General features: G+C 34.4%; 3 protein-coding genes across 8 annotated transcripts; 2 read left to right on the top strand and 1 right to left on the bottom strand.

Annotated features, from left to right (window-relative positions):
- The first annotated feature begins 26360 nt into the window (after positions 1-26360).
- LOC132303896 (uncharacterized) lies at positions 26361-43786 on the top strand. 4 transcript variants are annotated; one of them, XM_059801344.1, is made up of 7 exons: positions 26361-26476; positions 26623-26733; positions 30916-31059; positions 31611-31774; positions 36680-36770; positions 36945-37003; positions 43540-43786. In XM_059801344.1, the coding sequence occupies exons 2-6, from the start codon at positions 26627-26629 to the stop codon at positions 36970-36972; spliced, it is 534 nt and encodes a 177-aa protein (XP_059657327.1). In that variant the 5' UTR covers positions 26361-26476; positions 26623-26626; the 3' UTR covers positions 36973-37003; positions 43540-43786. The 4 variants fall into 4 exon arrangements, with proteins under 4 accessions (XP_059657327.1, XP_059657325.1, XP_059657328.1 ...); XM_059801342.1 differs by having other exon boundaries at positions 36680-36797; XM_059801345.1 differs by lacking the exon at positions 43540-43786 and adding an exon at positions 37098-37214.
- LOC132303895 (F-box/FBD/LRR-repeat protein At1g13570-like) lies at positions 37328-41006 on the bottom strand. The gene is made up of 5 exons (XM_059801341.1): positions 40854-41006; positions 39856-39940; positions 38832-39720; positions 38599-38742; positions 37328-37875 (listed from the first exon to the last, which is right to left on the bottom strand). Exons 2-5 carry the CDS (start codon positions 39921-39923, stop codon positions 37576-37578), a joined length of 1401 nt encoding a protein of 466 aa, XP_059657324.1. The 5' UTR covers positions 39924-39940; positions 40854-41006; the 3' UTR covers positions 37328-37575.
- A 15661-nt stretch (positions 43787-59447) lies between the features above and the next one.
- On the top strand, positions 59448-64368 carry LOC132303894 (mitochondrial pyruvate carrier 1). 3 transcript variants are annotated; one of them, XM_059801338.1, is made up of 5 exons: positions 59448-59576; positions 62774-62892; positions 63021-63075; positions 63188-63323; positions 64162-64368. In XM_059801338.1, exons 2-5 carry the CDS (start codon positions 62800-62802, stop codon positions 64199-64201), a joined length of 324 nt encoding a protein of 107 aa, XP_059657321.1. In that variant the 5' UTR covers positions 59448-59576; positions 62774-62799; the 3' UTR covers positions 64202-64368. The 3 variants fall into 3 exon arrangements, with proteins under 3 accessions (XP_059657321.1, XP_059657323.1, XP_059657322.1); XM_059801340.1 differs by lacking the exon at positions 64162-64368 and adding an exon at positions 63500-64150; XM_059801339.1 differs by lacking the exon at positions 59448-59576 and adding an exon at positions 59915-62544.
- Positions 64369-66239: the final 1871 nt, after the last annotated feature.

Genomic DNA, 66239 nt, shown 5'->3' with positions numbered 1-66239 from the left:
AAATGATGTGTTTGGTTATTAGTAATTAATTGTAAATTAAATATTTATTTTATTTTATTTTATTTTATGGATAGTAGTAAGTAATAGACCAACCAATTGGGTCTCATGAACTAGTGGATAGGAGGTTTAATGGGTACGGATAATTACTCATGGATTTGTTGTACATATATATATATGGGTATATATGTATATAAGGTTAGTATAATTATTAATTAGTATTACTATTATTTAAAGTCAGTATATATATATATATATATATATATATATATATATATATATATATATATATATGTTACGTTAGTTTAGCAGACTTAGCTTATATATATTATATATATTTCTTTTCTTATTCTTTCAGTTAAACTTAGATTAAGAAAATGATTAGGGTTATTATTTAGCCTATAAATATAACTATAAGTTTGTAAGGAGAGGGCTAAAATTATTTTCATGTTATGTTTAGAGATAGAGATACAGAGAGTTTAGAGAGAGAAAGAAGGAAGAGAATGAAGGAGGAAAAGGAAGAAGGAGGCTAGGATTTCAAGTATGAAAATCCCTAAGGCAAGTTTTACTTCTTCTCTTCTCCTTTGATTCATAATCTATACATACTAGATAAATTCCAGGATAGTTAATTAAATTAACTGAATCTAATTGCATGATTAAAATCTGAAATTATAGTTCATGTGTATATATTAATGGGTTTGTGTTGATATTACATGTTTTAATGATTTGGTAAATGAATAGTGTTCTATGGTATTGTATTCATGTTTATATGCTTAAATATTATTGTTGGGACACTATGGGACGTAGAATTGATGTTTAGAACCTTCAACAATTGAGGTTTGGAATAACAGTGTTCATCGGAGACGAAGAAGATGAACAGCCGCAGGAACCGCATGAATTGGATGATTGGTTTGTTGTTTCGGTCATCCGAAGTAGTTCAAGGCATAAGACAGATTGGGTATTTCAGACGTTCGGTTTGGGGTTTTGGACGACCGAAGTGGCTGAATTGGATGACCAGTTTGTTGTTTTGAATGACTAGTTCAGCACTGGGAATAGGTTCTTAGGATTTTGCCTATTGTTCATGTTGTATATTGTTGAATCTGTTTTAATTATTTTTAAAATGTTAAATTAGATATTGGAGGATTTTAAATGCATCATTTAAAGTGTACATGCTAAGTATGGAATATAATTAATTTAAAAGGATAAATTAATGGTTGAATATGGTTGGATTAAATTGTTTTAATCAATTGTTTAAATTTAAATGAGTTTAATCAAATTATGGAGGTGTACAGTTTAATTGAGATGCATGTTAATTTCTTATGATTTAAATTAAATGCATGCTACTTAGAATTATTATTTTTACTCAATTAAATGTAAAGGATGTATATATGATTTATGTCATATTTATTTGGATTATTAAATGTAAATATTATTTGCATCATCCTTAAATTGGAAACCTTTATTTGGTTATGTTATGAATTTATGCACCATTATAGGATGGGAGTATATTAGGGACGGATTAACTTATAAGTTGTAATACCCCTAATTTTAAAAGGATAGTCTCGGTATTTTAATTAATTATTTTATTGCATTTTTATTTGATTAATTGATTTATTTGTTTAAATTGCATTTTTATTTGATAATTGGTTATTTGTTTATTTGTTTGATGGTTTAATTATTTAATTGAATTAGTTGCTTATTTGTTTAATTGTTTAATTATTTAATTGAATTATTTGCTTTTATTATTACATGCTTATGTGGAAATTTAAATAATTGTTGTTGTGATTAAATGTTTTAAATTCGTGTCATTAGTTTTATTTATAGTTAGGTATAGGGTTTTATTTTCTTTTAGGTAATTACGTTATGGGTTGTAGCCTACTTGTAGTTGGTTTGGAATTAGAATTAGGTTTTTATAGAGGGTTATATATCCCGTTATGTGTCTGCAAATGGTTTGCGAACCCTATTCACGAACAATGGAGGCAGAGAGAGAATAGAGAGGTTAGAGAGAAAACAGAGAGAGGGAGAGTTAGGGTTTGGCTAAGAACAAGGGGTGAACTAAGGAGGGGTGGTTGAAGCTTGCTCGTGGGTTGAACCAGGAGCAACGGAGGGTCTGTGAAAGCAACCAAGGTCGTTGGATTCATTAGTGACGAAAGTTTAAGGTTTCAAAACTGAAATCAAAGGTAAGTTCATATTCTAACTCCTTCCCTTAGACCTATGTTCTGTGCATGCCTAGATAGTCTCCAGGACTTAATCAGACTTAAAAACGGATATTTTGTGCATGTTAGTTTAGACTGAAAAGTGTATTATGTCTTGATTAATTGAAATTGTTTTATCGCATAAATTGTTACAGATTATGTTTTAAATTCTTGTTAACAATGCGTACTAAATTTCTATGAGTTTCTGGAACCGTTGGGACATAGATTGAACCCTAGGAATCTTAATCAAACATTACAAAAGATTCTGCAACATCGCCGGAGGCGAAGAAAACGAACACGATGGGTTTACGGCTCTCAAGAGAGAGAGAGCCGACTCCCTAAAGGAGTGAGCCAGCTCCCTCATGGACAGAGCCGGCTCCCACATGGAGGGAGCCGGATCCCAGCACTACAGAGTCGGCTCCCACTTGTAGAGAGCTAGCTCCCAAGAGGGCAAAGCTGGCTCTCAAAGTCTAGGAGCTTGCTCTCGTACTGGAACTTGCATAAATTGTTTTATTAAGTTCTGTTTAGCTATTTGGAGTATTCCTAAGCTGTTTAAGTTGCTTTAAATGATTTAAATAACTGTTATGGACATATAAAACTACTAAGAAGCATGGTTATATTAATATGCTAAAAAATGGAGTAACATGAAGTTAAACAGAAAACATGTATGTTGAGTATTGAATAGTTGATTTAATTGCTTACTAGAATTTAGCAATTCTTATTTACATGATTTAATAGTTTTAATCACGTTTCAGCAGTGTAATAAGCATAATTGATTATCTTAAAATTATTATGCTCAGATTGGATTAATTGATGTTTTGATTTATTATTTGCTGCATCAATTATTAGACTGGTTGGTGGATTATATGCACCAGTATGGGATGGTGGCATATTAGGGATGGATTAGTTCAAAATACTAAGTCCTACCTACTCTGAAATAAGAAATGGATTAACTATAGAAGTTAAGTCTTACTTATATATATGTCAGGTCAATAAACAGTTGAATGACATACTTTGGTTTGGATGGATTTATATATATATATATCTATGGTACCGTGATATGAGCTTGAGTCTCAGGATCATGGTTAGGGTGCGTATATCACCTAGGATGGATAACTGGACATAGTAGATACCTGGTCCCCTGGTAGGTCTAGGTATACATACCCATGTTATGTGCGATTTGCATGTTATCCTCTATTCAGGCTAAGACAGACCTATGGGCTAGTGAGCGTCTTATAGTGTGAATTTATACATATATGGACTATTTTAGTTATTGTTGAGTTATTTAGGATGTATCTGCATATCGGGTCTCTGTATGGATTATAGTAAAGTAAAACTTGCTCGTAGGTCTGACTCACTCTTATTTTTTAGGTATTCACCAGTTCTAACCTTAGAGCTTGATCGTGCTGAGCAGAAACAGTCACTCATTCCTCCAACTATGTAGGATCTAATTTCATGTCTTAGCTTTGGATTTTATTTAGTTATTTATTTTATTTCCAGTTGGGATTTTAGTAGGGGTCCACTAGATGGATTCCCGAGTTGTAATTATTAGAGGTTTTGGCAAATGTTGGATTTTAAATAACTTTTGAGGATTTATTATTTAGAATTCTGTCAGCTTTATTATTTATTTCTTAATTCTTTTGTATTATATGTTCATTTACATACTTAATTATTTGGTATCCCTCGGATCTGTGCTCGGACTTGATCACCCGTGGCTCTAGAATCGAGGGGTATCATAGTTAGTATCAGAGCACTCCAGGTTCAGTGTCTCTAGGGTATTTTGTATTAAGACTTCCGCGTAGCGTATTTTTCTTGGTTAGAGCTTAAGTTTAGGATTCGTTGTATTCCTTTACGGTTCGGTTAAATGGTACTGATGTCTGTCTTTTTGTGTTAACAGAATGGTTAACGCTAGAACTAGATGGAACAACAGGCAGCGAAGAGAAGTGGAATGTATGCAGCAAGAACTTTTACAACGTCAGCAAATGGAGGAAGAGTAGCACTTGCCTGGGTTTCAGGATGATAATGGTCAGTTTCACGAAGAACATGAGGTAGTTCAGCAGGCTCAGGATCAGGTCAGGGATCCAGAGTATCCTTCTCATCTCAGTGACCTCATTGTTCGGGCTATAAAAGAAGGAGTAATAGCTGCACTTCGAAATCAGCCTTAAGTACAGCCAGTACCTATACTAGCACCAGTGGTTCAAACTGGTCTTTGGGAAAAAGTTAGGAGTTCTTTCACAAAGGGGAGCCCACCCAAGTTTTCAGGCTCCACCGATGCGAAAACAACTCACCAGTGGAAGAAGGACGTAGAGCGACATCTTCGCATGGTTTAGTGCACAGAGGTTCAGAAACAAATGATTGCCACCTTCAAGCTAGTCGAAGATGCACTACAGTGGTGGGAGTCAGTTACCACAGTAAATGAGAGGACTTCATTGACTTATAATCAGTTCAGTGTTTGATTCAACGAGAAGTACTTTCCATATGCAATCAGGACAGCTATGAAGATAGAGTTCCTCAATCTAGATCAGGGGAACATGACAGTGGCAGAGTATGAGCAGTAGTTCACGCGCTTATTTCTTTTTGCTCTAGAGAAAGTGGATACAGAGGAGAAGAAGCGAAATAGTTTCGTTAAGGGACTTATGTGGTCTATTAAGCGAGCTATTACAGGTAGTCCAGCCTACATTACCTATGCTTAGGTGGTAGACGTAACTCTATAGCAGTATCAGTTGACCGTGGACTTCAGACAGGCTAGGGGTGAAAAACGGGGTGATAGAGACTCTGCTAATCAGTCAGCTAAGAAAGGGAATGGCAATGGACACCGACAGAATGATAAGGGCAAATTCCAAGGACATCAATCTTGGAAGAAACACAAGGGTGGTTCAGATGCTCACAGGGATGGGGTACCTATTCAGAGGCAGCAGAATGGGGGACCACAGACAGGATAGGGTCAGCCATAGACTAATCGATAGAGGAGGCCATTTGACACTTTTCAGGGTAGTTGCTACACTTGCGGAGAGTATGGTCATACTTCTAGGCAGTATCCTAAAACAGGACAGGGACAGAGACAACATATGCAGCAGGGACAGAGGGCACCAGTACCTTTACCAGCTCCACAGGTTTCACGGATTCAGGGACAGACATATCCGGCATTACCGGTACCGCCACAGCCTCAGGGACAGGCACCGCAGCAGTTGCATTATGGCAGGGTGTTCAACCCCATGCTATAGAACATTCAAGCACCTCAAGCCGTTGAGGGTATGTTTCCTATACATAGTACAAATGGTCGTGTTTTATTTGATACGGGTGCTATTCATTCATTCGTGTCTAAATCATTTGTTGCATTATCTGGGATGATGACGTGAGTTTATGATGACCTCAGGGTATTACTACACCTTTAAGCGATACCATCATGTCACATGATAGTGATGGGCATGTGACACTAGATATTAGTAGACTCAGATTTCTAGCTAATCTTTTAGTCCTAGATATACACACTTATGACGTGATACTTGAGATGGATTGGTTATCTCACTACCATGCCCAAGTTAATTGTTATGATAGGTCTATTGTTTTCACCATACCCGGACATGATATGTACGTCGTTGCTATGCCACGTTCTAACGGGGCTACTATTTCATATTTGTTCTATGTAGAAGAGGAGATTACTATGTTACTAGATAGCATACCAATTGTACAGGAATTTCCGGATGTATTTCAAGAGATTCCAGGGTTGCCACCTAGTCGCGAGATAGACTTTGTGATTGACTTAGCTCCAGGCACTACGTCTATTGCTAGAGCACCATACAGGATGGCACCAGTGGAGATGTGAAAGCTGAGGGATCAGATTCAGCAATTGCTCAGTCAGGGTTTTATTCGCAGGAGTACTTCACCTTGGGGAGCACCAGTTTTGTTTGTAAAGAAAAAGGATGGTTCACTTTGCCTGTGTATAAATTACAGGGAGTTGAACAAGGTTACTATTCATAATAAGTACCCTTTGCCCAGAATTAATGATTTTTTTGATCAATTGAAGGGAGCTACATACTTCTCTAAAATTGATCTGCGTTCTGGATATCATCAACTTTGGGTTAGGGAGCAAGATGTTCCTAGGACAGTGTTTCTGACTAGATATGGTTCTTATGAGTTTCGTGTCATGCCTTTCGTATTGACTAATGCACCAGCAGTCTTCATGAATTTAATGAACAGAGTCTTCAGGGCTTATTTGGATCTGTCATTGTCTTCATTGATGAAATCTTGATCTATTCTAAGTCAGAGGACGATCATACTAGACATCTTCGCATGGTGTTGTAGACGCTTCGTGAACACCAGTTATATGCTAAGTTCGAGAAATGTGAATTTTAGCATCGGGAAGTAAAGTTTCTGGGTCACGTAGTGTCAGAAAGGGGAATATCGGTAGATCCAGCCAAGGTTTCAGTAGTGGTAGAGTGGGGACAACCTACTTCACCTACAGAGATTCGAAGTTTCCTTAGCTTGGTATGATATTATCGTAGGTTCATCCAGGGGTTCTCGAAGATAACGGGATCACTCACTCATTTAACTAAGAAGGGGGTACGGTTTGTGTGGGATAAACTTTGTCAAAAAGCTTTTGATGAGCTAAAAAGCAAGTTAACTTCTGTACCGATTCTTTCTACTCCACAGATCGTGATTGAGTATCTTGTCTATATAGATGCTTCTTTGCAAGGTTTTGGATGTATGTTGATGCAGGAGGAACGATCGATTTCATATGGATCTCGTAAACTTAAGCCTCATGAGCTTAATTATCCAACACATGATTTGGAGTTGGCAGCTGTGGTCTTTGCCTTACGCATTTGGAGGCATTATCTGTTGGAAAAATCTTTCAGATTATTGAGTAATCACAAGAGTCTGCAGTATTTGTTCACTCAGCGGGAGCTGAATATAAGATAGCGCAGATGGTTAGAGTTTGTGAAAGACTATCATTTCTCTATACAGTATCATCCAGGGAAAGTGAATGTGGTGGCAGATGCACTCAGTCGCCGACCCTATACTAGTCTTTCTAATTTATTCACTACTGAGTGGAATGCTTTGAAAACCGACGAGTTGTCTGATATTTTTATGGCTTGCATGGTAGTTACACATTCTATCATTCATAAGGTCTTAAAGGCACAACTCAAGAATCAGTAGTACATTAACAAGGTGGCAGAAATAGTTTCTGGAGAGGTTCCATTTTATTATGTTGGGACTGATGGAGGTTTGAGGTATAAAGGGTGTTTAGTAGTACCTTCTGCTGACGATTTGAGGAAGGATGTGATGACTGAAACTCATCATTTTGAGTTTTCTATTCATGCAGGAGGAGACAAGATATATCAGGATATGAAGCGGCAGTTTTGGTGGGCAGGTATGAAAATGGACATTTTTGTCTTTCAGTGTAGTACTTGTCAGATGGTCAAGATTGATCATCAGAGGCCGTCAGGAACTTTACAACCACTACCTATACCAAAGTGGAAGTGGGAGAGCATTTCAATGGATTTTGTGGAGGGATTGCCTAATTCATACAAGGATCACAATTCCATTTGGGTCATTATTGATAGGTTGACTAAATCAGCTCATTTCTTACCTATTCGCACTAACTTCACTTCGAAACAGTTGGCGAGACTTTACATTACAGTGATTGTGAGGTTACATGGCATTCCATTATCTATAATATCGGACAGGGATTCGAGCTTGGTATTAGGATTTTGTAAGAGTTTTCAGCAGGCTTTGGGCACAGAGTTGCATTTTCGCACTGCTTATCATCCTCAGACTGATGGACAGACTGAGAGGTTTAATCAGATTATGGAGGATATGCTTCGTTCTTGTGTTCTTGATTTTAAGGGCCACTGGGAGAATTATTTGCCACTTGTGGAGTTCGCATATAATAATAGTTTCCAGAAAACTATTGGTATGGCACCGTTTGAGGCATTGTACGGCCGACCGTGTCAATCTCCTGTTTGTGGGATAGAGGTGGGCGAGAGCAGATTTTTGGGCCCTGAATTCATTAAAGATACTTCTGAAAAGATTGCTCTTATTAGGGATCGCATGCGTACTGCCCAAGGTAGGCAGAAGAGTTATGACGATCGTCGTACTCGTGCATTAGAGTTTCAGGTTGGGGGTCAGGTTCTACTCAAAGTGTCTCATATGAAATGAGTCATGCACTTTGGGAAGAAAGGGAAGTTGTCACCTCGGTTTGTCAGTCCATTCATGATTACGAATCGAGTTAGAGCTGTAGCTTATCGGTTGGCACTTCCGAATCATTTGGATCGTGTGCACAATGTGTTCCATGTTTTCATGTTGCGAAAATTTCTGCGAGATGAGGATCGGTATCAGCATATCGATGTTGGTGAGAGTAAGTTGCAGTCAGATGCAAAATATTTGGAGCCACCGTGTCGTATTATCGACTGTCGAGATCAGATTCTTCGTAATAAAGTTATCCCTTTAGTGCGCATTCAGTGGAGTCACCACAATGAGGCTTAGTCTACTTGGGAACAGGAGGATATCATTCGCTCGCAATTTCCTACAATAATGGAAGAAGGTAAGAGCGAATTTTGAGGACAAAATTCTTTTTGTTAGGAGCGAAGAATGTAATACCCCTAATTTTAAAAGGATAGTCTCGATATTTTAATTAATTGTTTTATTACATTTTTATTTGATTAATTGATTTATTTGTTTAAATTGCATTTTTATTTGATAATTGGTTATTTGTTTATTTGTTTGATGGTTTAATTATTTAATTGAATTAGTTGCTTGTTTGTTTAATTATTTAATTATTTAATTGAATTATTTACTTTTATTATTATATGCTAATGTGGAAATTTAAATAATTGTTGTTGTGATTAAATGTTTTATATTCGTGTCATTAGTTTTATGTATAGTTAGGTATAGGGTTTTATTTTCTTTTGGGTAATTACGTTGTGGGATTTAGCCTACTTATAGTTGGTTTGGAAATAGAATTAGGTTTTCATAAAGGGCTATATATACCGTTATGTGTCTGCAAAGGGTTTGAGAACCCTATTCACGAACAGTGGAGGCAGAGAGAAAGAACAGAGAGGTTAGAGAGATAACAGAGAGAGGGAGAGTTAGGGCTTGGCTAGGAACAAGGGGTAAACTAAGGAGGGGTGGCTGAAGCTTACTCGTGGGTTGAACCAGGAGCAATGGAGGGTCTGTGAAAGCAACCAAGGTCGTCGGATTCATCGGTGACGAAGGTTTAAGGTTTCAAAACTGAAATCAAAGGCAAGTTCATATTCTAACTCCTTCCCTTAGACCTGTGTTCTGTGCATGCCTAGATTGTTTCCAGGACTTAATCAGACTTAAAAACGGATATTTTATGCTTAGTACAGACTTAAAATTGTATTATGTCTTGATTAATTGAAATTGTTTTATCGCATAAATTGTTACAGATTATGTTTTAAATTATTGTTAGCAATGCGTATTAAATTTTTATGAGTTTCTGGAACCTTTGGGACATAGATTGAACCCTAGGAATCTTAATCAAACATTACAGAAGGTTCTGCAACATCGCCGGAGGCGAAGAAGACGAACAAGATGGGTTTATGGCTCTCAGGGGAGAGAGAGTCGACTCCCTAAAGGAGGGAGCTGGCTCCCTCATGGACAGAGCCGGCTCCCAGGCAGAGCTAGCTCTCAAAGTTTGGGAGTTTGCTCTCGCGCTAGAACTTGCAGAAATTGTTTTTTTGAGTTCTGTTTGGCCATTTGGAGTATTTTTAAGTTGTTTAAGTTACTTTAAATGATTTAAATAACTGTAATGGACATATAAAACTACTGAGAAGCATGATTATATTAATATGGTAAGGAATAGAGCAACATGAAGTTAAACAGAAAACATGCATGTTGAGTATTGAATATTTGATTTAATTGCTTACTAGAATTTAACAATTCTTCTTTACATGATTTAATAGTGTTAATCATGTTTCAGCAGTGTAATAAGCATAATTGATTATCTTAAAATTATTTTGCTTAGATTGGATTAATTGGTGTTTTGATTTATTATTTGCTGCATCAATTATTGGACTGGTTGGTGGATTATATGCACTGGTATGGGACGGTGGCATATTTGGGATGGATTAGTTCAAAACACTAAGTCCTACCTACTCCGAAATAAGAAATGGATTAACTATAGAAGTTAAGTCTTACTTATATATATGTCAGGTCAATAAACAGTTAAATGACATACTTTGGTTTGGATGGATTTATATATATATATATATATATATATATATATCTATGCTACCGTAATATGAGCTTGAGTCTCAGGATCATGGTTAGGGTGCATATATTGCCTATGATGGATAACTGGACATAGTAGATACCTGGTTCCTGGTAGGTCTAGGTATGCATGCCCACGTTATGTGTGATTTACATGTTAATCATGTTTTAGCATTTCTTCTTTACATGATTTAATGGTGTTAATCATGTTTAGCAGTGTAATAAGCATAGTTGATTATCTTAAAATTATTATGCTTAGATTAGATTAATTAATGTTTTGATTTATTATTTGCTGCATCAATTATTGGACTGGTTGGTGGATTGTATGCACCTGTATGGGACGATGGTATATTAAGGATGGATTAGTTCAAAACACTAAGTCCTACCTTCTTCGAAATAAGAAATGGATTAACTATAGAAGTTAAGTCTTACTTATATATATGTCAGGTCAATAAACAGTTAAATGATATACTTTGGTTTGGATGAATATATATATATATATATATATATATATATATATATATATATATATCTATGGTATCGTGATATGAGCTTGTGTGATAACCCTCGGATCCGAGACACGGGTTGATCAGGCCCAGACCCAAACCCGAGGGAAATATCAAACAATTAATATTTTATAACGAACACAGATTACAAAAACGAAATAAGAATAAATATTAAAAGCTGAAAAGAATACTAATATAAAATCCTCAATTGATAAAACTTAATAAAATTTAACTGCCAAAACCTCCATGATTACAACTCGGGAATCCATCTCTAGAGGACACCTAATAATAATCCATACTGAAAACTAAAAACAACTGAAAGAAACATCCAGAAAATAAGTTATGGAGAGAATCCTACGTAGTTGGTGGAATGGAAGTCCGTATCCGCTTTGCACGACCAAGCTCTAACCCTGGAACTGACGAACACCTGAAAAATAAAAGAGTGGGTTAGGCCCACATGCAAGTCCTAATCCAACTGTAATCCATACAGTGCCCGATACGCAGATACACCCTAGATACCCTCAACATAACTAGATAATCCATAAATATACATATATATCCACACGAAGGACATTCACTGGACTATAGTAGAGGTCTCAACCTGAATAGAAGGCAACATGCAAAAACGCACCCAAAGGTGGGTATGAGTACCTAGACCTAACAGGGTACACCTACCTACTATATCCAGCTACGCATCCACTGCATATACGCACCCTAACCAACGACTCTGAGGCGCAAGCTCATATCGTGGTACCATAATCATATATCTAAAGTCCGTCGGAAACCATGGTATGCCATTCAATTATCTATTTAGATGACATACTATATATAAACTAGTTAATCACTCAACTTATTCAGTTGATATGACTTAACTACCATCCATCACTCCCGGAAGCCATTCAACTTAGTCGCAGTTGATCTGACTTATTCACAATTAAGATTCAATATTTTCAATCCATTCCTTTAATCCATTAGGATAGGTTTAAGCGTTTTGAGCTAAACCATCCCTAGTATGTCACCGTCCCATACCGGTGCATACAATCCTCCAAATCCATGTAAATTACAACATATATATAATAAACAAGTAATTTGCAGTCCAAAACCAAATATCCAAATCACTGCAGAAAAGTGTTTAAAGTTTCAGCAATTTAAATCCAAGATTTAAACCTTGTAATTGCAGGAAACGGTTTAATAGTTCAATAACTAGCATCCAAAACATGCATAGACCAAATATACTATATCAATGACTCTTCCTTACATTCAAAATAAATTATATAATCATTTTATAGTCCAATAAATTGCTAAATTAATTTAAACAATTTAGTTCTTTCCATCCGGTAACAGCGTACTAAGTTGTATACTGGTATTCTGTTTTATATTTTAGCACAGAGCCATGTACTATGCCGCAAGTCCAATTTGTTAATTAAAAGACTTCACCATGTATTTAAAATCAGTTAATAAACACATGATATTCCACTGAATTCTCAAACTTTAGCCTAAGCAACCAAATCTCCTTCCATCCATTAACCGTATACAATGTGCATTACTTTTCTACAATTTGTTCCATTAATTTAGAGGCAAACTTTGATCAATCAAGGATCCTATTAACACTTAAAATTAGCTTCTTAGTCACACAGGAAAGTCCCAGAATTTTTAGACATAATTCAGACACTCAAAAACTCCAAACAGCTCGTTAAATTCACCTTCAGGAAGTAGTTTGAGAGAGAGCCTGCTCTAATTCTAAAAGAGCAGGCTCTTGGAAATCCTAGAGCTGCCTCTTAGGAGGGTAGAGCCAGCTCTACCTCTCCTAGAGCCGGCTCTTCAATGGGGGAGCCGGCTCTTTGCATTCCAGAGCCGACTCTCTCATCCTCCTCGAGCCTCCTTCAACCTCTGTTACTCCTGCGACTTTCTGTAGTGTTTCTGGCCATTCACAACTTGTCTAGTTTGTTTTAAACTGATCCCAAGAGTCCTATCAAAGTCTAGTATAATTCCCAAGATGTGTTTATAGTAGTTGAAAACAAAAACAGAGGCTACAAGTTCTATAGATTTTTCATGCTTTAATAAACAAACTGATAACAGATACGCACGAACTGTAATTGAACAAATTTTCACACATACAAAACATCAATATAACGTCTATTATACATAAGAAACTCAGTTAAATGCTTAAGTAAATCCTAGAGGCTATCTAGGTGCACAGAACATAGGCAAAGGGAAGAAGAAAGAAAAGAACTTGCCTGTTCAAACTTTGCTTGTTCGGGCAATACAAACCACTGTCAAGCCTCCTCTGCTTCTAGTTAGTTCACCACTATACCTCCTTGGTCCTCTCTATTCCTCCATTGACAGACCCTATAATGCTCTGTTCTTACAAAACCCCTCTCTGTTTTCACTCTGTAAACTTAAGACGTAAACAGAGCTCTCGTATTTCCAAAACCCTAATTCCACACACTGTTCTATATATATAGAGACATAAAATAAACCCCTATTCCCTGTAGGTGTAGAGACAGAGCCTTAATCCTAATCTTTGTTGGCCCATAACAAAACCTACATCTGAAACAGTGTCGGCTACACACGTAAACTCCATTATACAGTTAACACTATAACCTAATGTACTAAATAAAACCTAATGTAATAAATAAAACCTTTAACTTAATCCAATTAAAATAACCCACGAAAATTGAAATAATTAATAAAAAACAATTAACTAACATAATCCATCAATTAAAATAAAATAATTAAGCAATTAATCAATTAAAGTAAAACAAAATCAAATTTAAATAACCATGAAATAAGCACACAATTAAAATAACCAATTAAATAAAATAAAAATGCAATTAAACAATTAAATAAAGGATTAAACAATTAAATAAATGCCAGGACTATCCTTTTAAAATTAGGGGTATTACAGCTTGAGTCTCAGGATTATGGTTAAGGTGCGTATATCGCCTAGGATGGATAACTAGACATAGTAGATACCTGGTCCCCTGGTAGGTCTAGGTATACATGCTCATGTTATGTGCAATTTGCATGTTACCCTCTACTCAGGCTGAGACAGACCTATGGGCTAGTGAGCGTCCTATAGTGTGTATTTATATATATATGGACTATTTTAGTTATTACTGAGTTATCTATGATGTATCTACGTATCGGGTCTCTGTATAGATTGTAGTAGAGTAGAACTTGCTCGTGGGCTTGACTCACTCTTATTTTTCAGGTGTTTGCCAGTTTCAGCCTTAGAGCTTGATCGTGCTGAGAAGAGACAGTCACTCATTCATTCGACTACGTAAGATCTCATTTCATGTCTTAGCTTTGGATTTTATTTCAGTTATTTATTTTATTTCCAGTTGGGATTTTAGTAGGGGTCCACTAGATGGATTCCCGAGTTGTAATTATTTGAGGTTTTGGCAAATGTTGGATTTTAAATAACTTTTGAGGATTTATTATTTAGAATTCTTTCAGCTTTATTATTTATTTCTTAATTCTTTTGTGTTTTGTGTTCATTTACATACTTAATTATTTGGTATCCCTCGGATCTGTGCTCGGACTTGATCATCCGTGACTCTAGAATGAGGGGTATCACATAAGTTAAGTTCTACCTATTTATATTTATAAGAGAATGAATTAACCATAGAGTTAACTCCTACTTATTATTGTCAGGTCAACAAAATAGTTGGATGACATACCATTGAAATATATGATTGGATAGTTTACTTTATGTTTGGATAAGATAGATATTATATATGTATAGTTATATGCTATGATATGAGCTTGAGTCTCAAGATCAGTGGTTAGGGTGCATATATTGTAAGGGATGTGTAGCTGGATATAATGGATAGTTGTGTGCCCTGGTAGGTCTAGGTACTCATGCCCACTGTATGTGCGTTATGCATGTTGCCTACTATTCAGGTTGAGGCAACCCTATAGTTCAGTGAGGTTCCTTTAGTGTGTATATATATATTTATACGGACTATTTAGTTATTGTTGAGTTAATTAGGATGTATACAAGTATCAAATATCTGTTTAGGATGTAATAGATTATAACTTATTTATGGGCTTGACCCACTATTATTTTTCAGGTGTTCTTTACTTCCAGACTTAGAGATTGTTCGTGCTGAGTAGAGACAATCTATTCACTCTTCCGAATCTATGTAGGGATCTTAATTATCTTTTAGTATTTAGATTTGGATTTCTTTATCTATTTTAGTTGGGTTTTGGATTAGGGGTCCACATGATGGATTCCCAAGTTTTAATTTTAATTAATTACTGGTATCAAATTTTTTAAATTATTGGAGACTTATTTTATTGGATTAATTAATAGAGGTTTATTATCTAGTTTTCTTTCAGAATATTTATTTATTCTTATTTCTTTTAGTATTCAATGCTTGTTAAATTAACTAATTGTTTTGATATCTTTCGGTTCTATGTTCGGGCTTGATCACCCGTGGCTCTAGAATCGAGGGGTGTCCCAATGGCTCAATGATTAAATATACATTGATTTTCCTATGCCATGCCGTTGCTTAGATAGTTCGTCCTTAAGTGTCTTAGTTGGCTGCAAAGAAACAATTTTGTTTGCCCTCAATATACACTGCTTTATTGCTTTTAACATTTTGGATCCCTATATTTTGTGCTAACCTAGTCCTATAGTCATCCTTCTTCTTTTCATTTGCCCTTCCACTTAGACCTAAAAGAAGATGGTATAGACTAGGTTAGATTGATAGAAACGCCAATACTTTTGATTATCCTTTTATATGTTACCAACTATATAAGAATATCAGTGAGTGTGAACTCAAACTGGTTCCTTATTTAATTTACTCTAAAAGAATCGAACGAGTTTAGTAACTAGACAATAATCACGCCAACTTGAAGCTTACCACCCAAATTAGTCCCATTGATCTCCAGTTAATTTTTAAATAATAAATAATCATTTTCAAAATATGATCTTTTACTGGAGTTCCTTAGGCTATTTTGATGGTATTCAAATCTGACATTGTACTTAGGCATATGCTCTATCTAATCTCACCAAAACATCTCATTGATATTTAATATGATGCTTGAAGAAAATAAAATAATGCAAATGTTAGCTTTGGAGCGTATTCGAGATAAACTCTATAGTATTGCACCGAGTTATATCATTTGCCTTATTTCACTTATTAAAAGTATTAATGTCCTCTTGGGTATCTAAAAGAAAAAAGGGTTAGGAATAAGAGTAGTAAATACATTTTGTACCCTTAGATTGTGAGTAAAATATCTAATTTCTTTTTTCCAGTCCATATAAATGAGGTCCAGTTACATTGAATATGATTGCAAGTGGATTAAATGAATTAGACATAATTAATCTGAATATAAATGCATTCATACAATAAGTAAGGTAAACTATTAATCCTATCATGCATATTTAAAATTTAAATGAGTTTGTTAATCACGTAGTATAATAAATTTTAATGGAATAAGAGTTCATTATAATTATTATTGAAAAAATTCATTATCACTATTGGTGAACAATCCCTTTTAATTAATGTGGGTCCCTTAACTTCATAGCATAATAAATCATACAATCAATACGTCAATAACTTACCCTGATGGAGGAGTTTATTATTACTATTGTTGAGCTTTATTTGCTATTAGGCGAGCACTTCTATTAAAATAATATATGGGTCCTTTAACCACTACGCATGAAAAATCGGATAACCAATACGCCAATAACTTATTCGGTTGGCGAAGTTCATTATTGCTATTGACGGACAAATCCCATCATTTTCATATCTCTTAAGACAATGCCTTATCTATATATGAAATGATTCCCAATTATGTTTAGCCTTTCTAAAATCACCTAGTGCAGACCATTCTGTTAGGGAGTTAATACTATTGATTTTAGATTGAGTGTATAATGTTATTAATGCTCTAACGAAAAATAAAACATTAAATATCTTGTCATGATAATCTTAGACTCTTTAAATCATGCGTAGAGCCTTATTTTTAAAAATCTAATTACAATAAACATTTAATAATTTTATTTTCATAAAACAACCATTCTTGTAATCTCAGACTCTTCAAATCATGTATGGAGCCTTATTTTTGAAGATCTAATTATAATGGTTATAATAACGAAGGCTATGGAATAATGTATAAAATTTTTCGCTCCCACTCAATTTTTAATGATTTATAATTAAGGTTTTTCATTCATTTACTTCATGATATATTGCATGCAAAATGCCTTAATTTTAATCCAATTAAATTTAGAAAATATTTGGACTTTTAAATAATTCACTAATATTTAATTTGAGACACTTTTAAAAGTAATTTTTCATTTCCCATTAAGTGCCCTATAATTAATTAGTAATCAAATCCAATTAATTTTCATAATTTAATTACTATAAATTAAGTCATTTAAATAAATATTATGGATCCAATGTATGAATAATAATAATTAACAATTATATATTCCATGCATTTCATACATCACATAAATAAATAAATGACAGACTAAAGCAAATAAAATTGCCAATGGATTTAGCTTTTAACATTTAAATGCTACAACTATTGCACAAGGGTCCATCATTGGCTTATGAACACCTATAGGAGGCTGGAACCCACCTAGAGAAGCAAAAACAGCGCTTGGGACGCGCCCGGAAGTTCCCGCACGCGCTGACATGCGCCTAGAGGGTGCTGCAGCGTGTTGTACACGCTGGCATGCGCCGCTACGCACTAGTAAGGTTAGTATGGGCTGGCACGTGGTCCTTACATGCCAGCTAGTTGAAGGTGTGCCATGGGCACTGCTACATGCATTGTATTGGATTAACCCTCCGCATCAGTGTTGATCCAATAAATGTGAATCCGGGCGCACGCCGCACCGGATCCCATGTCAGGGGCGAAGCCAGGATCTTGAGGTTGGGGGGGGGGGGGGGATTATAAGCAACATTACTTAGTTCGAACTTTTGGAAGGCAAAAAAAAAAAAAAAAAAAAAAAAAAACAGACACACACCTACACAAAAATACATATATACATACAAAATTTATATAGAGAGAGGAACATAAAAATTTTGAGATTAACCTGGATTACAGTGGGCATAAAATATAAAAAATCATCTACATCAATGAGAAATAAGTCATTTCTTAGGTCAAATCAATACATGTGTGCAATGAAATAAGGGATATGTGTCCAATGAAATAAGTGATTTTTTTTTTTTTTTTTTAGAAGTTACATTGAAATAAGGGATTGTAAGGATATAATCTTTCTTTTTGTGTGAAGCTTATCTTTCTACACTCTCTTTCTCTCTTGAGAAAAATGGCAAACAAATTCAAGTGAGTAACAAGACAAAACAAAAAGATCAAAAGTGTGGATGAAAAACATTAAATGATAGTGTGAAAATAGGTAATTTAAAACCAAAATATAAAATGCCTTTAAAAACAAAAACACTCCAAAAAAAAATTAACATAAATAACTCTCTTTATTTACCGAAAAGAAAATAAATAAATAAATAAATTTTTTAAAAAAGTAACAATTGAAAATTTAACAAAACAATAACTATGATAAAAAAAAAAAAAAAAAAAAAAAAAAAAAAAAAAAAACACAAACAAATTAATAAAATAAGAATTTAGATTTTTCAATCATCGATTTCTGTTGATATTCAAAACTTCAAATCAAATTTTTATTCTAGATTTTGTAAAAATTAATTTCTTATAGAATTCTTATAAAAGCATACTAATAAAAAATAAATAAAAAGAAAAAAATTGATCATGTATGAGATGGAATTTTAGGATAATAAGATTATGCAAAGAATAGTGCAATTGGAAGGATTTTAAAATAGTCACGTTATTGAAAGAACTGTATTTGACTTAAAATTTTAAAATAGCCACATTAAATTTTTATGTGAGTCAGTTTTTATCCGGATTTTATAGTAGTCAATTAAATCACCTTCTTTTAGATTATATATAAACTATCTTTTGTTAAATGCTAATTAAAGAAAAAAAAAATTCTTATTGGGGGAAAGTATAAATTTTATACCATACATGCTATTTTATTTTTGTTTTTACCAATACTAAAAAAAAAAAAGTCAAAAAATTAGGGGTGGCCATAGCCACCCCCAGCCCCCCTTCCTTCCGCCCCTGGCTCCGGTCATCGGAATCTACTGGAAATTGCAGAAAATTCAGAAAAAATTAAATAAAGCCCTAAAAATAATCTGGAAAAATTTTAGAAAAATTCTAAAAAATTTCAGGGACCTTATTTAATACTATTGAACCTTTATAGTACCCATAAATGAAGATTACAAGGCTTTAAAATTAATTATACATATAAAATACAATGAAAAATAAATAAATTACATCATTAAACTTTCAAATGGCTAAATGAAAGCATTAATTACATTCATCTAAAGATAAAATTACATTTAACCAATAAGCTTCATCCATGACCCAAAAAATACATCATTATCATTCATTCACAAATATACATACATCATCGTCATGTATCAATATATATCAACATATTAAACCATACATCAACATACATTAGTAAATACACATGCATTTATAAATTGAATCCATGAATGTTGATTTTCATAAAAAGACACAATCTCTAGTAATGAATCAAACCAAACTCTGATACCACTGTTGGAAAAATACAAGTTTTAAAACTTTTTGAGTGATTTTCATACATGGATCTTGATTCATCATATAGAAACAAGTTTTATACAAAAATAAAGATAATGAATCATTTAATTATAAGATTGAATACTTACATCAAAGGTTTGAGTAAATCTTAAATCTTCCTCTAAAGTGAATGTTCTCACTTATTGTAGATCCCTTAGCAAGATCATTTCTTCTATGATCTCCTTCTTCTTGGTAGTGATCTTCCCTTTTAGGAATCACCCATAAAACCTTGATGAATGACCTTGGAGGCAAGGCTTGTGGTAGCCTCCTTTAGATGAGAAAGCAAACCCTAAAACTAGAAAGAGAAAATATATTTTTCTGTCTTTAAAGGTGTAACCTAAAATATACATGGACCCATGTATATATAGGCAAAAAAAAAAAAAAAAAAAAAAAAAAAAAAAAAAATATTAAAGACAATATGTTTTTCTCAATCTTTAATTCACGTGATATCTTAAATCTAATGAGCCTCCAATACCAACTTGGGTTATGGGTGAGAATCCATTGGGTTTACTATTTTCTTGGCTATTACAAATTAATAATTGGCTTGGTCCATTAAATCATGAACCCAATTCAATTAATTCATAAATTAATTTCTACTCCACTAAAAGAAATTAATTACACTCTAATTAAATAGTAAATAACCTCTAAATCTGTAATACCCCTAGTTTTCAGAAGGATAAGATTGGAATTTAAATTTTATTCTATGTGCTTATGTGTCAAATTGTTTTAATTCATTGTTTTATTTAATTGAATGGTTTTTTTTAGGGTTGTTGTTTGGTTATTTAATTTAATTGCATTCCTTGATTTACTTTATTTATATGATTTAACTGGTAGTATTTAATTTAATTGAAATTGGTAGTATTTAATTTAATTGTATTCCTTTATTTAATTGATTTGTGGTAATGATTTAAATTTATGGTTTGTTTTTTTTAATTTGTTTTAATTATTTAATTACGTTAAATGGTTTTAAAATTTACGTTAACTAAGCCCGACTAGAATTAGGGTTTTCCATCAAGGATTAGGATTAGGCTTAGGGTTTCTTAGTGCTTATATATATACTGTTATGTGTCTTCAAAGGGTTTAGAACCCTATATACGTATAGTATAATATAGAGAGAGCAGAGAGGGAACAGAGAGAGATGGCGAGGGAAACAGAGGAGGAAACGGGGGTTTTGGTCATGAGTTAAGGTTGAAACAAGGAGAGGAGGAAGGGGTGCTGCTCATGGGATTGAACTTAGGGCAGCAATGGAGTGGACGACAGTCAAGAGGTCACCAGAAAGTCTGGACAGAGGATGGCAAACCAAACTTACAAAGGCAAGTTCTTTCCTTACTCTCTCCCGTTGCCTGTGTTCTGTGCATCCTTAGACTGTCTCTAGGGTTTTAATGGATTACTAATTAAAGTTTACATGCTTGTTATATGCCAATTCAGTTATCTATATGCATGAAATTGTTCTGTTATAGTTCTAGTATTTCTATGTTTTAGTCCGCGTTAAAAGCATGGTTAATTGATTAAGGTTTTAAACACTATAATTGAATTGACCTATTATGTACAAGGCATTGGGATGTTATTGGATGGTTCTAGAACTCTTAAGATCAGATTTAAGAAGCAACAGAGGGGTAGAAAAGGGTCGGAGATGGAGCAGATCGTCGGAAACGAAGAAGGAACAAAACCTAGGCTCTCAAAGGGGAGAGAGCCGACTCTCCCATGGAGAGAGCCGGCTCCCCCTTGTGGGAGAGCCGGCTCTAGGCAGATTGAGCCTTCTCCACTTATTTTGGAGAAGGCTCTGTAATCCTAAGTGTGTACTGAAGCTCATTTGTGCGTTGTTGGTTCAAACTGTGTTCTGCTCCACTGTGTTTGGGTTAATGTGATGGTTTTAAACATTAATTCATGGAGTGTTAAAGGCCTAGGGTGTATTAATTTATTTATATGCTAATGGTTTAAACCATGGGAAAATCTGAAGCAAGTCGTAGGCAGTTTACGGACTCAGCGGACCGAAAGGATTTAATTATGCAAACTGGGTCTATAAATTAAAAAGAGTTGGAACATGGATTCCAAACATTATATCATGCTATACTAGAGCCATTTTTAATAAATTAATGTCTTTGTACTCAGGGATTTACCCGTAGGAAGGTATATAGCAGTGCAGGTTGTTAACGGATGAAAGAGGTTTCATTGCTTAATTTAGTTTTAGCAATTTAATGGAGTATGTTTATATTTATAAATCTGGTTGTAGGTGCATGCTAGTATCATTTAATTAACAAGTGTAATCTATGCATATCCTAGATGTTAATTGTTGAAATATATAATACTTTTCTGCAATGCATGGATTTAAGCTTGGAACTTTAGTTGCAGTAACTTTAAGCACTACACTGCAATTATTTGGATTAGAGTTTGGACTTAAATTGTTGAACTAGTACTTAGGTTATGTCAATCTAATTGGACATTGGTTTGGAATTAATTGAAGAATTAAATATGTATTTTCTGTCAATTACCAGGATGGATGCTCGAATATAATTTGACGAATTAGTAAACTTTGTCTCGTTTAATTACATGGATGGATTCTGGATTTTTAGTTGGTGACTTGTTTAAATTATGTGATTATCAACTATATGGATAGTGTGGACTTGATTTGATGTACTGCTTATAATGTTGCATCATTTACGAATTATTTGCATGTATGCACCGGTATGGGACGGTGTCATACGAAGGGATGGATTAGGTCACAACGCTAATTCCTACCCATTCATACATACGGAATGGATTAACTAAAACAGTTAAATCCTACATGGTTTTATGTCATGTCAACTAAAACAGTTGAACGACATACTGGATGATTATTTATATTTCTGTATTAGGAAGGATAGGGTTTTAACTAAAACGTTTAAATCCTGTTTACATGTTGTGTCTTGAGCAATGAATTGTTGACCGACACAACATTGTACTTGGAGGGAACTTATATATATAATTGGGATAGGGATTTAATTAAAACATTTAAATCCTAATTTTATGTTGTGTCATGGCAACGAACAGTTGAGCGGCACTACATTGGTTTGGATGGGAATTTATATATTATGGTACCGCGATCTGAGCTTGAGTCTCATAGTCGACAGTTATGGTGCGTATATGCAGTAGGATGTATAGCTAGCTATGTTGGTTGAGGTATACCCTGTTAGGCTTAGGTAGTCATGCCCACTCAGGTGTGTATTACATGTTGCCTTCTATTCAGGTTGAGACCCTCAGCATAGTTTAGTGAGAGTCTTGTAGTGTGAATATATATTTATTTATTACGGACTATATAGATATGGTTGAGACATCTAGGATGTATCTGCGTATCGGGTCTCTGTTTGAATTGTAGTTAGGATAGAACTTATTCGTAGGCCTGACCCACTATTATTTTTTCAGGTAATGGACGGTTCCAGATCTTAGATTTTGTTTATGCTGAGCAAAGACGGCTTCTCATTCTTCCGACGACGTAGGAGCTTCTTCATGATTTAGCAGTGGAGTTTTTCAGTTGATGATTTCAGTGTTGGAGTTTTTAGGGATCCACCAGATGGATTCCCGAGTTGTATTAGAAATGGAGAATTTGGATGTATCAGAATAATTCTTTATTAATTTAATTTTTATTCAGAGGTTTCAGTATTTGAATTATCATTCTAGTTTCTTTTCAGCAAATTTTTATTTATTCATGTTTCCTTATTTGTATTCTGTGTTCGTTTATTACTAATTGGTTTGATATCCTCGGGTAATCAGGCGTGGGTCTGGCCAACCAGCATCCGAAAATCCGGGGGTATCACAAAATCAATGTTGCATTTTTGACCCATCTATGCATAATTAGTTATCGGATAAATAAAGACATTAATCCGACTATTAAATTAATATATTTATTTTGGTACCTTTGATTATTTCCGGTTTGATCACAATAAAACATTTGTTTGACAAACATAATAATTTGAATAAATAAATATATAGAAAATTATTTTGTCTAAAAGAACACGAAAGCCTTCGAATTTAGTTTGTGATCAACCATAATCAATACAAAATAAATACAAATAGCAATGATGCAAATATTGAAAAATATAACCCTCTAACTATTAATTACGTAATTATCCAAAGTGTCGGTCTATGGATTCCGAAGAATCCGTCGAACAAATTGAAGTAATTAATAATTAATAAAAGAGTTTATACTTCTCTCATGCTTAAGAGTCAAATGCCATGACAGTGATAGGGAAAAATTATATACGACGGCTCTCGTAATATATCTTAACTTGACGCGGATTCTATTTAGGTCTTAGTTAATAATGAGTTCATCCAAAATTATCGACTATGAACTCTTTATGATTACTATTTATGTTCATGTATTGATCGTCATCACCTATATATAAATATCTCTTGTAACCAAGTGAAAATTATCAATTCCATAATGAATCGAAACATAATACATTGAATTCACCAATTGTATAAAGTATAAATATTTCAGATATGTTAGGAACATATGTCACTTTAATCCAAATAGAAATTCGTTATGCTAAGACATACAAATCCAAACATTATTCTCATAAGGTTTTTATTTCTTTTTTAAAAAGTCCAATTCTCTTTGAGAGTATGAGGTTATATGATTGAATTAATGGTTCATTGACTTTTTCTCATAAAGTTTCTCCACCTCAAACTAATAGTTTTATAACACCTTAAATTTTTAACCACCTCATATCAAACCGTTAACTATGAGTTTTCAAGTTTGATGGAAAATGACAAAAAAAATGAGGTTGGAAAATGTCAAGAAACGAGATCATTAGTTGAAATTAGGTTGGAAAGCGATTTTCAAACCGATTTCTCAAGCCATGTTATGTAGCCAAGGGTTAAGATTAATAATGGGCCTATTATTACAGATGGCTTTCTCCCACTTTGAATTTAAATGAGAAGTGAAATGAGTATATATTAGTTGAGTATTAGTATCAACCTAACATGTTAAGCTTTTGAGTCAAAAGAGACTTGGAACGCAAAAATCTCAAGACCAAGACCCAATACTTAATACTGGGCTAAAAATTAAATTGATTTAATCGGATACATCTTAAATCTAAAAATGCACTTCTTTCTTCTGATTTCTCGTGACTGCTCTATGATGTGGCAGGTGATAACGTGATGTCTTCGTTGTCTTCTATCTTTTCTTGATTCCTTTCTTGTTTTATTCTGATTTTTCTTGATAGTGAAGCAACAGGCGTCGTCCTAATTGATATGAAGCAGTAAATGTGGCAATGGGCAGGCCTAGGTGAAGGATTAATTAAAGTGCAAAAGAGAACCTAATGCCACAAAATAGTATGATTAGCATAAATGTTAGACATTATACCCCTTTGTTCAGGCATAGTGGAAGCCAATCACAACCATAATAATTAGGGATGACAATTTGTTCCGCGGGGGAATGAGTACCCGCCCCACTTGCCCCATTTATAATGGTTTTGAAGGACCGTTTACCTATGTAATGTTTATTCTTCTTAATGTTATGGTTTGTTTGATGCCAATATATATATATATATATTCACAGAATGTGTGAAACTAGCTTTAATTTCTTTTGTTTGAATGTTCTTAAAAGCTTTGGGCTTTATTCCAATATGTGTATTTGGGCTTTCATTGAATTTGTACACAACACCTTCTTACATACGGGCCTCAAGCAAAACTTGTGGCCCTTTGTTGATGCTTTGTTTGACTTTCTTTTTTTCTTTTTCTTTTTTTTAAGAAAAAGAAAAGAAAAAGAAAGAGGAAGACTATATGAGATAAAAGAAAGGAGATGATAATATAATCCTCACTTATCATATTTGATTAATTAATATAAAAAAAAAGAAGTGAAAAAGAAAAAGAAAAAAAAAACTATTTTAATGAATTTATTGCCATCTCTTTATTCATAAATTTTCTCTTTTATAAAAGTTAAGAAAATATTTCATCTTAACCAGCTAAAGGTATCATGACATGATTGGCATGATATATAAATTTATTCAAGTAACACTCTATTAAGTACTAGTTTCGTGTTCAGCTCATCAATGGGACTAATAGAATATTGATTCCAAAGGTTGCACTAATGTTTTGTCAAAATAATTAGTTCAGCAACAAGTTGTTGGCTTCAGATTCAATTGTTTGAATTTTGTTTCAACCAATCCTAATTTTTTGAAAGATAACAAAACCAACTCATCAATCCCTTCAAATCCTTTCATTTCTTTTATCTTCCTTCCACAATTTTATACCAATCACAAAAAAAACATACCCCTTCATTTCATTTCATTTTTTCATTTATTTCCTACCAAACAGGGCTTAAGTGACAAAGACCAAAACTTATATGGTGATTAAATTAAAATTGTCTTAAAGGATAAGAGATATATTGTATAATTATAAAAAAATAGAAAAATTAAATTGCATCACTAGAGAAAAAGATGATGGGGAAGATATCGGGTGAACTACACATGCCATGTTATTGGTGTTCCCGGCCAATGAAAACTCAACATACAATACCACACTTCAAGAAAAATTGCTCAAAACTACCTCTCACAAACTAATTTGTTATATTTATCAACATGGTATGCCCTGCTTACTCTATAGCTACTTAAGATGATGGGAAGAAACACCTCCTACTGTCATGAGAAAAGAAACAAACAGACCCACTCCGGCCCGGGCCTAGCCTTCTGGGCTTCAACCGACGGGCCGGGTGGCCTAATTTTTTTTGAAGACACACAACCCAACCCAACCCAACTAACCCTATCTTCTCTTACTTTTTCTCTGCGAAGGAGTGGACGTTGTCCTTTAGCTAAAGAGAGAGAGCACAAAGTAGAAGTTGCCACGAACGACTATTGTAGTGCCCTGATTGTCCTCCGATTCGAGCCCTAACTTTCGATGTTCTTGGTCTCGTTAAAGGTAATACTGATGCATACTCATTTCGTATATCTATTGTTTCAATCTAATTTATCAAATACACTTTTGATTACATATATGTCATATGTGTATACATACATATATGTATTTATTTTCTCATGCATTTTTCGGTATGATTGATTATTTAGAGTTATGGAAGCTCGCGGTACAAAAGGGAGAGTTCCTAGAGTGGTTGAGAGATGGGGAGAGCCAAACTCCTCCGGTTGTGTGCTTGCGGCTTCGATCAGTGATCGTACCCTGTATGTTTTGGATTGTGTTTACTGCAAATTAAATTTAGATATATGTGTATTGTGAAGTGTTTTTCAAACATGTATATACATATGTTTAACTGTATTCCAGTTCTATGTTGTTATTTATTTATTCTGTACACGAATAGGATAGTTTTTTCTTGTTATTCAAACATGTATCCAAATTATTCATTTAGCATTGTGCTACTATAGTGTTGGTTTTTAGTTAAAGATTGCATCTTTTGATAAAACATGCAATTTGTCTGTTGGAATTTAAAAAAAATTTGTCATTCGTTCAGGATAAGGTAACATTTTCAGCAATGGTATGATCACTCTTTTTTGGACCTTCTCATAAGATGAATCCAGCTATTTAAATGAAAAAAATTGTGAATTCAGATTTCCTATCTGAACTAATTTTATAGAACAGAAATTTTAATATATAAGTTATGTAACATAGAAATATGTAAGCCATCTTGCATTCAGTGAAAAAAAAACTTTATAATTGCTGAAGACTTTAATACTTTAAGCTCCTACTTAGCATGATGCATAATCTTCAAGAGAATAAATTGTAATATCTACCTATAAAAAAAGTAAAGTTTGAAGCGTCATTCATCCTCTCTCTTTTTATCTATCTAAACTTCATAATTGCTGAAGACTTCAGTGCTTTAAGCTCCTTAATTAGGACGAGATTTTTGTGCATAATCTTCAAGAGAATAAATTGCAAGATAGGGCAAGATACGGATTCTCTTCGCTCTAAAAGAGCGTCTTGTCAAGTGACTTTTGTTGAGATTGCTACTATAGAGGAGATATCGTGGCGTCAGAAATCTCGGACTTTGTGGCTTAAAGAATGTGACCGTAATACTAAATTCTTTCACAGACTTGCTAACGCTCATAGAAGATACAATAATATTGGGCGTATTCGTGTGAATGGTTTAGAGTTGTGGAAAGAAGATGAAGTGCGTGGGGGTATTGTTTCTTTTTATCAGCAGTTTTATACTGAGACTTTGGAATGGAGACCAAAACTTGATGCTTTGCATTTCGATGTTATTTCTACGCTGGATAGTGATATGCTTGAGGTTCCTTTCTCTGAAGAGGAAGTTCTTAAGGCGTTATCCAGTTGTAATGGTGATAAAGCTCCAGGGCCAGACGGATTCACTATGCGGTTTCTTAAAGAGAGTTGGGAGGTGGTGCGTAATGAGGTAATGGGCACTTTTCAGGAATTTTATTCTTATGGCACATTTGAGAAATCATTAAATGCATCTTTTCTAGCTCTTATTCCTAAGAAGAGCAACGCCTCTGACATTAAGGACTTTCGGCCAATTAGTTTAATGGGGTGTATGTATAAGCTTATTGCCAAGGTCCTTATTCTTAGAATGCGGAATGTATTGGATGGAATCATCTTAGAGTCACAAAATGCTTTTGTTGGTGGTAGATAGATTTTAGATTCTGTTCTTATTGCAGGAGAATGTGTCGATTCCAGGTTGAAGAGTGAAGTTCCTGGTGTTTTATGCAAACTTGATATCGAGAAAGCTTATGATCATGTGAATTGGAAATTTCTTCTTTACTTGCTTTGGAGAATGAGGTTCGGGGATTGATGGATAAAATGGATTGAATCTTGCATCTAATTAGTTATGTTCTCTGTGCTTGTGAAAGGCTCTCCTGCTGGTTTTTTTCCAAGTTCGCGTGGTTTGAGACAAGGAGATCCTTTGTCGTCTTTTCTTTTCCTTATTGTCATGGAGGGATTGAGTAAATTAATGAAAAAGGCAGAGAATCTAGGTTACATAAGGGGGTTCACTGTTGGCAGAGATGTTGCTTACCAAATTGAGATATCCCATTTGTTGTTTGCAAATGATACCCTGGTTTTTTGTGATGCTGATGTTTCCCAACTCAGGTATTTGAGGTGCATTCTTACATGCTTCCAAGCAGTGTCTGGTCTTAAGATTAATGTTGGAAAGAGTGTGCTTGTCCCAGTGGGGGAGGTCTCTAATATTTCCACTTTAGCTGTTGTTCTTGGGTGTGGAGTGGGTGCTTTTCCACTCCTTTATCTGGGCTTACCTTTGGGAATCTCCTCCAGGAGAGTGGGGACTTAGGATCCGGTGATTAACAGGTATGAAAAAAGATTGGCGGGATGGAAAAAATAGTATCTTTCGAAAGGGGGGAAGGTCACTCTTATTAAGAGCACCCTCTCGTCCCTTCCCACATATTTCTTATCTCTGTTTCAGATCCCGTGTTCTGTTGCTGAACGAATCAAAAAAATTCAGAGAGATTTTCTTTGGGGTAGAAAAGGAGAGGAGTTTAAGTATCATCTTGTTAATTGGGAGCAGGTTTGCAAACCGTTGAAGTTTGGCGGTTTAGGTATCCGGAAGTTGGTCCCTTTCAATAGAGCCTTATTGGGGAAGTGGTTATGGAGATTCGGTAAAGAGCGTCATCGACAATGGAGAAGAGTTATCTCGTGTCGTTTTGGGGAAGAGAGTAGAGGTTGGTCCTCTCGTCCTGTTTCTATTACTGGGGGCGTTGGCATTTGGAAGTTCATTCGGAAAGGTTGGGATGTGTTTTCCACCCATATTCGGTTCAAGGTTCGTAATGGTATGTATGTTCGATTTTGGGAAGACTTATGGTGTGGTGATCAGTTGTCGTCTCTTTCTTTTCCTCGTCTCTTTAGCATTGCCGAGAATAAGCATGCTTACGTAATTAACTGTTATCATATTGATAACAGTGGAGTTACGTGGGATGTGCGTTTTAGGCGTTCTTTTCAGGATTGGGATATAGCTGAAGTTTGCGTCTTTTTGGACCTGTTGTATAGACAGAAGGATGTTGACAGACGTTGTGATGATATTTTGTGGACTCCCTCTCTTCATGGTAGATTCGAAGTTCGATCCATATTCTTGTGATTGTCTAATTTTATTGGATATGATTTCCCATAGAAGTGTATTTGGCACTCTAAAGCTCCTCTTAGAGTTGCCTTCTTTGTTTGGACTGCTATCTAAGGAAAAATTCTAACATTAGATAATATGCGTAAGAGAGGTAATACCATTGTTAATTGGTGCTGTCTTTGTAAAAATGATGGTGAGTCCATGGACCATCTTCTTATGTATTGTCCTGTTGCATCTAATTGCTGGAATCTCATATTCAGTATTTTTGGCGTTCAGTGGGTAATGCCTAAACACTCTTTCCAATTAATTAATGCTTGGAGAAGATGCCCTGTTTCTGGTTATGCTCATGATTTTTGGAGGGTTGCCCCACACTGTGTTTGGTGGTGTATTTGGAGAGAGAGAAATAACAGAAACTTTGAAGGGAAGGAATCGTCTTTTGCAAACCCTAAGTCTTTTATTCTACGCTCTCTTTTCTGTTATGTTGAGGCAGCGCTTGCTCCACGATCGATGACTTTTTTATTCTATTGGACTCTGTTGGTCCGTAGGTTTGGCTTTTACTCTTTCGTTTTTGTGTATTAGGGACGCGTTCCCCTTTTGAACGTTTTCTAATATATTTTTACTTATAAAAAAAAAAAGAGAATAAATTGCAATATCTACCTATAAAAAAATAGTAAAGTTTGAACTGTCATTCATCCCTGTCTCTTGTTATCTCTCTAAACCCTTAGTATTCTGCTCCTCCTTTTGTTTAATATTCTTAACATTGATTTGTGGTACAATTCTCATAACTTTGTTTTCTATGGTTTTTAGTACATCAAAATTTATAACAGAATCGTTTTCATAACATAGAATAGATTATTGTTGAAGATTGAAATAATCATATTTATATCTTTATATTGTTTACAAAATTTAGCCACTTGGGTGCACCTAACAATCAGTGCAGATGCTAAGTGGTTCAACTACGTAAGGCAGTAATGTACTTGGTGTATACCGGTGTCACAAAATGACGTTTATCTGTTAAGTAAATTAATCTTTTAGGATAAGGGAATACATTTCCATGATGTGCTTTGATCTCACTTTTTTCTCTTAGTTGGCATGATAATTTTGATTCTCTAGTTGATGACAGTATGTTGACCACTAAAATATTGATATATTAGAATTTTGACTTTTTCATTTGTTGTACTTGTTGGCTTTTGCAAGAAAAAGTGGTTTGGTGAACTCCTTCTCGAAACTATGAAGACTTAGATCACATTTGATTCTTAGTTATTATGTGAGATTTATGTTTAGTAGTTCCTCTGATTGATACTTTGTCTATAATATTTAGTAAACAGATTGAGGTGCTTAGTCCTATTAACGGTGATCTTCGTGTTTCAATTTCCAACGCTGGAACTGCCGACAGTAGGCCTAGAGATGATGGTATCATTGGATTGCAGTTGTTCAGGAAACAGAAATCGGAGTTGTCATCCAGGTATCTTCTGGACTTCACTTTTGGTATCTTAGTGCCCAATGATTCTCTCTTTGCTTTTTAGGCTGTTCTGCTCTTTTGCTGTATGCATGCTTGTGACAATGTAACTTTTGATTGCATGGTCTCCAAGATTTTAATGTTTATTGTGGTAAGGCATGTGTTGCTTGTGGCCAAAGGCCCATGTTTGAATCCCTTCTCCATTAGTCAATATTAGTAAATAACTATTTAATTAAATTATTTTACTTATAAAAATAAAATAAAAAAAAAAGTTTTTAATGTTTATTGAGTTTATATCTGTCATTGGTCTAAATGTCTTTTTCCACTTCCATGCAGATGTCAATAGATCTATGTATTCCTGGACCACTAGCTATTTGGATTTCGTAGTCAAGGCTGCTCCTTCTTTCTGTATTTTCTCATGTATGTTTGGGTGATTTCTTCTTAGGTTGTATTTTATATATGCATGTTTATTTTTCGAGCCACCACAATGTATGCATAATGCAGGGTGAAATTTTGAGATCTTCTCCATCCATTTGTTTTTTTTTGTCTTGAATTAGGTCATGCACCTTGCTTACATGTACAACAAAAGGACTCGCAAGTGTGAGGTCCATTGACATTCACAAATCATCAGCGGATTCAACCACTAATGGTTCTTCAACAATCTGGGATGTATATGCCTCCGGTGATATTCAATGTATGAAAGTGGATGGAAATGAAAAGGGTGAGTTTCTATGTTTCATAACTCTATATTATAAGCTTGTTGGTTGTTTACAAAGTGATACGAGAGGAATGATCATTCCTTGCTCTCCAACTCACGAATGGAATTGAAGTTAATGTGTGGGATCTTGACAAATGTACTAAGATGTTGATTGCAAAATCTGTAAGCTTCCATGACCATCCTTCTTATGCATTTTAAAATTAAGAAATACTTAATCTTCATCACTATTTGACCCAAGACTCTGTATTGTTGCATTTTCTCTGTACAACCTGCTAAAAACAATCTTGGTATATTTACCCCAACTTGGTTTACATCTACAACATTCTTAAAGTAAAGATGATCATCGCAAATTTGTGGCTGGCACCAATTCCCACCAGGTAACTTTGTGACAGCTAACTCCTCTCTTATGTTGTGTGAAACCCCAAGTTCTAATACTCTGTCCAAAGAAGGAAATTCTTTTGGAATGTTACAATGACCAATAAAGTTAATATTTTCTAGTGCATATCTATTCTAATGGGTTGATTAGAATTGTGGGGGTAGTTCTAACAAACAAGCAAATAATTTACCTTTACAAATATGTTCTGTTCGGCTGTTAGAATTTTGGTTTCCCACTCTTTTCTTCACCTGCTTGTTCATAATTGATCATAAATTGTGATCAAGAATGGGATTACCAAGAATATCGACTAGTGGTCCTGATGTGCCAAATGTTGCATCATTATGAATTTTCTGATTCATGTATTTGTGTGTTCATATTTCTATGTATTTCTGTATGGGGAAGCTCTGGCAGGTCTTGGGCAGGAGGCCCATATGGTCACTCTCAGCTTCTCCTATTTATCCCATTTCATTAGAGAAGCGATTTCTTCTATGCTGCCTACGGCTCAGAGACAACTCCACTTTCAATGGATCAGAACCAGAACGCTTAACCTAGGTTATCAACAGCCAGGGAAGGGGGGTTGACAGTCACAATGAAGGACTCAAGAAGGGCTCCCAGGCGAAGTAGCCTCTCTCTCAGAAAGAACAACTGCAAAAGACAGAGCTGTTATGGAGGAATTGACTATGTTAGGGGATCTAGCCTAGCTTTTCGATCGAGAGGTTTCTCTCTTCCTGAACTAAAGGGAATTCAATGGAATGTCCATGCGTGGGAACGAGATGAAGTATGAAATTTTAGAAGACGACATGAAAGTCAGATATTCTTGGTAATCCCATTCTTGATCACAATTTATGATCAATTATGAACAAGCATGTGAAGAAAAGAGTGGGAAACCAAAATTCTAACAGCCGAACAGAACAGTGGTCCTGATGTGCCAAATGTTGCATCATTATGAATTTTCTGATTCATGTATTTGTGTGTTCATATTTCTATGTATTTCTGTATGGGGAAGCTCTGGCAGGTCTTGGGCAGGAGGCCCATATGGTCACTCTCAGCTTCTCCTATTTATCCCATTTCATTAGAGAAGCGATTTCTTCTATGCTGCCTACGGCTCAGAGACAACTCCACTTTCAATGGATCAGAACCAGAACGCTTAACCTAGGTTATCAACAGCCAGGGAAGGGGGGTTGACAGTCACAATGAAGGACTCAAGAAGGGCTCCCAGGCGAAGTAGCCTCTCTCTCAGAAAGAACAACTGCAAAAGACAGAGCTGTCATGGAGGAATTGACTATGTTAGGGGATCTAGCCTAGCTTTTCGATCGAGAGGTTTCTCTCTTCCTGAACTAAAGGGAATTCAATGGAATGTCCATGCGTGGGAACGAGATGAAGTATGAAATTTTAGAAGACGACATGAAAGTCAGATATTCTTTTCTGGTAGTTAAGTGGAGTGATTTTTCTGGAATTAGTTTTAATCTCTCAACATGAGGACCTGGAACCTAATGTCTCTGTACCATTGATGCCCAATACTTCAGTAACTTGTATTTTTTTTTCCCTGGGTAAGAGACTCACATGCTTAAAATTGCCTCCTATGGGGAGTTGAACCCTTAAACTTGGCATGGAAAGTAGAGGAGATACCACTAGAGCTAAGCTTTTAGTCGTTATGAACTTATAATTTCATGAATGATGTAGTTCTCCTCCTTGGAGATCAGTCAGTAGGCATGTCTTTAATAAAGTTGATTTGAAGTTTTGATGTTCTTTAAATCAATGATGTCCTGATCATTAGGATTTCTGACGTGCTTGACTTGAGGCAAAAGCTTTACACACACTCTCTCTCTCTCTCATATACACACCCACACGCCCACACGTCCTAATCATTAGGATTTCTGTTGTGCTTGACTTGACTTGAGGCACAAACATTACACTCTCTCTCTCTCATTCACACGCACACGCACCCACGTCCTGATCATTAGGATTTCTGACGTGCTAGGTTTGACTCGAGGCAAAAACATTACACTCTCTCTCTCTCTCACGCACATGCCCGCGCAACACACACATATTGGTCAGAGGTTATTAGAAGCATTAGCCAATTGTTTGTTGAATAATTTGTTAGTGATCCACAAATATATAGGGATCCGATTATAAAATACTCTAATTAAATGATATGTTGAGGGAAGTTAGTTACTTTAGGTCCACGGCAAAAACTTTCTTTTACCCAAATGATAGTTTTACCGGCCACTTGGTAACTTGTATTCCTTATTATTTTCTACATGTTAGCCTCTATGATATTTCTGCTCAGAGAAGGCCAGTTATGTCATTTGATTTTCGCGAGACCCCAATTAAAGCAATCACTTAAGATCTAGATGGTCATACAATAGTTCTAGGAAATGGATCGAGTGACCTTGCTTCTTTTGATGTACGAAAAGGTATTAACAGTTTCATAGACACATAATTCCAAGAACTTGATTTTCTATGTATTTTTTCTGTATGTACATGTGGGTCATAGTCTGCCATATTGAAATGGTTACCATTAATGTTTTTGCATTTCGGATTCATGTTTGTAATTGGTCCAAGTTAATCCTTGTAATTATTGCTTGAGTGATTAGTTGAAATTTTTGACATTAAGAACTTTGGTGGAGATTTAGCTCTTTATTCTTCAACTAGAACCAAACTTGCGCTGAACAGGCCAGGATTTGCTCAATCTGAGGTCTATCTTGTCAAGGAGTTGAAGGATAACTATCCATTAATCATTAATATGTAGTTTTTAGTTTGTAGATGGAGGAACAGGGGAGAGAAAAGTGAAGAAGAATAGAGAAGAAATTAGGGAGAGAACTCTGAATCAATGATCAATAATCTCAATCAGTCATGAAAATGTAATAATCCTATGTTTAAATCATATATATGGGTGACCAAGCTAAACCCTAATCGTACGCTACCAAAAAGATATAAGCCACCTTATTGAGCGAACCTGGGCTTGGGGTTCTAGTCTGCGAAGCCCATCTTTCCAGTTCGTTTGTAGCCCCAAGCTCGACTGGCTGTTGGTCCGACAGGCCTCGGTATTCAAAAAAAGAAAAAGGTAAAAAAAAATAAAAATAAAAAACAGGAGACGACTGCCTTCAGTAGATTGAGTAAATTGGTCCAAATGAGACATGGTGGGAGACTTCTGCCTACTGCACTAGGTGAATGTGGTTCCCTTTAAAGGAATAAAATCTACAAAATCTTGCATGGCACTCACAATTTCTTCCCCCCCTAAATTAGCACTCATGATTTTTTTAATACAATAGCCTTCAACAAGGATACTTAATAATGTTGGAAGTATCACCATACACCGAGGGCTTCTCCCATCACTTTTTTTACTTCCATATCATCCCAGAGCTCACCCATGTGGGCATCCTCGACCGGTCCATGTACACCCATGAAGGACCAAATGAACATCCTTTGAGTTTGTAATTTGTAATATGATAGGAAACAAATAGAACTTTCTCCATTCATCATTTTTCTGATCCACCCTATTGTCCCACAAATAAAGGGTACCCAATGTTGATAACTTGATATTAATCAAGTGCAACCTGTTCAACATACCTTGATCCTAAATAATTTTCTCACCTCCATAGATATCACTTTCATCTTAGAAGCAGGTTATCTCTTGGACTTCCATAAATTTTATAAGCAAACTGTTTGAAGAAGCCTGCTGGAAAAAAGGTTTGATATAAATTGCATAATGGTAAGATTCGCTTTTTTTGTAAGTTATTAATTGAGAAATAAAGTTTCAGATGATGATTTCAAATCTCAAAAGCAATCTTACTGTTGGGCATATATGAAATTATTTCAATAACTGATATTAAAGTGTGATATGGAATGAAACATATTGTTATTCTATTATGATTTGGTTCAAATTTTTGGGTAATGAAGTGTTGCCATAGCTGTGGATTGTGCATAGCACAGAACCTCCCCCATTGTTTACAGAAGTTGTTGGGTGGGTTGTGCTCCACCCGTGTTTTTTCTGGTTATTTGTAGTTGATTTGTCCCCAAATACTTCCAATACATCCTCAAATACCTTATCAGTAAATTTATTCATTCGTAGGTTTGTCAACTTGTCTGGGATGATTAATATTGTCTTCACCATGTGAATTTGCACATACACATGCATTATGCCTAGAACCCAACCTGTAAGGTAGTACTTCTAAGCTGATCATATTGTGTCTATTATGTTTTTTTTGCTTCCCATTGTTGATTGCTTGTCATATTTTACACACATTATTATACTCTTACAATGCTTATGGAGTTTTCACATCGCTTCTGGTTGTGTTGATTTGATTGAATTCTTCCAATGACGTGGAATGATTTTGCTACTCATAGAAGGCCATATTCAATTTTTCATTTCTTTTTTTCCAAAAGATATTCGAAATCAGTTTGTTTGAAACCTTGAAGCATGACCATTATTTGTTGGACCTGGTTGTGAAGCCTATCATCCTGAGATTTATATATTTGGTAAATTGCCAAGATTTACTGTTCATGATTCTTATCTATGGGTGTTGCAGGGAAACTATTAGGATCCTTTTTGGGGCAATGTTCTGGAAGTATAAGATCCATATCCAGGCATCCGGAGCACCCAGTGATAGCCTCATGCGGGTGGGTCTCTGGTGCTTGTATTGTGTTGTAAGTCGTATATTTTTATGAAGAAGCAAATTTAAGGAGACATCTTTTCATCTGTTTGTCCAGACAGTTGCATAATAATTCTAAGTACAATATATAACCGTGTGTCACCTATTAACTTTCTTCTATTCTATTCTTGTTTGAAAACAGAGAGTTTGGGCGAGTTACTATGGCCTGACCAATCAAAGTAGGAATTTAACAACGCATGTGTAAGTTGTACCAATTCCTTGTTCTTCTGACAGTTATATTACAAAGCCTTCTTTTGTGACCTAAAATTACCTATGGACTCCGTTCATTCTGCAGGAATTGTGAATTCTTGACAAGTTTAAGTCATGAATCTTGCTGGATAATTATATATAAAAAAAATTAGCATTCATGTTGGGTATTGAATTCAAGGGAAAAATAGGAAATTATACAGAAAAATATTCAAAATGTCTTTCTTACTTCCACCCCTAAAAAAGATAAAGACTCCGGGATTCATCTGAATGAAAAGGAAATATAAAAATATAACAATTAACAAAGAAGCCACTAAATGAAAAATGAAAAAAGTAAATTAATAAAATTCGTATATTGTAGTTTAAAATAAAATAAATGAAAAATCTCTTATTTCCCTTTGGTCAGGAAGTAAAATATTGTAGTTAAAAGGTTCAACTATCCAAAACTAAAAAGGGAAGAATGTACAAGCCATAACTTATACAAGCAGGATGTAGGAGAAATAGCTTATACAAACATATAATTAAAGAATTACCAAAGCTGCTCCAGCTTATACAAAAACATATAATTAAAGAATTTCCAAAGTTGCTCCAGCGGGAAGTTTGGTGCCAAGCTTCTTGGCACGTTTTCTTGCTACCTTTCTCTCTTTGGTCTCCATGAACTCCCATGGAGTTCCTATTAGAAGTGGTTGGCGAGAATCAAGAGTAATCTTCTCAAGATTGATAGCACTCTTAATTAAATACATTGCAAGCTGAACATCACTTGTAAGCCCAACAAAACCAATTATTTCCACCACCTTAAGGTACTGATGGGGCCGAGATGTAAACTCGCCTTGTTTTTTTTTCCGAAGGGCCTTGCACCATTCCAGCTGTAACAAGGAGGAATAAAGTCGCATGGTGGGCAAATTATTATTAGCATACAAAACCAAATTACCAAGCATCAAATCATAATTGTTAAAAACATGACATTGCTAGAATCAATGGAATAGCCACCACAAGCTCCAACAAGGCTATTATACATATGACTGATAAAAAACCAAATTACCAAGCATCAAATCTTAACTGTAAGTTAGAATCACAACATTGCCAGACTTAATGGAATAACCACCACTAGCGAAATCGATCGCATTAGACATAAGAAAACACCACATTAGAGAGGAATTCACACTGTTCTTAAGAGCAATAAGACTGAATCTAACCGAATAATGTTATAGACCTCAAGAGTTCCTACTCCGGGAGGAGTTCTTGAATCATCATGAAAATAAAGCAATCTAAGAAAATGCAACATATTAAAAGACCATGTATAACTCCAAGGAAGTAAAAATTAAACCAACACGAGAACAACAGAATGATAAACATTCAGTTATAAAATACTTGAACAAGAGAATAGAGCAAGCAAGCTAAACACTGTTAGTGCATTTTTCCTATTACTAATTGTAATTTTGTAATAGCTATAAGGAAGCAATTAATTGGAAAATTGAAAGCTTTTAGGTTGAAGTCCAAATGAATCAAAATTTCCATTTGAAAATTCAATCACGAAAGCAATAAACCTCACAGATTAGAAATGCAGGTTGTGAAGTAAAAGTTATTACCTCGAATACAAATTTAGACAAGAAAGGACATGCCTCTATCAGGGGAGCAAAAACAAGAAGGTCTTCACCATCAAGTGCACCAACTGTCATCTTCAGTTGCTTGAGTTTATTTAATACAGGAAATTTAGCATCTTCAAGACTATTCTACATAAACCAAAGAAAAAGTAAATCAGCACAGCTAAGCTAAAAAGTAAAAAGAATAAAATAAAAAACTTATAGTTAAACTTCCTAACCTTAATCATGGTTGTCATTTCCAACGCAAGGCTTTCTAGTTGAGAAAGATAGCTTGAAATCTCCAAAAACTTATATATCAGATAATTACAATATTCACCCCCGATAAACAAATCAATAGGTGGCTGGACATTCTTAAATGGCAGGCTTATTTTTGGTCCGTAGTACCTAAATGACATGAGATTCGTAGCAAAAATCTCAATACTTTCCACATTGAAGCATAAAAGTATCTCCAAACGCTTCAATTTGAGTGAGAGATCAGGAACTTTTAGATTTACAAGACTATCGGAATTTTTCACACACAATTGTTCCAATAATGGACAGTTAGTTAAGAAGTACTCTAGAACTTGTCCATTTATATTGGTGTCCGTCAACAAGAGATTGGTCAGGAAGTTGCATTTAGTAAACCCAAGAGACAATGAATACGGGTGATTTGTAATACCATCTAGGTCAGGAAAATTGTAATTCCCTCTATCTCTATTTCTGATACTTTCTGACAAGTCTAACTCAAGCCTCTTAACTCTCTTTTTCATTGCAAAGTTAACCCAATTGTCAATATCAAGTCTATAAGTTTCATCAAGATCAAATTGAACTCTGAATTCGTCTATAATTGGCGCGTTGTGCGATTTCAAGACATGATTAACCCAACTCAAATACAATGGCCTTTCTACTTCAACTTTCTTTTCTCTGAGTTTAATTCCAAATTTTATAGGTAAGGAATCAAAGTTCAAACCAGTAATGTAAGTCCACGTGTATCTCCATCTCTTGGATAGCAAACTTGTTCTTCCAGCTTCTTTCATTGTCAATAGTGACAAGATTGAAACGAGTATAACATCAGGAAGTCCACTAATGTGATCCTCCAAACAGAACCCTCCTTTATCATCCTTCTCACTATTCCAAATAAAGATTAAAATTTATTAATAATTAAAAAAAATGTGAGACAACAGAAACACCATAGTAGTGCTGAATTTTTGTAACAAAATTTCTTCATTTATTTAAGAATAAAAAATATAAAAGAGATGGTACCTTGCGTTTTGAGCACAACATATTGAGGTGGTTTTCTCTATGGGATTTGAACTTACAGTTTTCTGCATAATTTAACAAATAAAATCTGCAGAATAACAGCAGGAAGAGAAGATGAACCGATTGGAGATATAAACCCAAACAATAGAGAAAAAGAGAGCAATTTTTTGGTCTTGTGTATAAACAAACAAGACCAAATTTTGCTAGCTTTATTCGATGGAGAGGAAAAGAGAACAATTTTATAATAACTTGGGTCTGCACCACGTTGGAAAGTAATGTTAAATTGGGTTTCTACCAACTTGGAAAGTAATACTAGTAATAATATGTTTCCTGTGTCTTATTCGGATTAAGCCAACTTAAAAATACCCATTTAACCTTTTTAAATATATATATATATATATATATTACGTAATAATAATATTACTTGGCACGGCCCGGTCCAATCTTATAGACATTATACCAACTTGGAAAGTAATAATAATACGTTTCCGTGTCTAGGATTAAGGGAACTTGATACCCGTTTAACCTTTTTTTAAAAAAATTTAATAATAAAATAAAATTTGGCATAGAATACTCACCGGTTTTGCTTTTACTGCAGGGCATATTTGGAAAATATATATATATATATACACTAATAAGCGTATTTGTCAACAGTCATCATTGTTTCACATTAGATCTAGATCTAGTTTATACTGAATATTAAATTATGACGTTTTATTCTTTGAGAGTGTTGGAAAGTACAAAGACACAAATGTATTATTATGATGACATATTTGGTTCAATTTTTTAAAAGCATCTTCCGAGAATTTAAAAAAAAAAAAAAAACAATTTTTTGGAAAACTATAAAAGATAACTTGTTCTAAAAAAAAATAAAAAATAAAAAAAAATCTGTTAAGAAAACTATAAGACAGTTTTAAGTTTTCGATCAATAACGAAATCCGATCTGCAAGAAGGAAAAAGAGCAAATACAGAACAAATTTAATGATGAAAGCACAACTTACAAGATCTTATAGTAGATTCGCACTGCAGATGCCTCGCACTCGCACTCGCACTATAAAAATCGTGTTTGAGAGAGACGGGGAGTTGTATCTCGTATGCGGAGGGCTCTTCATGTGGTGGTGTTACTGAATTAACACATCTGACACGCCCTGCTGCAGGCTTCTAGATCTAGCCTCAAAGGGTTATCATTATGTTTCAACTTTTACAAACCAACGGTTGAGATGCTTTTAAATCTAATGGCTGAAATTAAAACTTATGAGCAATGGTAACTGCACAAGGACAGTCGTCGTGTCAGTAGCCTGCTTATTTAAAATATATATATGTTTTAAATTTGCACCACCCCTTGCAGCAACCACACACCATTTCTTACAAACCAGTTCACCGACGACTGCCACTACTCCGACCACTCATTTCACCTTATTGTACCCCAATTTTCAATCGACGGTGTATAAATATCCGCACTTTTGCTGAAAAGGGTGGCAGTCGCGAAGAATTAGGGTTTCGGCGAGGGACAGAGAGTAGAGGGTGTAGTTCGTGTGGCGGACGTCATGTAATACTCCTAATTTTAAAAGGATAATCTCGGTATTTATTTATTTATTTATTTTAATTATATTTTTTAATTATTTAATTAATTATTTGACTAATTGTTTATGTGTTTAATTGAATTAGGTATTATTTGATTATTTGATTATGCGTCTATATATTATTAGTATTTGTCTATGTGTTAATTGTTTAATTAGATTATGTGCTTAAATGGTGTTTTGATTAATTGTAAATTAAATGTTTTTTTTTATTATTATTTTATTTTATTTTTCTTTTATGGTTATGATTAGTAGTAATGGGTCAACCAATTGGGTCCTATGAACTACTTGGATAGGAAGTTGAATGTGTATGGATTATTACCCATGGATAATGTATGTATATATATAGATATATATTATATACATATATAAAAAATGAAAGTAATTTATTAATTATTTTTATGGTAACTTAGGTAGTAATATTTAATCTGATGTATATGTTTTATATTTAAATAATAAAAATATACATAAATTTGATACGTGTTATGTTTTAAGTTACTTTATAATATTATGGTAACTTAAATATTATTGGATAATCCATTAATAAATAATGGAATGTGTATAATTTATTTATTTAATAAACATATACATAAATTATATACGTAACATATTTTGCTTACCTTTTTAATATTTTTATTTTCATTTTTTTTTAGTTGACTTAGATTGGGAAAAAGGTTAGGGTTAGGGTTATTTTATTTAGCCTATAAATATATAGTTATAAGTTGTAAAAGGGGGTTAGAAATATTCACGTGATATATACTGGAGAGATAGTGTTAGAGAGAGAAGGAGGAAAAGGAAGGAATGAGAAGAAAAACTCTATTGAGAGAAGATCAAGGAAGAAGAAGTTTAACTTTCGATCCGAAAGTTTAAGGCAAGTTCTTCTTCTATCTCTTTCCCTTTGATTCGTGTTTCTGTACATGTCTAGGAAATTTCAGAATTTATTAAACACATAAAATTAAATAATTATGCATGTTTAATTGGGTTAGAACATAGATTTTATGAAATTGGTTCATATCTGTTCTTGTGTTATGAATTGATAAAATGCATGATTTTGATTTGATTTCTTATGTGAATTTTTACATGTTTAAATTATGTATTTTTCATATCTGTGGAATGATGGAACGTAGAAACATGCCTAGGATTCCTGAACATTAAATAGGGACTAGGTTTGGGTTTTAATAAATTTAAATAGACTCAATCATAATGATGCTTGCTATTTGAATGTTTTAAACAAACGAATGGATTTAATCTTTTAAAATATTTTAGCAATTGAGATTTAATGTGTAGGATGAATTGGATATAGAGAATAATAAAATATCATCATGTATAAGATTCAATTTGTGTAGGACATATGATATAGGAAGTTTAAAGAAATAATAAGTCATTCCTATTATGTGATAACTTGATATCATATTTATCATAGTTATTTATGGAATGTTTGATGTATTTCCTTAATTGTTACATCAATTGTTTGGATTGTGTGGTTTAATGCACCGGTATGGGACGGTGACATTCTAAGGATGGATTAACTTATCAGTTAAGTCCTACCTATTTTATATAAGGGAATGGATTAACTAAAATGTTAAGTCCTACTTATATTTAAGTCAGGTCAGCTGAACAAGTTGAATGACTTATGTAGGATTAATTTATTATATAAGGGAATAGAGTAACTAAAATGTTAAGTCCTACTTATATTCAAGTCAGGTCAGCTGAAAAAATTGAATGATTTTATGGATGATTAATTTATACTGGATAGGATGGTTACTAGATTATATATATATAAGTATGGTGACATGATATGAGCTTGCGTCTCAGGATCAATGGTTAGGGCGCGTATATCGCCAGGGATGTGTAGCTAGATATAGTGTAGTTGTGTACCCTGGTAGGTCTAGGTACTCATGCCCACTATATGTGCTTTTTGCATGTTGCCTACTATTTAGGTTGAGACAACCCTATAGTCTAGTGAGGTTCCTTTAGTGTGTATATATATATATACGGACTACTAGTTATTGTTGGATTGACTAGGATGTATACGTGTATCGGATCTCTGCTTGGACTGTAGTAGAGTAGAACTTGTTTGTGGGCCTGACCCACCATTATTTTTCAGGTGTTCGTCAGGAGTAGAGGTTGTTTGTGCTGAGCGGGGATCAGTCTACTTCATTCTTCCGATGCTACATAGGAGTTCCTTTATGATTCAGTTTCCTGATTTAGACAGTTATTGTTGCCATTTGTTTAGTTTGGATTTTCTAGGGGTCCACACAGTATGGATTCCCGAGTTGTATTTTGGAGGATCAGTTGTATCAGAAGAGTTTATTAATTAATGGAAATATATTATGAGGTTTATTATTAGATTATCATTTTAGTTTATTGTCAGCATTTTATTTATTCTTCTTTATTCTTTTGTACTCTGTGTTCGTTTATTATCAATTGTTTTGATATCCTCAGGTATTCGGGCGTGGGCCTAGCCAACCCGCATTCGGAAATCCGGGGGTATCACACGTCAGGTTGATCTCAGCAAGAGGAGGCGAATGGCGATGGTGGAGATGTCGGTGCAGAGTAGGTCAGATGGGATGGTGGGCTTGGTGGTGGGGCGGAGGCGCGTGAGGTGGTTGATGGTGTGGAGCTGTTGGATGGTGGTGGAGAGAGGATGTTGGTGGAGAACAGAGCCATGAGAAGGCACAGATTTAGACCCATTGTGTAGCCATGAGGAGGAGGACACCATAACTTGTGTTTGAGCTCAATTGTCTCTGCTTTTCAGGTGCCTGATGGTGGTGATACAAGGGGTCAGGGGTGTGGTCGTGGTGATGAAGGACACCATAACATGTCCTTCTGCAGTCGCGTCCTCAAAACTTATTTGAATGAATAAAGGATTTATAATTTGAGGGTTGCTATCTCAGTCTCCTTTAGCCACCCACAATCGGCCCCTCCACCACTGCTCACCCACCATAGGAGACAACCATTCTCCACCCCTTCCCCTCACCACATACAATCGGCATCCCCGCGAGCTCACTCTCTCCTTTAGATCACACAATAGTCAGAATCTAGGGTCAGGTTTAGAGTTTAGACACCATTTTGTGCTATTGATTCATCACCGAAATCCCCAAATCGAAGAACAAATCAGCCATCATCGTCTTTTGATTTGACGGCGAAATTGGCCGAATTCCCAGCAGCGGTGCTCCATTGGGTCGGGACGAGTTACCAATCATCCTCGCCGTCCCCTGCCGCCGTCATCTCCTGCAACTGCTAAGACGCCGTCTCTTGCGCAAACAGCTCGCCAGTGTTGGTTGTAGTGTATATAATATATATATCTTACTGGTTTTGGGGGTGAGAAAGATTGATGATGAAATGGTTTTTTTTTTTTTTTAATTGGGTTCGCTGGTTAGGTGAGTGAAAAAGAAATGGCCATAGATAGGTTTGTTGGCTGGGTGAGAGATAAAAGAAAGAGAAAGGAGGTCAAGAATGGCGGCGGCGGCGGCGGCGGAAAGATACGAGGTGGGGAGCGATCTTCTTAAAGAAAAAAATAATGATAAATAAATAAAATAAAATAAAATGTTTTGCCACCTGGCTTAAGTTGAATAGTGTGATAGACACTTGTCGTGATTGTGCCACACGTATTAAGGTTGGACAAACTTCATTCATGGGTTGGATGCAAGTGTCGTCCTTTTTTTCTGCAGCATCTTCCATGGTACAGAGATAGAAGACACATACAATAAAAAACCCAATCAATCAATTAAAAAAAAAAAAAAAATCTTCCATGGTACAGAGATAGAAGACACATACAATAAAAAACCCAATCAATCGATTAAAAAAAAAAAAAAAAAAGGTAGAAAATTTGTGTTTTTTTTTTTTTTTCCTTTTTCTCCATATTTTATTGTAAGAATACAATATTTTTTTATAAAAGAAAACATAAATAAGACGAAAAAAGAAGTTGAAAACCAAGTTGAAAGCTAGTTTTTTTTAGAGAGAAAAGAAGGGATACAAAACCAAATTATACATTTTAATATGGAAAGCCAGAGCTATACTTTGAATACAAAGAAAAAGGATCTAAAAAAAATAAGATTGGAACTTTAAACATTCAATTATGAACTTTGAATAAAGAAAATTACTATGTCAAATGTTTTATTAAATATTGAAACTATTTCACCCGGCTTATGAATGTTGAATTTTAAGTGAGTCATATTACGAGGTTCAACCGTTCTTTAGGTGAGGTTCGGTTCGAAGGTGGAAGAAAGGTCTAAATAGTTGATATAGTAGGGCCCAGAACACTCAAAAGGTGGGTGAACAAGAGTTGTCATGATAGAAAAGAGAAATGACTATAAAGAACCAACGATTCTCTCTTCTTAAACAACCTATATCCGTCGTACTGAATCAGCATTTGATAGTGTACACACATATTTTGTAATTTGCAAATAATAAACAAAATTAGGAGCAAATAGAATTTTATTAATTTATATAGATGGAGTACAATCATTTGTAATAATATTCCAAAGAATAAGGTTCTCTGATTTGATTTCCTTTTTGGTTGGTTGGATTTAAGGGCTGCACGAGCTTGATATTGAATCATCGTGGAATTTGGATGAAGAACGGCACGTCTTTGGCTGTGCTTGTTGTTGATCACCGTGGAATTTGGATAAAGAACGGCACGATTTGATGTGTTTATTGTTCTTCGTCTTCAAAGAGGATTTGTTGAATTTGGTGAAGAACGACATGACTTTGGATGTGCTTGGTATTCTTCGCCTTCAGGTTTGCCCTATGAATTTCTGATTTCCTCAATTTCTGGACCTTCTGGATTTCTGCGTCTCTGGATTTCTGAACTCTGAATTTGTGTCTTCCTCCACCTCTAGGCCTCTATTTATAGGCTTCTTAGATTAATTGGATGATGACACATGTCCTCTCCTGATAAGGAAAAAATCATAACTGAGCCAGGCCGATTATATTATGATAATTATCCTTAAAAATAATTATTCCAAATATATTTATTAGGAATAATTATCTTTCTATTTAATCATCTGGGCTGGGCCAATTAAATAATTTGAGTGGACCGAGTTTAGACCAATTAAATAACTTAATTAAACATTAGGCCCATATTTAATGGGTCTATTTGTCAAAATAAAGCCCACTAAAATTTTAGTGTCTACATATTCCCCTCACTTCGAGTCCTAAGTTTGACATGACTTGTTTTTTTTTTCAAATGGGACTTGAAGTATCCAACTTTCCCTTTTTTTTTTTTTTTTTTTTTTTTTTTTTCGACTTTGGATTGTAAGATTTCCTCTTTTGCTTTTATATCCAACTTTGGATTGAAATTTTACTTTCCTATTTGAACTGAATTATATATACAAATTCCAGTACAAACAAGAGATATTTTGTTGCGTATATATACCACCAATATTATAGGTTTTGCTATTAATTCTACAATCTCTGAAGACATGATAGATTGTGGTCTCTAGTTGAATAATCGGTATGATATTTGTCTCCTTTTTTTTTTATTCCTTTTCCACACCTTTTTTTTTCCTTTTTTTTTTTTTTTTCATTCTCTTCTTTTTTTTTGACGCAATTTTTTTGCCCTTTTTTTCACGTAATTTTTTTCTTTCCTCTTTTTTTTTTTTTTTTTTTTTTTTTTTTTCTTCTCTCTTTTTTTTCCTTTCCTTTTTCTCTCTCTTTTTTTTCACGCAATTTTTTCCTTCTTTTTTTTCTTTCCTTTTTTCCCTCTTTTTTTTTCCCCACGTTTTTTTTATCAGGACTTTTTTTTTTTTTTTTTTTTTCTCTTTTTCCTTTCTTTTTTTTCACAATTTTTTTTTTTTTTTTAAGGGCTTGATTGGGTATAACAACTTAATTTTGCCAGCTGTAACAGAAATTGAAATCGTCCTTCTAAACAACACCGATCGAGCTTCAAATTTGTTTGTTGTTCCATCATGGTGGTATTCAAGTGTTTTATGAAGCAATTATGACTATTTTAGAGAACAAAAGTAGTCGAAAAAACCAAGGAACCACATTAAGCGTATCCGACTCATTTTTCTGTTGCAATGCCATTCATATGCCTGATCCTGACAATGAAGATTGTTCTTTTTATTGGACATGCATTCAAATGCCTGATCTTGACAATGAACATTGTTCTTCTCATTGGACACGCAAGGTTACAGGCGACCTCACCAACTTTGGTCTTGATCAGATTAATGAAGAATCCATTGTCTCGGAAGCCTTGATATTAAACTTTTCACTTCATGAGAGAGTTATTGAGAAAAACCAATTTTCACTCTTGGGTCTTAATGTTCAGGCGAAAGAAGTATCATACAGTATTCCTTGTATACTTTCTGCTGAATTGCCACACACCGAATTATATTGGGAGTGGTTAGAAGATGTCTTGGCACGTTTCCACGACTTTCTATCAAAACAACAACTATATGGTGCTATATTTGCCTCCCTATTTTCATATGATCGCCATGAAGATGTATTCAAAGCATTCCTTGAATGTTGGTGCCCAGCCACTAATATTTTTCATGGTTCTGTCGGCGAGCTATCTTCATATAAGCACCATAGAGATGTATTCAAAGCATAACTGGTGCTCTATTTGCCTCCCTATTTTCATAAGAACCTTCATCCTTGCCCCCAGCAGGGTGAAGGCGGTATGAGTTTGAGTTGTTACTTTGACAGATTTGGTGGAATCGACTTTCATCGCATCGTACTGTCTTTTAGCGGGAACACCATTGAACTTGCAGAAGTGTTTGTACCACTTTACGAAATTGCAACCTTCTTGCCACCTTTTGTGGTGGTATTGATGTTGTCCATCATGACTGTGATGTCCTTGGGGGTATTCTTGCTCTTCGTCTAAATCTTGTTGGAAGTCATACAATTTGACAATGAATTGGTTAAGGATTTGATATAGGAGAAAGATATGAGTGGCAAAGGATGTCCCATCGGGCGTGCCAGAAATTTGTACACACAAAATTTGTAATCTGCAAATAAGAAACAAAATTGGGAGCAAATATAATTTTATTAATTTATAAAGATGGAGTACAATTGTGATACCCCTCAGATCCAAAACACGGGTTGATCAGGCCCAAGCCTGAACCCGAGGGAATATCAAACAATTAATATTTTAAAACGAACACAGAATACAAAATGAATTAAGAAATGAAAATAAAGCTGAAAGACTTCTAAAATATAAATCCTTAAAATTAAATAATTAAATCCAATAATCCCAACAACCTCCAATATAGGCACAACTCGGAAATCCATCTAGTGGACCCCTAAATCAAATCCCAACTGAACATAAAATAATTAGAAATAAAACCAAATCTAAAACATGGAATGAAATCCTACGTCGTCAATAGAGCGAATGATAGTCTCTGCTCAGCACGATCAAGCTTAAGACTGGAACCGTCCGATACCTGAAAAATAAAAGAGTGGGTCAGGCCCACGAACAAATTCTAATCTAATTGCAATCCATACAGTGACTCGATACGCGGATACATCCTAGATATCTCACAATATCTATCTAGTCTATAAATATATATATATATATATCCACACTAAGGGACATTTACTGGATTACAAAGGGGTCTCAACCTGAATAAAAGGCAACATGCAAAACGCACCTGAAGGTAGGCATGATCGAGTACCTAGACCTAACAGGGTACACCTCAATCCATCATAGCCAGCTACGCATCCACTGCATATACGCACCTTAACTAACGACTATGAGACTCAAGTTCACATCGTGGTACCATAATCATATATCTAAAGTCTGTCCAAAACCAGAGTATGTCATTCAATTATTCATTGATCTAACATACAATTTATAATCCAGTTAGTCACTCAACTTATTCAGTTGATATGACTTAACTACAAACAACCAATCCAGGAAGTCATTAAACTTAGTCAGTTAATCTGACTTACATAATTATGATTCAATATTTTACAATCTATTCATTTGTTCCAATAGGTTAGGTCTTAACTTTTTGAACTAAACCATCCCTAGTATGCCACCGTCCCATACCGGTGCATACAATCCACAACATCCATATTAACTACAGAACCTAATTAACAATTTAGCAGCCAAAGTCCAAAACCATAATTCGAGAAATTGCAAAATATTGTTTAATATATCAGCAATTAAAACTCAAGCCTTAATCCAAGTAATTGCAGAAAAGAGATTACTATTTCAACAATTAAAATCCCGAATATGAATAGATCAAGTCTGATAAATAAATGACCCTAATGTGCATCTACAACACGATTTAACATCATGCTATCCTTTGTTAAATCACTAAATCAAAATTAGGCAATTAAATCCTTTCCATCTGTAAACAGCATGCAAAGTTGTTTAAACTTTCATACAGTTAAATCCATTAGCAAAAATGTATAAATTAACATAAGGCTAATTACTTACTTATTTCAATTCAGTTGATTGATTTAAAACAGTTTAAAACAATATCATAAATTAACCGTTATGTTAATTTTATTCCAACCCTAGCATATTATCGAATATTATGCATTCCAGTTAATTGTCGATTCCCAAAAATTCATTAACACCATTTAAACAGACCCATCCATCCCTAGAGACAAACCTATGTGCCAAAATCCTACACTCGACAACACATATGACGATTACAGGAATCAGTCGACATGTTTTCTCTAGGTGTCAACCAGTTTACACATACCGGTTGATGTAAAGTTAGTAAGTGTCAACCGGTTTACCTAAATCGGTTGATGTAAAGTTTGCAAATGTCAACCGGTTTACACAAACCGGTTGATGTAAAGTTCTAAATGTCAACTAGTTTACAAAAGTCCATTGAATCTAAAAGATGTCAACTGATTCATCATAGATGTCGACTGGTTTAATACCAGTTGACGTTTTCCCCCAAGGTGTCAACTGGTTTCAACCAATCGGTCGACCGAATCACTAAGGTGTCGACCGGTTCATGCAAACCGGTCGACGTGTGCACTAAACCGGTCGACCGAACTGTGACAGTTTGTCTTCCACGGCTCCGGCGACTACGTCTTCCTCCGTTAAGGTCCTAAAGCTACTGTTTTAAGTCCAGAACAACCCTAAACATTACTTTAACCCTCTTATGCATAATTTAAACAAATTATAATCAAGAATCGTGTAAGAAATTCAAAGTTAAACGAACATATACACATATACATAATCTACTATAATTCATCTTTTAAGCATGCCTACATGATTAATTTTAATAACTTAAAATTCCTGAAGTTTCCCTAGGCATGCACAGAACACAGATCAAAGGGAAGGAGATAGAATTAGAACTTGCCTATAGGTCTCAGTCTGAAACCTTGCACCATCGTCTTCCTAAACTATTGGCAATTCCTACTGTTCTTGACTCTTCTGTTTCTCTCTGCCTCCAGTACGTGAATAGGGTTCTCAAAGCCCTTGGCAGACCAATACTAGTATATATATACTCGTCTAAACCCTAGTCTAATTTAATTTAGAGATGAGAAAAGACAATGCATTTTATACCTAAGTCGGCTATATAAAAACGTGACTACCCTAAAAACAAAACTCTAATTAAACAATTAAAACAATTTCCAATTACAGAAAATAAAAATACCCTTAAATAAACAATTAAACAACCTATTCAATTAAATAAAATAATTAATCAAATAAAGCAATTTAAATACACAATTTAAGCAAATAATCACTCATAAGTAAATAATCACTCAAAAATGAAATAAAACAATAATTAAAATAATTAAAATACCGAGACTATCCTTTTAAAATTAAGGGTATTATAACAATCCTCTGTAATAATATTCCAAAGAATAAGGTCCTCTGATTCGATCCCCTTTTTGGTTGGTTGGATCCAAGGGCTGCACGAGCTTGATCTTGAATCACTGTGGAATTTGGATGAAGAACGGCACGTCTTTGACTGTGCTTGTTGTTGATCACCGTGGAATTTGGATAAAGAATGGTACGATTTGATGTACTTGTTGTTCTTCATCTTCTAAGAGGATTTGTTAAATTTGGTGAAGAACGGCACGACTTTGGATGTGCTTGGTGTTCTTCGCCTTCAGGTTTGCCCTCTGGATTTCTGATTCCCTCAATTTCTGGACCTTCTGGATTTCTGCGTCTCTGGATTTCTGGATTTTGAATTTGTGTCTTCCTCCCTCCTCCAGGTCTCTATTTATAGGCTTCTTAGATTAATAGGATGATGACGCGTGTCCTTTCCTGATAAGGAAAAAATCATAACTGGGCCCGGCCGGTTATATTATGATAATTATTCTTAAAAAATAATTATTCCAAATATATTTATTAGGAATAATTATCTTTCCATTTAATCATCTAGGCTGGGCTAATTAAATAATTTAAGTGGACCGAGTTTGGGCCAATTAAATAACTTAATTAAACATTAGGCCCATATTTATTGGGTCCATTTGTCAAAACCAAATCCCACTAAAATTTTAGTGTTTACAGATAGATTATCCAACCCTGACCGAAGGAAATATGATCTGTCACAATCGCGTATTACACAAAGGTTCTTTCTGGTAATCTCGACGTAGCTAAACTCTCGTAGTTTTCCTACACAGATTCCTTTTTTTGGCCCGAAATAAGTATGAATTTGGCGAAATTCTGGAAGAATGGAAAGAGATAAAAAAATAAAATTAACTTGTTGACCAATCAGAGGTAAATAATAAATAGCTCCACTCAAATTTTTTAGACTAGTCTTTACAACATTATTAGAAGTCAATGGTCAAATAATATTTTATACCATATTATTCACTCACATGACACCCTAGATTTAAAGTGTGTTATATAGACCTAACAAAAAGAAAAAAACAACAATTGGTCTCTCAATTTTACAATATTTTTTTTACTAAACATGTTTTCATGTTATTCCAAAAATTTTACAACATAATTTACATTAGTAAACATACTTTCAATCACTATCGAACACTCCACAACAAATAATAAATTTTTGTTTCAAATGAAAACATACACAGACTACAAATGAGCGGAAGAAGATTTGAAAGAAATCATAGAATAAAAGATAAAGATGTGCAGAAATGGAAAGGACTTTGAAAAAAGCTTTACTCTACCACTGAGAAGGAGGTGGAAGAGTTGACCATTTTGAAATTACTTTTGATTTCATTTCAATCAGTTTTAATTTTCGTTTCAATCTGTCAATTGGTGGAAGAGATGACCAAAATATTTCATACGAACAAAAATGTTCCATGTACTAACAATTATTATTATATTCTTTCTACTTTCCCAAGTATCACTTGGTCTTTTTAAATGAATCTAGACAAGTCTAGATTAATCTTCCAACATCCCTCTTAAATTAGACTTGTGTAACTCCAAGTTTCTCCTTTAATTGGGTAGTGACCAAAAGAATACAATTAAAGTATTCTTCCACACTTTCAGAATTTTTCATCCTAATCGTATTGAATTTAGCTCCAATAGCTTACAATTTCACCACTTTAACTTTATCTTCACCCGTATAAGTGGTCTGTAACGTATTCCACGCTTGCTTTGCTGTAATGGCTGTCGAGATTCTTTAAAAAATTACTTCATCAACTATTTGATAAATGAAGAACAACGCCTTCTTGTCCTTCTTTCGATTCTCCTTCAACTCATTGAGTTGTGCTTGACTCAGCCTTGCTTGATTCTCCGGTTCAACAAAATCGTTTTCAATAATTTCCCATAAATCTTGGGATCCATACAACATTTGTATACTCCACTAATTGTAATTTTTCCCACTAAACTTGGGAAGTTGGGACTACAACATGTTGTTAGACGCCATTTTTCTTCGCTGGTTTTGTAACAAGGCTCTGATACCACTTTGTTGGAGTTGGTGAGCAAGTGAATACAAATAGGATACACTCAAATATATTCAATTGAATTAGTAAACACACAATTCAAAAACACTTACTCCTATAGAACTGAATTCTTTATCTTGTATTGCTTAATTATTGTGTGTTCTTCCAACTAATGGGTCGATCTCATTCGACTATCTCAATAGTGGCACTTAATTTGCTGCATCATATTTCGGTTTTCTTGACTATCGCTAACATTTGCTCGAGCTGCCCACTCGCTAGCGAAGTTTGTTGTTTTAATGCTTTAGTACATGAGGATATTACGAATATCCTACTAGTGTTGATGGAAATTCAGAATGATTGTAGTCCTTTGGTTTCTTAATTAATAAATATATCTCTTTAACATAGACAAATAATAATAATAATAATTATTAAAAATGTTATCCAAGAAATCTTCTTATTAACCGCATTAAGTTCACGTTGTATTTTCTAATTGAAATAATTTAATAATTTAAACCTCGCATTTTATTGTGTTTTTCAAGAAATAGTGCTACTTTTCCAAAAGGCTTCATTTTCATGTATTCTTGATCTATTCTTTATAGTATTGTTTTCCATAGAAACAAGAAATTTCTTTGTGGGTAAATTATTTTTTGAAGCTAGAGGCTGCATTTAAACATAATGTAGAAGAAAACTCAATATTGTCTTAATTTATATAAAAAAATTTGGATGATTAAAAAACAATATATATATTTGCAAAGAAAATATGGCCAGAGCTTGAAATTGGATGAAATTGAAACCGATTAAAATGAAAATTGAAACTGATTAAAATACAGACAAGTGAAATTCAAAATATACAAAATTACAATTAAAGGGCTTATGGTCTTACCAAGAGCCCAATATGCTTTCCATCTCTGTCCACTGTGAAAAAAAAAAAATCAAGCCATGGGAGAGGGAATTTTATATTAGTGGCTTATACGAATATCAATCAAAAGGGTTGTTCCCATAGAATCCGAATATATTTACTAATTCAGTTTCAGTGACTCCATGCAAGTACAGAGATCAGTATTAGAAATGTACCTTTCTCCTCAATATATTCAAGCTTGGTGTGGCCTTTTTCCAAGTCAATAGTGCACTGCTTAACAGGTCTTGCATATCTTGAAGTATAGTAATTGACTCCAATAAAATCGTAGGCACCTTTCACTATTTTTTTCTCCTCTTTGGAGAATTCAGGAAGTCCATGCACCCACTCCTTCATTGCAGCAGGATAATCACCGTAACACAACGGATCTATGTACCTAATTTACCATAAAGACATAAAGAAAAACAGCATCATGTGAATATATTATAGTGAACATGTTATTATTTTCATTGCTTTTCTTTTTTATTTTAACTGAAATGCATATTTTAACTGAAATGCATAAATTACCATCCTACTTTTTATTTTAACTGAAATACATAAATTACCATCCTACAACGAAGTCTGCAGCAGTCTTTGCAGCATCATGATCCATAGGGTCCGTCGTGTGTGGCTCAAACCACTTGCATACCAATGAAAGTCCGATTTCTCCACCTTGTGTGGCCTAAGATACAACAAACCGAACAATACTAAAATGCACAAATCTACCAAAATAAGCTATAATCTACGGATTGAAAAGAAAAATAACCCATAAAAACTTGCAATTCCGATAGCCTCATTGTTGTCGAATAATTATTACCTTGTACTTCTCTCTGTAGGCCTTTGTAGCAGCAGCATGGGCTAATATGATGTTATGTGTCGCAATATATGGAGCCATCGGATCATTCTTCTTTTCCTGAGGCAGATCCATCTTAAATCTATATGCACCATAAACAAATGGTTCATTGATTGTAGTCCAATGCTTAACTCGATCACCAAAATTTTCAAAACAAAGCTCGGCATAGTCTTTGAAATCATTTCTGAATGCATATATGGACCTAAAACTGTTTTCTTAGGGAGCCTTTTGGCTTCTAATTAATTAAAACTAAGCAGAATGCTTACACAATCTTCTTGTCTAAGAAGCCATTATATGATTCTTGCAGAGCTACTGGTGGGTCGAAGTTAGGGGTGGCAATATGGGTTAAGAACTATCAATCCGTCCATATCTACGCGCTTTTTAATGGTTATGGGTGAACCATATTTAATTAAGGGTTAAAATGGGTTGAATAATTTTTAACCACTTAATTTGAGGGTCAAGATGGGTTGAATATGTTTAACCGTATTCGACCCATATTTCACGCATCACATAATACACACACAACACACATCATTCTATATTGTACTCAACTCATTGCTCTCTTTAAAATTTTCTCACTCACAATCTTCTCCCCATAAAATTTCTCTCTCATCAATACCCTCTCTCTAAGTTTCTCTCTCTCAAAAGTTCTTCAAAAAAAAATAATTAATTAAAAAATTAAAATTAAAATAAAAAAATAAAAAATAAAGAACAGTGAACGGCGGGAAGAGTTGAAGGCCGACGCCGGAGCCTGCGGCTTTGGATGTGGATAGGAACGGTGGCCGGCTGTGGGTATTGCCGGTCTTCTGTGATCTGAGTTCGGCCAAGATAGATCCGGTGAAGAAGAGGAGGTGAAGGGAGGAGGAGAGAGGTTGGGATTTGCAGGGAGAGGATGGGATTTGGTTGAGGGAAATTGAGGCGGCAGATCAGATCGGTGGTGGCAGAGATCGGCTTCGACACGGAGTCGCCATGGCAGAGATCTTATCTCTGTTGTTTGCTCAACTCGGTAGAGAAGATCGGCGGCGGCAAGGAGTCGAGATCTGTGGCGGCGATGGCAGAAATCGGCTTCGGCTAGGCAGATGAGATCGATGATGACGGCAGCAGAGATCCGTGGTGGCACCGGCGATTTCGGCCTCTGATGGCGGCAGTGCTCAGATGCTATCGGCTGTGATGGACGTTGTTTGGTGCAGCGGCGGTGACGGCTACGAGATGGTGATGGGCAAGTCTGTAGAATTTGACGTGGCAATTCCAAATAAAAAAGAAAATTAAAACCTTATAAAAAAAAATTTAAAAATTAAAAATTAAAAGTCTCTTACTACATCTTCCAAATAAAAATCTTCACAAATTATAAATTTTTGTATGTGCACGCGTGAAAAATTTCTCTTCAAAATCATTATCATCTATCTAATCACATTGAATTTAGTTTTCAAAAATCTAATTATGAGAAATAAATATTGCAGAGAGCAGGTCGGTGGGTGGGGTTTTAAGAGAAAAGGAGCATCAGACATGCTCCGGTTTCGACTAGTTCTGCAACACCGGCAAAGGCATCAAAAATGTTTCCATCATGTTTAAATAAAAAAATTAAAAATAATAATTAATGAGTCCACGGGTCATAATGAGTTGACCCTATCCGTTTTCAACCCGCCTATTTTTACCCATTCTTAATGGGTTGAATATGGATCTTAACCCTATGTTAACCCGTTCATTTTCAACCCAACCCAAACCCAATCCAATCCAACCCGTCCATTTATCACCCCTAGTCGAAGTGAAATAATGTCATAAGAAGCAATTTTATTAAAATTGAAGAGTTAAAACAAGTTAATCAAGAAAATGTAAAATCAAACAATCTCGCAATAATCATCAGCAGACCACATTAAAATGGACACGTTCTTACCATTTCTGAGTAGCTCATCTATAAACCTGTTGTAGAAATCTATAACTTCTTGGTTTATTCCATCTTTAATGGTTCCCTCTGCATTTTAGAACGACATTACCAACAAAATCATGAAATTTTTTGTATTATTTTTTCTTTTGAAATAACAAATTAAGATGATCGATATTCGTGGATGTGTAAGGTAGTAGATTGTTAGGGATATCACTTTAGAGAGAGAGAGAATAGGATGAGCATACTTGGTAAAATTCGAGGCCAAGCAATGGAGAATCTGTAAGAATCCATTCCCATGGCCTTCAACAGCTTCACATCATGCTGCATATCACAACAATAGCATTATTTGTGATTACAGCATGTCATCACAATTCACAACTTAGGCATCAACACACAAAATCATGGTTAAGTAATTAACTTAACATATGTACTCCAGCATTTTACAACTCATGTTTCAACTATAACATGGCCTCATTGCTATCTTATTTATTTTAATCCTCATTCTTTCTACAGGCTATATAATATAGACTAGAAATTATCAATATCAAAGGACTTGACTAGTTTCAAGTAGAATCACAATTCACAAATACATATATATTCACAAATATAATAGTTTAATCCTCCTTTTTTATTATTATTATTTTTTTTTGCAGGCTATATAATATATACTAGACAGAACAAATATCAGAGGACTTGACTAGAATCAAGTAGAATCACAATTCACAAATACACACACATGAATATACACAAATATATAATTTTAGTCCTTTTATTTAATGCAAATCTACTTACACGGTTGTATGAATCAACTGCTTTCATGCCCTTGTGGGCTTCAATCATGAAGTCCCAAGTGCTCTTTCCTCTCCCTCCTTCATTGCCAGCTCCTTCAGTCTGTAGCACCAAACAGTTAAACCATTCCATAAATGATGTATGAATGTGTTTCCACACACACACACACACACACACACAAAATGGTGGGAGTGAGAGAAACCTGAAGAGCAGAAGTGGAGGCACCAAACTTGAAATCAAGAGGGAAGTCATCCCTTGTTAGGTCATGTGTTGTCGAAGAGGGCGAGAGCTTGACATCGCTACGAGTATCAATTAGGGTTGTATGAGGTTTGATCTCTCCTTTCAAGCATTTCACAGTGAGATGGTGATGATAACCCCTCTTAATAGAAGGCACTCTCACCTGTCCACCAACAAGGACCTTGTTCTCATTACCAAAGGGAGATAATGGAGGAAAACCACTACATTTGAACAAAGAAGCAGCATCAAGAAGAGCCATTTTTTTTCAGAGGACATAGAAAGAAGCAAGAAAAGGCTTGTGCTTGAACTCTCTCACTTAAGAAGGTTGCTATTTATAGAGAGAGAGGGTGGATGTCATCAAATATTTTATACACACACACACACACACACACACACATACATATGTAGATGATAAATATGATGAAATTGACATCATATGTGTTATTAGTTCTCAATAGGCTTCATTTTTAATGTTAGTCACTACTTCCCATTTGCTGCATAGATAAAGAGACAAGTGACATATTTTATGTTTGCTATCTTCTTATTTGTTAAAAAAAAAAAAAAAAATACCTTTATTTATACATATATATATATGTATGTATGTGTTTGTGTGTCTCTGTGAAATTGCTATAAATATATGGAAAATAATTTTATATTCACAAACTACTTACCAAAAAAGAAAATGTTTATAGTTACATGAATGCTTTTGAAATAAGAATCTAATGAGCATTGATTTGCGTTGGATGATAAGAAAACTAATAATTGACTATTTGCATATATATATATATATTTTTTTAAGGAATTATGTTTGCATAATTACTTGGAGATCCAATTATAATATGGACACCAAAATAAATAAACTAACTCTGTGCAGAACCATTGTGATTGATCCAACTGAAGATCTTCTACATTAATATGATCGATTTCCCAACTCCCTAATCTTCTCAATCAATGCAATGAATGGATGTACACCAGAAATTGTGGATCATTGGTCAATAGTGTCTGCTAGCTAACTCAATTTTCTATTTATTGGAGCTTGTGAGTCTCTTTTAAAAAATATATTGTTGGAGATACTTCATTAACTTAAGTAATATATAAAAAAATATACAAGATTATTCAAGTACAAAATTAAAAAATATATTAAATGATTTATTCGACTTTTTAAGCATCTTAAAAATTATTTCAATTAAAAAACTCATAAATATTGTCACTTCTTTGTTAACATTACTGTTAAAGGTAAAACTAGGACAAATTTTATTTTATTTTTTAAAAAGATGCATCCACTATACAAAATGTAACAATGTTAGCTTTTGCCATTTAATTTTGTTTTCACGAATTTTACAACAAAAATACAAAACAAAAATAATTGTAAACATGTTAATTTTGTTCAAATGAGTTCTGAAAAAAAAAAAAAAAAAAAAAAAAAACACCTTTTAAACTAAATTACTATTATTTTGAAGATAGATTAAAGTTTTTAGAAAAAAAAATTAAATGGTAAAGTTGAAATTTTAAAACTAATATATAGAAATATTTATTGAATAAACTTTTTAAAGCTTCACCGGATTTTAATAAAACTTATTAATAATTTTCTAATTGCTTTGCCAGGGTTAAAAATAATATCGCAGCATTTCGTATTGTAGAAAGTTTGGGCCTTTCTGAATATAATCAGAGTCATCTCCAAACTTTTCCGGGCACCGATCTCCGTTAACGGTGAGACCTTCTCTATATATACACACACAGTTATACACACATTTTTATATGTATACACACGCACACACGATAATAATGATATACAAGTATGATGATTATTGAACGGATCTGATGTTGTCACTTATTTGTGCTGTTGACTCGGAATTAGGGTTGAATTAGCAAATGAAAATTTTAGTTCAGACCTTTATTGATAACTTTGGTAGATTTTTCATGAGTTTATGATTTCTTTCAACATTTGATCATTCGTTTTACTTGTTACGATTCGAGCCCTTGCTATCACTTTTGAAAGCAAAATTTTGCTTTGTCGTTAATATGTATATATATATATTGCTTGTTTACTTGTTAGATAAATATCGATCGTCAATATCATATGATTCTAAGTATATGTGCAGTTTGCTTATTGCATAGCAACACAACAGCAAATGTAATTTGCCCACACAACAAATTGGCCTTTCGCCTTCATTTATTTATTTTTTTTTTTTGGGGAAACTTTGCTCCGGTACAAAATTGAGAAAATTAAAGGGTTAAATTGAAATATTTCTGTTTTTATTTCTTTAAATTTTTTTCCTGAGTATATTTTGATAGTTTTATGCATTTTTGTTGCATGTTCACTTATCATAGACATTTTTCTCCATAAACAACTTATAATTGATATTGATAGAAAATAATTGGTATTTGAAGTCATGTTCAGTGGGTTTTTTTTTTTTTTGAAGAAAAGAAAAGAATTCTAGAATTGTTGGTGTAAGAGGCTTGTTTATGTTGTATAAGTAAAGATAGACTTTGGGAATGCACAGGGTAGGTGAGCTAAGATTGAAGAGTGTAGAGTGAGAACGGGTGCTAGAGTGGCAATTTCTTAAAAATATGTGGTTCTGAGCGCCTTCAAAGCTATGTACTATGTACATGTTTATTTACATACTAAAACAATAATTCAGACACGATTGAAACAAATACCATAAACAGCTTAGTGGTTCTTTGAGGTGGTGGTCAGCCACTGGTAATTGGTATTTGGTTCAATCCTCTCCAACAAAACAACAATTTTCAGCTACATGTGCACGCTGTAAGTCCCATGCTTCTAAGTTAGAGTATTCAACTTGACTCTGAAAAGCACAAAGAAAAACTCATTTACTGCCTATTCTTGGTTAGCTTGCTCACATTCAAGAGTCTGACCTAGTTGAATTGCATTGTGCCTCAATTTTTGCTTCTGATGCTATAATCCAGAAATTAGAGAGGTCAGAGGAGTTTGCCCCTCTATCCATGGATTGAGTATCCTAGTAGGTGATTTGAGTCAACGACTTCAACTCTAAACTAAAAATCAGTTGGTGGATTCTTAGTGTAAATCCTTCCACCCACCCCCCCTCTCAATCCAAATAAATAAATAAATAATAAAATCACAATTAGACTCATAGACTGTTATTTAAACATAGTCCCTACAAATGTCCCATATCACCTTTGTAAATTTAGTCTTCAAGTTTTGTCTTGTTGTCATGCTTGTTCTAATGTTAATACATATACTTGATTTTGTATAATGTGCCTCAAAAAGAAGAAACAAATTGGACAAATTTCTAGAGTAGAACTTCTGATTTAGCATATTATGCTTGCATTACATATTCTTTCTTATACCTTATATTATATATTTGGAGAGTGGAAACTGAAAGCCAATTTGGTGCTACATTTTTTGCTTCTTAATGCGCCTCTCTCTCTCTAGATTTAGATGTTACTAACATGAAGATCTAATTCACAAATCTCAAGGAATGTATGCAAACTTTTATTTTGAAAGTTTGATCGTTCATTCAAGTTATGATTTGTGTTTGTTTGTCATGAATAATGTTGATGTTACTTTGATTGCTTTGGTATTCTAACACTCAATTTTGGGGATGTGTTTAAAGGAAAGTTTCATTTCTTTGGCGTCCTTTTAGTTTCTTGAAATTTGAAAACAATTTGATGCGCTTAATCATGAAAAGTACTTTTGGATGAATCAGAAGATCAAGAGAAATAATTATGGAGGCATCAAGAGCTGTAGAGTGGTGTAAGGTGTGAAATAAATACTACTTTATTTGAAATTCGGAAGCTTCAAGGGCTGTTGGGTGTGAAATTTACGTAGGACTTGTTTTGCTTACTAAAATGTACTACTGGATTAATTACATGATGGAGAGGAAGAAATAAGTTACTTTTTTAGCACAGGCTGGAATGTCTCTTTTGCCTAAGCAATACAACAGTTGACTGGCATGTTCATTTTCATTATATATAACGTCGGCTTTGTAGAGGTCCCACTATTTACCCTATGTTTTTCTTTTATATACGGCAGAAAGCTACAGAGATCTTTGATCTACGTAGTTCTTAAGTGTTTAACTTCATTTAATATATTTTCATCGCCCTTTCTCAAGTTTGCCTTCTTTTATTAGACTTAAAGAAAACTATGAGACCGAAACTGAGACTCTAATTTGAGTTGTGCTAGGCCGTCATCTAGACCTAGAGGGGGATTAATAGGTCCTACTAGAATATTATGGTATTTTAACTAATTTCTTAAATCGAAGTATGAAACTGAAATTGAAAACTATAACTAACACAAATATTATCAATCATCATGGTGTTTGTCATGTATGCAATAAAACGGTAAATAAAGATATTATATACCACATTTTACATGGAAAGCCCAAATGGGAAAAGTCATGGGACACAGTCAGGCAGAAAGAGGTTACAGACCGAGTTACCAGAATCTAATACCAAGAATCACCAGTCACTCTTGATTCAGACTTACACAAGACCAATACCAGATATTCCAGCAGCTGATTCGTCCACAGAGTTCTTTCCTCACGAACTCTACTTCTTAACTGGATTTTCTATCTCCTTTCCACTAACGTCCTACAGTGTGCATAAATTTATTGTTGAACTCCTTTAACCATGAGAACTGAATCTTCAACAACCTATGGACCCACTCGCGTATGATGATGGATGCAAAACAACCTATGTAAGATTATCTTTTAGCCCTTGCACTTGAATTCCATATCTTTCCTTGGACAAGGTACTAACTTAACTGCCTTGACTGACTAAAATAAATGAATATATATATACTCTAAGTTTTGATCACAAAATTTCCAACCTAAATTCCATGCCCTAACAAACTTCTATTTGCTTTTGTACATTTGATGTTGTATTTATTTCTTTTTGTGTCTGAATTTTTCTTACAACCGTTGCAGAGGCATTTGAGCAGCAGTAGTAATATATGGCTTCCTTCCGAGCATTCTTGAACAGTCCAGTTGGCCCCAAAACAACTCACTTTTGGGGTCCCGTAGCCAACTGGGGATTCGTTGCTGCGGTAGGCTTTACTACTATTAATTGATATTTTCACTTATTGCGTAGCCATTTACTGTAGATTTCACAAACTTCAAATTGGGCACTCTAAATGAATTTTTTATTTCAAATTATAATTGGTGGATTTGGCAGGGATTGGTGGATATGCAGAAACCCCCAGAAATGATATCTGGCAACATGACTGCAGGTTGTTTTCTACCTTTGCTAAGACTTTTTAATAATATTTGGTTTGAAAAAAAAATAAAGACAATACCTTAATAAGATTCTTGAGATACTAAGTATCTTATATTGTGCTGCAGCAATGTGCGTATATTCGGCCTTGTTCATGAGATTTGCATGGATGGTGCAGCCTCGCAACTATTTACTTTTAGCTTGCCATGTCTCAAATGAGTCAGTGCAGCTCTATCAACTCTCCCGTTGGGCAAAGGGTCAGGGGTAAGTAATTGAGGATGTTATTTCTATTGCATGTTTACGTGGTTTCCCAAGCTGATTTTATTCCATGGTTACGGTCACCCTTCTATTTATGCCTTCTCCAAATTTAGATTGCTGTTCAAATTAGTGAAGCTATTTCAGTCTACTTCGATCTAACAAAACGGAATCACGCTCTGTAGGATTTGAACCTACCACATTGGGTTTTGAAATGCTTCTTTCAATGACGGTGATAGATCAAATGTAGGCACCCCCTGGCATGCCCCCAATCCAGAATTCCCAAACTAAGCCTCACTTCTGCACGAGACAATGCCAGGGCAATATGATGCTCTCACATTACAGCAAAGTTGATTGCAAACAGTCCAATGGTTAGACTAAGTAAAATTGTTTGCCTGTCAGTGGGTCAGTTTGTCAATTAGACTGAGTTGCTAAGATTGGAAGCAGCCAGTTATTAATGCTCAACCTGTCTTGGGCACTGCAGCGAGTTTTCCGGGATTCATGGGAAGGGTATGAATGGAGAAAAATGCAAATAACAGAATCTCTTTTATTATTTATGCATTTTTAGAATTTTATACTTTTATGTATGTCTTTGACATTTTAGAGCATCTCCTTGTGTTAATTGAGATGTTTATATAGTGATATATTCCTACTGCTAAATTAGCAGGTACCTTCGAACGTCACCTAAATCTGCATTCGTAGCACACTTTTTTAATTCGTGTATAGAGATCAAGAAACTGCCCCTTTGGAACTCTTAAAACAGTTTCAATTAACTATTTAACTATTGTGTACATGCGTAAATATTTTCCCTAGAGATGCATTAATACCCTCGCGTACTTAATCATAGGTACTTGCAACAGAAGAAAGAAGAAGGTGCATCTCAGTAACTCGGTGTTGCTTCTCTTCTACCCTGGTTTCGGTATTTTTGTGGTGGTTGCTAACTTGCTACAGATTCTGTAGGAACTCTTAAAACAGTTTGTATCTGATTTAAGTTCTGAGTGCTTGCATAACTTAGCACATCAATTTTAAGTATCATTTTGTTGTTTGTATTGCACTAATTATGTCAGAATCAAATATTAAACACGATATACCTGCAAAAGGTTGAAGGGATTTAGCGATAAGATAGAGAATTATTCACCTTGAAGAAAGCATGCATAAGAGAGTATATAAGTCGTATATTATCAATATGTGCAAGTAGTGTATAAATTTATTTTGGATAAATTACTTTTTTTGCTTTCCTTTTCTTCAAGTAAAATTATAGACTTCCCCCTATGTATTCAATAATCCCACTCCCGTTAGACCTTATAGTTGAGTGTTTGGAAGTTTGTGATGTTACTAATTTGTTCTCCCAGGTAAATAGTTTTTTTCTATTACCTTTATACACATTCAAGAGTGAATACAACACCTTGTAAGTACAATATATGGTATTCACTGCAAATGGTCGAGCCCTAAATAAAGCGGGGGCGGCCAAATCTAACCCACGCGGCGCGTGGCGGGGTGGGGTGGGAGTGAGACTGTTTACATAGCGTGAAAATGGGAGCGTGTTTAGAACACGAGAATAATACCCGTTTAGAAAATTGTGTGACTTAGATCAAGCCATCTTTATTAATTTTCTTTTAATTTTTATTACATTAACTCTTCATTTCCGATATGATCTTTGTCCTGTCACGCAATTTGCTTAAGCTCATTTTATGGCTCTAATTGTTTTTTAGAATATACCTTTCAATTTAGGTGAATACATCTAGATTAACTTCTCCCCGCCAAAGTGAGGTACAATATATTTCAAAGTGAAATTGTATTTTCTCTCATTTCATAGTGAAAAGTAGATGGTTCAAAATCTCTCTTAAGTGCATTGTGGGAGTTAAATTGTCAAGACACAAATAATAATAATAATAATAGTAGTAGTAACAAATATAATAACTTCTCCCAATACCTCATTTTTTATCAAGTTTAATGGATTCCTCTTTGTAAATAGTGGGACCTAAATAATATATATATTTATTTATTGAGTCACAATACTCTTGCATTTGACTACATGTTTACTTATATTATATATCTATTTTTGTTAAAATTACATTTAATACACTCCTTTAGTCCTGCAAGTAATTTTACGGCTATATTTAGTACCAAAAAAAAAAAAAAAAAAAAAAAAAGAAGAAAAAAAATAAGAAGAAGAAGAAGAGAACAAAAGGATAGTGTTAAACACTCATCATGTGATGAATAAAAGAAATGAAATGAAATGATAATAATTATTTAAAAAAAAATTTATTTTAATTAAATTACTATCGTTTCTTATAGTAATACACTCCTTTAGTCCTGCAAGTAATTTTACGGCTATATTTAGTACCAAAAAAAAAAAAAAAATGAAAAGAGAATGAAAGGATAGTGTTAAACACTCATCATGTGATGTGACGAATAAAAGAAAAGAAATGAAATGATAAGAATCATTTTTTTAAAAAAATTATTTTAATTAAATTACTACCGTTTCTTATAGATTTTGTCTTATAGAAGTAGTAGCAAATTTGATATTAATAAAATTTTTATTAAAATGCTAGTATTTTCTTTCATTTTTTTTGGAGATACCAAAAATACTCATCAGATTGGCCATTAGAGCATCTCCAATGCATAAAGCTATTTGTGCATGCCAAATCTATATTTTGAAAAGTGCTACAGTATCAAAATGATATATTTTAGCAATTCTACTCCAATGGTGCGTTGCTATTTTTTTGACACAATCACTATTTTTTTTTCAACAATTATTCCCAATTTCCATTTTCAACCACCATTCTTTTCCATTGCAAATATAGATAGAGACGGATAGAGGAAACATAGACAGAGGAAACAAACTCCAGAGACCCAGAAACAAAGAGATTGATGAGAGAGAAAGAAAGAAACTGATCATCATCGCCGGTCGAGGGAGCTACG

Source organism: Cornus florida, unplaced genomic scaffold, assembly GCF_030987335.1.
Source record: "Cornus florida cultivar Cherokee Brave unplaced genomic scaffold, ASM3098733v1 CherokeeBrave_3.0.0_Hap2_Chr04, whole genome shotgun sequence".
NCBI lineage: Eukaryota > Viridiplantae > Streptophyta > Magnoliopsida > Cornales > Cornaceae > Cornus > Cornus florida.
This window is presented reverse-complemented; position numbering and strand designations above follow the sequence as displayed.

What these genes read in the sequence shown, in the direction of transcription:
- LOC132303895 (XM_059801341.1), bottom strand. Translation starts at nt 39,923, where the DNA reads ATGCAGAAAACTGTAAGTTCAAATCCCATAGAGAAAACCACCTCAATA. An exon ending in TGTTGTGCTCAAAACGCAAG is followed by an intron (nt 39,721 to 39,855) that starts GTACCATCTCTT and finishes TATTTGGAATAG; the next exon opens with TGAGAAGGATGATAAAGGAG. An exon ending in AAATGACAACCATGATTAAG is followed by an intron (nt 38,743 to 38,831) that starts GTTAGGAAGTTT and finishes TGGTTTATGTAG; the next exon opens with AATAGTCTTGAAGATGCTAA.
- LOC132303896 (XM_059801342.1), top strand. Translation starts at nt 26,627, where the DNA reads ATGGAAGCTCGCGGTACAAAAGGGAGAGTTCCTAGAGTGGTTGAGAGA. An exon ending in AAATCGGAGTTGTCATCCAG is followed by an intron (nt 31,060 to 31,610) that starts GTATCTTCTGGA and finishes GTCTTGAATTAG; the next exon opens with GTCATGCACCTTGCTTACAT. An exon ending in AGTGGATGGAAATGAAAAGG is followed by an intron (nt 31,775 to 36,679) that starts GTGAGTTTCTAT and finishes TGGGTGTTGCAG; the next exon opens with GGAAACTATTAGGATCCTTT.
- LOC132303894 (XM_059801338.1), top strand. Translation starts at nt 62,800, where the DNA reads ATGGCTTCCTTCCGAGCATTCTTGAACAGTCCAGTTGGCCCCAAAACA. An exon ending in ATCTGGCAACATGACTGCAG is followed by an intron (nt 63,076 to 63,187) that starts GTTGTTTTCTAC and finishes ATTGTGCTGCAG; the next exon opens with CAATGTGCGTATATTCGGCC. An exon ending in CGTTGGGCAAAGGGTCAGGG is followed by an intron (nt 63,324 to 64,161) that starts GTAAGTAATTGA and finishes ACTTAATCATAG; the next exon opens with GTACTTGCAACAGAAGAAAG.